This window comes from Rattus norvegicus, chromosome 2 (genome assembly GCF_021556685.1).
Source record: "Rattus norvegicus strain SHRSP/BbbUtx chromosome 2, alternate assembly SHRSP_T2T, whole genome shotgun sequence".
In the NCBI taxonomy this organism is placed as follows: domain Eukaryota; kingdom Metazoa; phylum Chordata; class Mammalia; order Rodentia; family Muridae; genus Rattus; species Rattus norvegicus.
In genome coordinates this window covers 162,481,758-162,553,846 of record NC_141535.1, presented here as the reverse complement: position 1 = coordinate 162,553,846, position 72,089 = coordinate 162,481,758, and the positions used below count along the sequence as shown (strand labels likewise).

Genomic DNA, 72,089 nt, shown 5'->3' with positions numbered 1-72,089 from the left:
AAGAGAATGTTTGTCTGTAACTTAACACATACCTGGCATGCACTGGACTCAAGATTCAGTTCTCAAGCACCTTTAAAAAGTATGCAATGTTTCTGTGGAAGCTGGATGGTCCAGAGACCTAGCGTAGAACCAAACACAAGTACCACAACCGGTTAAAAGGAAAAAGATCAATAAAATGATTTCTAATGATATTCTACTATACTCATAAATCATTGTCTAGCCCAATAGTCATAGGTGAGGCTTCCTCCAGCAATTTGTGGGAAGAAATGCAGAGACCCACAGGCGAACATTATGTGGAGCTTGGGGAATCCTGCAGAAGGGGGAGAGAAAGGATTATAGAAGGTAAAGGTATCAAGGACACAGGAGAGCAAAGCCTAGAGAATTAACTAAGCAGGGCTCACAGAGGCTCACAGAGTCTGAAGGGGCTGTCATGGAGCCTGCATGATTCTGTGCTAGGCCCCCTGAATATATACTATGGTTATTAGCTGGGTGACTCCTGGTAGTGAGGTTAAGGGTGTTTCTGGCCCTTTTCCTCCTATTGGGTTGCCTCAACCTGCCTTGATATGAGGCTTGGTGCCTATTGTATTGACTCTTGTTATATCATGTCCCAGTTGGTGTCCCAGGGAGGCCTGAAGGGAAATGGATGAACCAGGCTGTGAATCTGCACGGGGAGATGGGACTGGGAGGAGTGGATAGAGAGGAGGCTGTGGTCAGGATATAATATAGGAAAGAAGCAGAAAAAGAAATACAATGTTCATTAAAAATGTAAGCAATTCTCTTACAGACATAAAATGTAAGCACTTTTAATCTGAGCAAAAATGATATTGATAATAAGGCTGATAGCAAGCATTTATTGAGACCTTTTCCTAGTTGGGCTTTAAGTGATTTAAATGCGTGAATACAGTTTAAACAGGCTAAGCTATTAAGCAATTTCCTTGTTTATGAATGAAAATTACAGTCATGACTGCATTTATTTCCCCACTGCTTCTACAAAGTACCTTGACAGAAGCACCCTCAGGAAGGAAGGGTTTGTTTTGACTCACAGGTGATGGTCCATCATGACTGGAGGCAATGATGTGAGGTCACACAGCATCCACAGTGAGAAGAAGCACTGACTAATGGCTGAAGATCAGCTAGCTTCCTCTTTTTTTCTTCTTGCTTTAATTATTTTTTTCTTTTTATTGGAATTTTATTTACATTTCAAATGTTATCTGCTTTCCAGGTTTCCCATCCATAAACCCCCTGTCCTATCCCTCTCCCCCTTCTTCTATGAGGGTGTTTCCAACCCATCCACCCAACCCTTCCAGCCTCCCCGCCCTGACATAACTCTATACTGGAGGGGTGCAGGTCTACCCTTGACAGAACCAAGGGCTTGTCCTCCCACTGGTGCCCAACATGGCCATCCCCTGCTACATATGCAGCTGGAGCCATGGGTCAGTCCATGTATCGTCTTTGGATGGTGGTTTAGTCCCTGGGAGCTCTGGTTGGTTGATATTGTTATTCTTATGGGGCAGCAAACCCTTCAATCCTTTCTCTAACTCCTCCAATGGGGATCTTGTTCTCAGGCCAATGGTTGGCTTTGAGCATCTGCCTCTGTATTTGTCATGCTCTGGCAAAGCCTCTCAGGAGACAGCTATATCAGGCTCCTGTGAGCTTGTACTTCTTGGCATAAGCAATACTGTTTAGGTTTGGTGGCTGTATGTATATGGGCTGGATACCCAGGTGTGGCAGTCTCTGAATGGCCTTTCCTTCAGTCTCTGCTCCACACTTTGTCTCTATATCTCCTCTTTTGAGTATTTTTGTTTCCCCTTCTAAGAAGGACTGAGCAGCTTCCTCTTTCTTATGTAGTCTGGAACCTCAATTCATACAAGGTCACCCACACGGAGGGGAATCTTCCCAGATCAAGTGATTTAATGTAAAATATCTCGATCAGGTATGCCCAGAAAGAGTATTATATTCATGGACAGTTAAAACCTCTCTCTCCATCCCTCTTTCTCCCCACTCTGTCTCTCTGCCTCTGTCTCTCTGTGTCTCTCTATGTCTCTCTGTCTCCCCCTCCCCCTGCTATAAACTTACTCTTATTTTCTGCCACCTAACGTTCAATATATAAATGTTTACTCTCTATATAATATATATATATATATACATATATATATATATAAATGTTTCCTTCCCTCTTTCTATATAAGCTGCATTGTCATGAGGGCCTTCCCTACACCTTATCTCCTCACTCTTTTATGTCTGTACTTAGCATTTAGTTCTTATCTGAAATGTATGCATTGCTATCACACAATCTATCATGCACAATGACAAGCATTTGGTTACTGAAATAAAAATATCTTTCCATTTTTTTTCAGCTTCCCTTTATTTTGTACAAAGTTGAATTACCAGGGGTTAGGGAAAAGTACAGAAAAGGAAAATGTAAGGAGGGTTGATCGATAAGCAGCATAGGACTGAAGAGATAGGACAGTGGGGAAAGAACCTTCAGCATAAGAATGAGGAATTGTGTTGGGCAGCGGTGGTACATTCCTTTAATCTCAGCACATGGGAGGCAGAAGCAGGCAGATCTCTGAGTCTTAGGCCAGGCTGGTCTATACAATGTTTTCCAGGATAATCAGAGCTACACAGAGATACCCTGCATTGAAAACCTAAAAAATAAAGTAAAATTAAAAGAGTGAAAGTGAACAATAGAGGTGAGAATCTGACCCCCAGCACCAACAGAAATGCCAGGTAGACATGGACCTGTATTTATTTCCAGACGTTAGTAGGCAAGAGATAGAATCCCCAGAGCAAGCTAGCTCAGCACACAAGGCTGGTTAGTGAGCTCTGCTTCTACTTGAAATTTTGCCTCAAGTAATAAGGTAAAGAGGGATGGAAAAAAGACTCCTGAAGTCAGCCTCAAGCGTTATGTGTACCACCCAACCCTATGCTCGCATACGTGCAACCTTGCTTAGACACATACACATTACGCACCCAGTGACACATTGAACATAAGTAATAAACTCCAGTTAAATGGGAGGACCATTCTAGGGTGTGATTGCTGATGTTTTAAGCCACAGGTCTCTTCTACTTTGTTACAGAAGTTTTGAGCAACTGATTCAGACTTCTGAAGAGAGGCCATGTGCTGCCACTTTGTTGGTTTGGTTCTCTTTTTTCTTAGGTTTTAAAGGTAGCATACAAAGTAAAGTGTTTAATTGTGGCATAGCTGTCCTTGCGTGTGCATTTCCACACTACCATTTCCTGACATCTGTTTTGTTTCTCACTGGTCCTTGCTTCCTTCCACAACCCCTTCCTCTTTAATATTACAAAGATTTATTATACTTTCTTTTGCCATTGGGGGGAAAAAGCCTTTTAACCTAACACCTACATGAACACATCACTGTAAACAGATGAGAAGAATAGGCCCAAAATTTAATTATAGTTATTACCAACTTAACTAACTTTGGTTCTTTAATTAAAAGAGGAAGTAAATGACTCCATAAGGACCATAACAAAACGTTAATAGTAAAATGATGAAATAGCCCTGTTTGCACACAAGCACAAAGTACACATGTCCAGGCCCACAATGGATATTGGATCACTACAATGATTAAACTGGATCTATATTTAGGAAAGCAGCACATGGAGAAGAAGATATTTTTCACTCCAGATATCTAGAAGGAGAGTTCAAGAGAAGAATAAGTAACATGCAAATTTTAACTCACATTTCTCTTCTAATCTAAATATAAAATGAGAAGAAAATAAAACCAACAAAGAAAGGACACAACTTCTACCAGCCTATGTAATATTGAGAGGGATTGTCTTCGTGTTTGTCAAAACTACTTCAGGTTTGGTAAAAAGGACTTTGATATTAACGTTGTTGCAGTAAACATTTAATAAATGTGGGACCTTGTATCCTGCGCTGGTGCCAGCACTGTAGGACCACATGGCACTGCAGGGTACTTTTATCTCAGCAGCTCCAAGCGGGCCCCAAGTACTCTCAGATGCATGAGTACTGCTCAGGCGGTTCATGAGCCGTTCTAGGGTGGCACCTTTCCACACTGCTCCCTAGACTTAGTTCTGGCACTGGAGGGCCATATGGAACTAACCATAATTTATCTCTGGTTAGTATCTCTCCCGCGAACTCACTGGTTCCAGTTACCTGGTAAACTCAGGGCTCTATTGCAGCCCCTTGCTACAGAATCTGCCCATGCTCCCAGCCACTGCCCCCTGGTAGCTAAGGTATAAACTCCCAACTACCCAGTGAAATCAGGACTCAATACACTGTAACTTAACAATCAGATTTATATGTTAAATTCTCAATCCACACTACATCCAAATGATAAACTCACAACCAAATGATAAAGATATAAACCGCCCACCTAGATAAGATAAATTGACCTATAGAAATCCATCCCTTAAGAAATATTCATCTATGTAGAGATGCATAGTGAGGATCGTTTACATCTGCCTCCATGTTGCCTCTCTGCCCCTTTCTGCTTATCCCTTTCCTTCTAAAACTTTGCTCCCTCCTCCCTTCCTTCTCGTCCAATGACAGGCCTCATTTTGTCTTGTGTCTGCCCTCTCCTGCATAATGACGTCAACCTACACAACTCTGAGAGATATAAAGCTGCATTAAAGGTAAGTAGCCGCTAGTGTGAACCGTCAAAGGGAAGCAGACTCCTGTGTGAGATCACAGTAGCCCATTTTCCAGATCATTTTCTGTTGTAAGTTTTGTAAGTAAATTATAATGTAAGTAAAATAACTTACCAGATATTTTATGAAAAAAAAGGAGAGGAAAGGATGCATGACAGTCTTAACATAATCAACCAGATGCCAGAGATGGTAAGAGCATTGCTAGGCTCATTGCTGCAGTGCACACTTGATTGGTCAGAAATCTGGAGGAGGGACATAAATAGAATTCACCATAGAATTCACAGATGAGTCCCTCTCTCACAGGAAGAAACAAAGTGAATTTAAAAATGTCATTAAGTTTGATGTTTTATTCTGCTGTGCCACGTTAAAGAATCCTTTGCAGGCAGAGAAAATAAATAACGTGAAAGCAGCGGAGATCGCTGAAAAACAGCACAAACAGCCAAAAAGCCCCATGAACACTGCTTGGTATGGATATCAGTTAGCCAAATTATAAGAAAATAAACAGTAATTGAAAGAAAACGAAGAATTCTAGTGTGAGTTTGACGTTTACAACTCCCGTTGTTTTGCGTCTCCTGTAAAAGTGGGATGCATGGGGCTGGAGATTTAGCTCAGTGGTAGAGCGCTTACCTAGGAAGCGCAAGGCCCTGGGTTCAGTCCCCAGCTCCAAAAAAGAACCAAAAAAAAAAAAAAGTGGGATGCATGTGGAACAGACCCATAAAAAATAATTGGCACTTCGGTGTGGAGCTGTTCTTTTCAATTGAGAAAACTATAGGAAAAAATATTAGGGAGCCTGTTTCATGGAATGATTGCATTGGTTCATTAAACACAACACAGAGCCAAAACTCACAACAAAAAAGGATCTGGATGATTGGGCTGCTGTGCTCGCACACAGGAGCCTGCCTGCCCTTGGTACCTTACACAGGCAGCCACTTACCTTTAACAAAGCTTTATTTCTCTCAATGTTAATATTAGCAAATTGGACCAAAGCCCTTTTTACCAAACCAGAGTACAGTTTTGACAAATATGAACACGATCCCTCTCTATATGACATAGGCTAGTAAAAGAACAAATATTTTGATTAGACTAATATTTGAACACCAACTCTCTTATTAACTGCTTGTGGGTTTCATCAATTCTCCTTATGTTGTGAAAGTCAGTGTCTTCACTTATGAAACAAGGCTGACAAAATCCTGCTGTGCGCCTGCCTTAAGGGAAACAGCAATTTAAAGGACAACATCACGTCTTGCTTATTACTATTCCTAAATGCCCATCTACCGATCATCTGTCTAGCTGTCATCAGCCTCTCCACCAATCACATGTCATTATAAGATACACCCAGCCAAACAATGCATAGTTGGCCTTGCTAATGTTCAGAATAATTTAAATTTTAACATTTATTCATTACATCTTGTTATGTTTAATCATCAGATAATCTAACACAAGTGTACATATGCGTGCTTTTGATATGAAATATGTGTCACTTAAATATATGTTTTCTATGTAGTGTAATATCGCATATAAAGTGCATAACATAAATTCCATAACTGTATCTAACGGAGTGCACACAAATCCAGTAAGAGTAGTTTTAAGGTCATGAAGTCCAGCAGAAGAAAGTTCCCTTAACTGTGGCGTAGCTTGAACAGTATAAATGGAGATATATCCTTACTTCATAAAAAGAAGCCCACGTTATAAATGTTATCAGTTTCCTTCAAAGTTTTATAATTATTCAGATTAAAACTGGGCTTCAATATGTACCGACTATAAGAAGTTGTCACTTAAATAAGTTTCTTTAAGAATTAAAGCATTAGGGAGGGAGAGCTAAACCTTCAGAGAGGCAGACAAGCCTGGGAAACCAGAAGAGACTGCTCCCTGCACACACATCTCGGACGCCAGAGGAAAAAGCCAAAGACCATCTGGAACCCTGGTGCACTGAAGCTCCCGGAAGGGGCGGCACAGGTCTTCCTGGTTGCTGCCACTGCAGAGAGCCCCTGGGCAACACCCCACGAGCGAACCTGAGCCTCGGGACCACAGGTAAGACCAAATTTACTGCTGCAAGAAAGCTGCCTGGTGAGCTTGGGACACACGGAAGCAGAATTTCTCTAGGACCGGGCACGTTCTGTGTTTACCCGAAGTCCCACACCCGCGGATCCCGGCACGCAGCAGCTCTCTGCTCCCAGACCCAATGAGAGAGAGACCCAACCGCCTGGTCAGGTGGGCACTCCTGAGGCTGCAGAGCGGAAGAGACCACCAACACTGCTCACCCCTGCCCACATCCCTGGCCCAAGAGGAAACTGTATAAGGCCTCTGGGCTCCCGTGGGGGAGGGCCCAGGAGCGGCAGGACCCCTGCCTGAGACACCACCGGAACCTGAAAGAAACAGACCGGATAAACAGTTCTCTGCACCCAAATCCCGTGGGAGGGAGAGCTAAAACTTCAGAGAGGAAGACAAGCCTGGGAAACCAGAAGAGACTGCTCCCTGCACACACATCTCGGACGCCAGAGGAAAAAGCCAAAGACCATCTGGAACCCTGGTGCACTGAAGCTCCCGGAAGGGGCAGCACAGGTCTTCCTGATTGCTGCCGCTGCAGAGAGCCCGTGGGCAGCACCCCATGAGTGAACTTGAGCCTCAGGACCACAGGTCAGACCAAATTTTCTGCTGCAAGAAAGCTGCCTGGTGAACTCAAGACACAGGCCCACAGGAACAGCTGAAGACCTGTAGAGAGGAAAAACTACACGCCCGAAAGCAGAACACTCTGTCCCCATAACTGACTGAAAGAGAGGAAAACAGGTCTACAGCACTCCTGACACACAGGCTTATAGGACAGTCTAGCCACTGTCAGAAATAGCAGAACAAAGTAACACTAGAGATAATCTGATGGCGAGAGGCAAGCGCAGGAACACAAGCAACAGAAACCAAGAATACATGGCATCATCGGAGCCCAATTCTCCCACCAAAGCAAACACGGAATATCCAAACACACCAGAAAAGCAAGATCTAGTTTCAAAATCATATTTGATCATGATGGTGGAGGACTTCAAGAAAGACATGAAGAACTCCCTTAGAGAACAAGTAGAAGCCTACAGAGAGGAATCGCAAAAATCCCTGAAAGAATTCCAGGAAAACATAAATAAACAAGTAGAAGCCCATAGAGAGGAGACACAAAAATCCCTGAAAGAATTCCAGGAAAACACAATCAAACAGTTGAAGGAATTAAAAATGGAAATAGAAGCAATCAAGAAAGAACACATGGAAACAACCCTGGATATAGAAAACCAAAAGAAGAGACAAGGAGCTGTAGATACAAGCTTCACCAACAGAATACAAGAGATGGAAGAGAGAATCTCAGGAGCAGAAGATTCCATAGAAATCATTGACTCAACTGTCAAAGATAATGTAAAGCGGAAAAAGCTACTGGTCCAAAACATACAGGAAATCCAGGACGCAATGAGAAGATCAAACCTAAGGATAATAGGTATAGAAGAGAGTGAAGACTCCCAGCTCAAAGGACCAGTAAATATCTTCAACAAAATCATAGAAGAAAACTTCCCTAACCTAAAAAAAGAGATACCCATAGACATACAAGAAGCCTACAGAACTCCAAATAGATTGGACCAGAAAAGAAACACCTCCCGTCACATAATTGTCAAAACACCAAACGCACAAAATAAAGAAAGAATATTAAAAGCAGTAAGGGAAAAAGGTCAAGTAACATATAAAGGGAGACCTATCAGAATCACACCAGACTTCTCGCCAGAAACTATGAAGGCCAGAAGATCCTGGACTGATGTCATACAGACCCTAAGAGAACACAAATGCCAGCCCAGGTTACTGTATCCAGCAAAACTCTCAGTTAACATTGATGGAGAAACCAAGATATTCCATGACAAAACCAAATTTACACAATATCTTTCTACAAATCCAGCACTACAAAGGATAATAAATGGTAAAGCCCAACATAAGGAGGCAAGCTATACCCTAGAAGAAGCAAGAAACTAATCGTCTTGGCAACAAAACAAAGAGAATGAAAGCACACAAACATAGCCTCACATCCAAATATGAATATAAAGGGAAACAATAATCACTATTCCTTAATATCTCTCAATATCAATGGCCTCAACTCCCCAATAAAAAGACATAGATTAAAAAACTGGATACGCAACGAGGACCCTGCATTCTGCTGCCTACAGGAAACACACCTCAGAGACAAAGACAGACACTACCTCAGAGTGAAAGGCTGGAAAACAACTTTCCAAGCAAATGGTCAGAAGAAGCAAGCTGGAGTAGCCATTCTAATATCAAATAAAATCAATTTCCAACTAAAAGTCATCAAAAAAGATAAGGAAGGACACTTCATATTCATCAAAGGAAAAATCCACCAAGATGAACTCTCAATCCTAAATATCTATGCCCCAAATACAAGGGCACCTACATACGTAAAAGAAACCTTACTAAAGCTCAAAACACACATTGCACCTCACACAATACTAGTGGGAGATTTCCACACCCCACTCTCATCAATGGACAGATCATGGAAACAGAAATTAAACAGTGATGTCGACAGACTAAGAGAAGTCATGAGCCAAATGGACTTAACGGATATTTATAGAACATTCTATCCTAAAGCAAAAGGATATACCTTCTTCTCAGCTCCTCATGGTACTTTCTCCAAAATTGACCATATAATTGGTCAAAAAACGGGCCTCAACAGGTACAGAAAGATAGAAATAATCCCATGCGTGCTATCGGACCACCACGGCCTAAAACTGGTCTTCAATAACAATAAGGGAAGAATGCCCACATATACGTGGAAATTGAACAATGCTCTACTCAATGATAACCTGGTCAAGGAAGAAATAAAGAAAGAAATTAAAAACTTTTTAGAATTTAATGAAAATGAAGATACAACATACTCAAACTTATGGGACACAATGAAAGCTGTGCTAAGAGGAAAACTCATAGCACTGAGTGCCTGCAGAAAGAAACAGGAAAGAGCATATGTCAGCAGCTTGACAGCACACCTAAAAGCTCTAGAACAAAAAGAAGCAAATAAACCCAGGAGGATTAGAAGGCAGGAAATAATCAAACTCAGAGCTGAAATCAACCAAGTAGAAACAAAAAAGGACCATAGAAAGAATGAATATTAAAAGTTGGTTCTTTGAGAAAATCAACAAGATAGATAAACCCTTAGCCAGACTAACGAGAGGACACAGAGAGTGCGTCCAAATTAACAAAATCAGAAATGAAAAGGGAGACATAACTACAGATTCAGAGGAAATTCAAAAAATCATCAGATCTTACTATAAAAACCTATATTCAACAAAACTTGAAAATCTTCAGGAAATGGACAATTTCCTAGACAGATACCAGGTATCGAAGTTAAATCAGGAACAGATAAACCAGTTAAACAACCCCATAACTCCTAAGGAAATAGAAGCAGTCATTAAAGGTCTCCCAACCAAAAAGAGCCCAGGTCCAGACGGGTTTACTGCAGAATTCTATCAAACCTTCATAGAAGACCTCATACCAATATTATCCAAACTATTCCACAAAATTGAAACAGATGGAGCACTACCGAATTCCTTCTACGAAGCCACAATTACTCTTATACCTAAACCACACAAAGACACAACAAAGAAAGAGAACTTCAGACCAATTTCCCTTATGAATATCGACGCAAAAATACTCAATAAAATTCTGGCAAACCGAATTCAAGAACATAAAAACAATCATCCACCATGATCAAGTAGGCTTCATCCCAGGCATGCAGGGATGGTTTAATATACGGAAAACCATCAACGTGATCCATTATATAAACAAACTGAAAGAACAAAACCACATGATCATTTCATTAGATGCTGAGAAAGCATTTGACAAAATTCAACACCCCTTCATGATAAAAGTCCTGGAAAGAATAGGAATTCAAGGCCCATACCTAAACATAGTAAAAGCCATATACAGCAAACCAGTTGCTAACATTAAACTCAATGGAGAGAAACTTGAAGCAATCCCACTAAAATCAGGGACTAGACAAGGCTGCCCACTCTCTCCCTACTTATTCAATATAGTTCTTGAAGTTCTAGCCAGAGCAATCAGACAACAAAAGGAGATCAAGGGGATACAGATTGGAAAAGAAGCGGTCAAAATATCACTATTTGCAGATGATATGATAGTATATTTAAGTGATCCCAAAAGTTCCACCAGAGAACTACTAAAGCTGATAAACAACTTCAGCAAAGTGTCTGTGTATAAAATTAACTCAAATAAATCAGTTGCCTTCCTCCATACAAAAGAGAAACAAGCCGAGAAAGAAATTAGGGAAACGACACCCTTCATAATAGACCCAAATAATATGAAGTACCTCGGTGTGACTTTAACCAAGCAAGTAAAAGATTTGTACAATAAGAACTTCAAGACACTGAGGAAAGAAATTGAAGAAGACCTCAGAAGATGAAAAGATCTCCCATGCTCATGGATTGGCAGGATTAATTTAGTAAAAATGGCCATTTTACCAAAAGCAATCTACAGATTCAATGCAATCCCCATCAAAATACCAATCCAATTCTTCAAAGAGTTAGACAGAACAATTTGCAAATTCATCTGGAATAACAAAAAACCCAGGATAGCTAAAGCTATCCTCAACAATAAAAGGACTTCAGGGGGAATCACTATCCCTGAACTCAAGCAGTATTACAGAGCAATAGTGATAAAAACTGCATGGTATTGGTACAGAGACAGACAGATAGACCAATGGAATAGAATTGAAGACCCAGAAATGAACCCACACACCTAAGGTCACTTGATTTTTGACAAAGGAGCCAAAACCATCCAATGGAAAAAAGATAGCATTTTCAGCAAATGGTGCTGGTTCAACTGGAGGGCAACATGTAGAAGAATGCAGATCGATCCATCCTTATCACCCTGTACAAAGCTTAAGTCCAAGTGGATCAAGGACCTCCACATCAAACCAGACACACTCAAACTAATAGAAGAAAAACTAGGGAAGCATCTGGAACACATGGGCACTGGAAAAAATTTCCTGAACAAAACACCAATGGCTTATGCTCTAAGATCAAGAATCGACAAATGGGATCTCATAAAACTGCAAAGCTTCTGTAAGGCAAAGGACACTGTGGTTAGGACAAAACGGCAACCAACAGATTGGGAAAAGATCTTTACCAATCCTACAACAGATAGAGGCCTTATATCCAAAATATACAAAGAACTCAAGAAGTTAGACCGCAGGGAAACAAATAACCCTATTAAAAAATGGGGTTCAGAGCTAAACAAAGAATTCACAGCTGAGGAATGCCGAATGGCTGAGAAACACCTAAAGAAATGTTCAACATCTTTAGTCATAAGGGAAATGCAAATCAAAACAACCCTGAGATTTCACCTCACACCAGTGCGATTGGCTAAGATCAAAAACTCAGGTGACAGCAGATGCTGGCGAGGATGTGGAGAAAGAGGAACACTCCTCCATTGTTGGTGGGATTGCAGACTGGTAAAACCATTCTGGAAATCAGTCTGGAGGTTCCTCAGAAAATTGGACATTGAACTGCCTGAGGATCCAACTATACCTCTCTTGGGCATATACCCAAAAGATGCCTCAACATATAAAAGAGACACGTGCTCCACTATGTTCATCGCAGCCTTATTTATAATAGCCAGAAACTGGAAAGAACCCAGATGCCCTTCAACAGAGGAATGGATATAGAAAATGTGGTACATCTACACAATGGAATATTACTCAGCTATCAAAAACAACGAGTTTATGAAATTTGTAGGCAAATGTTTGGAACTGGAAAATATCATCCTGAGTGAGCTAACGCAATCACAGAAAGACATACATGGTATGCACTCATTGATAAGTGGCTATTAGCCCAAATGCTTGAATTACCCTAGATCCCTAGAACAAACGAATCTCAAGACGGATGATCAAAATGTGAATGCTTCACTCCTTCTTTAAATGAGGAAAAAGAATACCCTTGGCAGGGAAGGGAGAGGCAAAGAATAAAACAGAGACTGAAGGAACACTCATTCAGAGCCTGCCCCACATGTGGCCCATACATATACAGCCACCCAATTAGACAAGATGGATGAAGCAAAGAAGTGCAGACTGACAGGAGCCGGATGTAGATCTCTCCTGAGAGACACAGCCAGAATACAGCAAATACAGAGGCGAATGCCAGCAGCAAACCACTGAACTGAGAATAGGTCCCCTATTGAAGGAATTAGAGAAAGAACTGGAAGAGCTTGAAGGGGCTCGAGACCCCAAAAGTACAACAATGTCAAGCAACCAGAGCTTCCAGGGACTAAGCCACTACCTAAAGACTATACATGGACTGACCCTGGACTCTGACCCCATAGGTAGCAATGAATATCCTAGTAAGAGCACCAGTGGAAGGGGAAGCCCTGGGTCCTGCTAAGACTGAACCCCCAGTGAACTAGACTATGGGGGGAGGGCGGCAATGGGGGGAGGGTTGGGAGGGGAACACCCATAAGGAAGGGGAGGGGGGAGGGGGGATGTTTGCCTGGAAACCGGGAAAGGGAATAACACTTGAAATGTATATAAGAAATACTCAAGTTAATAATAAAAAAAAGAATTAAAGCATTACATATGTAACTATTTCAATTAAAAGCAAATAATGCTAAAAATGTCAATCCCATTGTTGCAGTATTTGTCACTCATATATTTATAATATCATTTACAGTGAACACTATCTAACCAGTCTTGAGCATTACATTAAGCAAGAATCTATTTTGTTAAATATTTTTGGTGCTTCTTATGCCCATTTCTAGAGCAAGCTTGGATAACCTTTATTTTGCTGCACAAGATTTAAAACAATGTGAACAAGAATTCAAAAAAATATTAGCTGTAATAATCCTTACTTTGAATGCTTTTGTCAGTGTCTTTATCTTTATCACAATAATATCTGCCATTAAAAACTTTTACTCTTCTACTCACAGTATGATCTTTTCTCACTGTGATTATTTAATGAATTTTAAGAATAATTTACAATAGAAATTACTTACAAATTTCATGGTGTAGGTCTCATATATTGCTATATCATGCATCGATTGCCTTATTTCATAAATTTTTTAATTTTTATTTTAATTAATTTTTCATCTAGATGTTTTGTAAAAGATTATTCTATGTCATCATTGATATCTACTGAATTAATAATTAAAAATGCTTAGAGAAAATACAAAAATACTGCATAACAGCCTACTAAGTTATATTTATTTGATGTTTGTAAAAATGTTCTAGATGTAGTTAATGCTACTTTATTAAAAAAAAGTTAAGAGCCATGAAGTAAGCAATCCTTAAACTGTCATAGAAACCAAAATTAAAATTTTTTCATCTCACTTTATATACCTTTAATTAAATATATATATTTGTACGATTTCTATATTCCACCCTAGGCAGATCACTTTGATATTAAAAAGATTCTTTGTTTTGTATCTTAATCAAGTGTGAAGTTTTGGGTAGTCTAAGTTTCAGCATTATTCAAAACTACAGCCTGGTTGTTCTTTAAAAGAAAATATTTATTGAAAGTTTTAGGTGAGGCATTGTCGCATGTTCCCTGTGATATAAACACTTATATCTTCCAAGAAGATGCAAATCTAATGAGTAGAAGTAACTGAGACTCAGCACATCTGGGTGTCTCTTATCTCGGAAAGCTAGTGGTATACACTGCATTTGCCGTGATCATTCAGCAGTAGCAGTAGTCATCATTCAGCAGTATACGGGATACAGAAACACTTGTCTAATTGCTGGATTCTGGCTAGCTGGATTCTCTCAGTTGATTCCCCAGCTGCTGGAGCCCTGTCTGACCTCTGGGAGTTCTGTTTCAAGGACTAGCCTCTTCTCCCTATAGACTTTCATTAGATTGGTTCACTGGTGTAACCACACACATGGCATTGTTACCACACTGTCAACAAGTGACAAATGATAAAGAAGCTACTGGGGTCAACACTTGAAGACTCAATTCTTGTCCAGCTCCACTTTCCATCTGCGTAGGGCAAAAAGACATGTCAAGGAATTTGATTTGCTAAGACTTATCTCCAAATATGCTTTGATTTATAAGCATATTAACCCAACACGTACACTTCCTGTTTTTCTTACACATGACATTTTTTCACAAAAGCTCTTCCCTTTAATCAAAACACCTCCTTCTTTCCTTCTGTTATACTGTTTTCTGTTACTATAACAAATATCCAAGATAATTTATTTGAAGATTTTTTTTTATAAAAAGACTTATTTTGGATTTGTCTGGAAAATTACAACAATTGATCAATTTATCCCATTGTCTGAGGGCCCAAAGACAGATAATGCATCAAACCAGGAAGTGTGTGGTAAAGAGAAATGATTCACTGAATGGCTCAGAAGCAAAGGATTGGATAGAAAAGTGACTCGAGTCCTAAACTATCCATCAGGAGCAGTCCTTCAATGATCTAAAAACTTCTCACTAGATTTCAACTGTTAAAGTTCCATTGATTCAGAAGTAGCACGACCCAGGGGAACAAGTGCTTAATGCCTGAGCTCTTAGATAACACTTAAGGTCCAAACTAGAGAATGTATATCCCCACATCTGGCTTCCTGGATTGGCTGACTCCCCATGTGGTGACTGACTAATCTCCATGTGATGACAGTGTTGCTTCCTTTGCTTTTTTTAATAAATGTCTCAAGAGCAGACAAGCACGTCAGAGAAACACCTGTTGTATTTATTTATTTATTCATTCATTCATTCATTCATTCATTCATTCATTTAATGTATTGAGTACACTATTGCTTTCCTCAGAGACACTGGAAGAGGGTATCAGATCCCATTACAGATGTTTCTGAGCCACCATGTGATTGCTGGGAATTGAACTCAGCCCCTCTTGAAGAGCAGCTAGTACTCTTAATCATGAAGCCATCTCTCCAGCCCACAGTATTACTGATGACTGGTTTTTTTCATGTTGGGCCATATAGCTTCTCCTCTGCCTCATAATAGATGCCTTATTACAAAGAAATGATCTTTTAAAGTCTCTAATTTGCTTAAAAGCACAAAAGATTATGGTTTATTCCTCTCTGCTCACTGTTACACAATTGAGTTCAGTAAACCAGTACCTGTGCATAGTATTATTGAGGATTATAAATGATTGGCACAGACTAACAATGATTTAAGTAGCAATAAGCTACCATGGAATGGGATTAAAAGCTATCTTGTGATAATAGTTTCATAATTACTTTGCTGGGTTATGAAATATGTTTTTATTTATTGAGAATTAATTTTACTATGAGAGAAACTCATTCAAAGATATGTGCATGCTTCTTAAGCTTTAATATTTCTCATTTTTCCTTTGGTGTTAAAAAGATTTGGGCAAAAATTAAGTGTGTATTGATTTCAGATACTTGACATTATGTCTTACTATACAACCCTAGCTGCTATGCACATTGCAATGTATGTGCAAACAAGTATAGCAAGAATGTGCTTATTTGAGGGAGTCTTGATGATCATTAGTTTAAAATGGCTTTTCAGTTGATAGTGCTCTTTCAGCATTTTGCCACCTAGAGAATCTTATTTGGACTATGACCACTTGTCAAAAGTCAGAAGTACTTCATTTATCTGCTATAAAAAATTGATTGTCTATCCATATACTCATCTCTAAACCTCATTTATTTGGTGACCTTGACCAATGTGAAACTTGTTGAGTACATCACAAATTGGTATTAGATTCTAAAACCAAAAAGATGAATTGTAGACAGCAGGTTATTGAAACTGATAGGAATAATTTATCTTAACAGCATAATAGAATGATCACATCCTGATAGAGTACATGAGATGCTCCAAGATGAATGTGAAGAAAATTACCAATTCTCAACCACAGAGATATTCCATATTTGTATATATTTGCTCCAATTAACTAATACTGTTCTTTGGAAAACATAAGTGTATCTTTGTACCCAGTGTAATAATATGGAGAATTAAAAATAACTGGCTACAATTAGAAAGTGTTTACACCAGGCTCTTCTGAATTAAGCAATGTGAAGTAAGTGATCTCTCGGTATTTTATTTTGTTTAATTTAAAATATATCCAATGCCCCACTATTGTCCTTTCTTCCTGTTGCTTCTTCTTAACCCTTTCTTTTGTGCTATTTTTCTATAAAACATAATTAACATTACAACGTGAACACCACAATAAGGGAAAGCATGTTAGTAAAATTTTGGGAGATGTAACTTACCATGTAATTTTAATACAGGTTTATTTCATTATATTCTCAAAAGTTATTTTTACGTGTTCATAAAAAAGGTGCCAGAGAAATGACAGTATGGTTGAAAGGACCAAATTTTATTTTTAGAAACTGAAAGTCACAAAGAAGAACATGACTGTGCATGCCTACAATCTAGGCACAGAGATAGGTTCACCACGGGTTTGAAATGACATGTCCTCACAGTGAGGGCCGGACCAGCAGGGAAGTATAGCAAAACGTGTTTCAAAATAATCAAACAAAAAGACAAAACAAGCAAAATAAAAACTGCAAAAGGAAAGACAAACAAGATCATACATGTTTATTTTATATTTGTTATGTATTCATTGTATGTAGTGATGGGCTTTATAAAGACATTTCACTGAAGAATATCATGTACTGTGACCATTTTCAGCCCTCTGTGTTCTTTCTCCACTACATTCTGATAATCTCCCTCCTTCCTTATATATCACTTCTGCTTTGAAGTGTGTGTGTGTGTGTGTGTGTGTGTGTGTGTGTGTGTGTGTGTGTAGAACACCTCGGATCCATAAATAAGAAAACATGCTATTTGTCTCACTGTATCTGTTTTGTTTTTCTTAATCTGATCATCTCTAATTACATCTGTTTCATCCTTATTTTTGACAAAATGAAATATTCTAGTTTTGTATGGATTCATCCATTTACAGAGACACAGGATGATTCCATAGCCGAGTAAATTGCTTGTGAGGAACTCGATGCCATGCTCAGTTAGAGAACTTAGGGTGTGTAAGCAGGAGTAATATACCTAGGTCACAGAATTGAACTTTTGAGTATAACTTGGATATAGAGTAGAGCAATTTATATTCAGCATTATGAGGAATGTCCACCATGATTTTGGTAATGGTGGCACTAATACTAATTTATATTTCCCCAACACAGATAATGTTTCCTTTTATCCATTCACCCATCCTCTAAATGTCAACCTCGCAAGGATTTGTTATCTGTTTGCTTAGTGACAGAAGTGATGACTAACCTGAGATGGAATTCTAAAATAGCTTTAATTTGTATTTCCCTGATGAATATATCCCTTTAAAATGCTTGTTACTTGGAATTGGCCAGATCTCTCAAAGCCTAAATAAGTCAAGCCATAAAATAACCTCTCTCTCTCTCTCTCTCTCTCTCTCTCTCTCTCTCTCTCTCTCTCTCTCTCTCTGTCTGTCTTTCTCTGTCTCTCTCTGTGTGTCTCTCTCTGTCTCTGTCTCTCTCTTTCTCTAGTGTGTGCGTGTGTGTGTGTGTATGAGTTAAGAAGTCCTACAGTCCTACTGAACTGTAGCCTACCAGTCTCTAAGCTCAGATCCTTCCCAAGCCCTTTGTCATGTAGGCTATAATGAACTAAACCCCATGGTACACATCCCCCAAAAGGTAAAATGTCATGTATTTTAAGAGTTCAACATTCTTGATCATCAAGGAAATGCACATTAAAACTATTCTGATAATTCATCCTACCTCAGTCAGGCTGCTAAGATCAAGAAAACAATTCATGACAAATACTGGAAAAATGTGAGGAAAAAAGGAATCTCTATATACAATGAATTCATACACAGTGAAGGAATCATAAAGAAAACTGAAATCACGAGTTTTCTGATAAATTGATGAAACTGGAAAATAGTACAGTAAATGGTGTAACCCATTATGGAAAAGTAAATGTAGCCTGCATTGTTTAATTTACAGAATCTAGCACCAAATTCTTAAATATAATCATGTAACCTGCAATACCCTCAGAAGCCAGTACAGTACAAGGGGCAACAGAAATGCACGGGAAAGGAGGAAACTTATCTAGAGAGGGGAGTAAGGACAATTCAGAATCGTAGGAAGAAAGATGAAATAGATACTAAGGATGTTTTTAAAAGACAGAAAAACATCATTGTACATGCTTATTAAAAGTTTATATTCAATTATATCTGAGCCTAGAGAGATGGCTCACTGCTGGTCTTGCAACAGATCAGAGTTCAGTTCCTAGAACTCCCTGCTGAGGAAGAAATGTCATCAATAATTCTATTCAGCTATTAAGCCTGGGAACTACAATGACCTACTCCCTAGATCCTGTGGAATTCTTGATTCTCAGTTCCTGAGACATTTCAAGGAGGCTTCTTTCTCATCATGAACGCTTATCTTCTCTTTCCTTTCTTCTTCACTGAGCACATTGAACCTCTAAGGCAGTATGTGTCTAAAAATGGAAAATTATATAATAATTACTTATGCAATTATTTTATTTTCTCAGTTCTTTTACATTTTTTGCTATTTGATTTATCTAGATAAATGAATTAATAAAATGATAAAAAACTTAAGGAAGAACTTAGAGGGCATGAGGTTGATTTATTCAGGTTAACATTGGTGAAACCAGGAATGTTATATATGTTGAACTGTCTCCACAATGGAGGAAATAAAATACCGGCATTTCTCCAAGAAAGCTGGGAGCAGATGTTGCTAATGACCTGGTGGCTTTCACTATCTGCAGAGCCAGACTTCACGGAAGTTCCCCAGAATGATTATTCAGACTCTCCTTCTCTAGACTTTATTTTACCTCTCAGTTAATAGAACCTAGCCCTAGGGAAGATGTCCCCTGTACCTTATAGCCTGCTGGCCTCTATGCCACACTAGATCCTAGACCTCTAAGCTATAGAACACATCTTCACGGTCACACAAAAGTTGCAAAGGAATATCTATGTAATCATGGTCTAATCTTTATTGTGCACTTGGAATGGTTGTTACCTGGAAACTATTTTCCACATTGAGCCTTGTTTAAATATGTTTGCAATAAATCACCTAACATTTGGATCTCTAGAATTCTGATCCAGCCTAAGTCAAGCAGAACCAGGTTTTCATTCCCACTTCTTCACAAATCATTTTACCACCAACTATGACACCTACAGGGATTATAACAGAAGAAGAAAATTTGACAGGTCTCAGAGCATCCAACCATCCTATTTACTATGCATTCCTTCTTTTGCAGGTGAGATGATTTTATGACAATCATCAAGGCTGCAGAAAATGTACTGTCTTCTTTTATCTTCTGTTCAGCCCTATGTATCCTACCAGGTATGAGAGTTTCCAGTAATTTTTTTCCATTTCTGGTATTTTCATTTCTTTGACGAATTATTTTTGTATTTAGTCCAGAGCCCTTCAATACAAAGCATTTAGCTTCTTTTCAAATAATGCCAATACTGAGGTCACTTTGGTTCTCTGTCATTCTTTTCCTTATACTGAATCTATTTATAAGATTTTTCATATGCTAAGTAACTTGGTGATGTTCCCTATAATTTACAAATGTTGGATCTGCATTATTTTACTTTTTTTCTGAAATGAAATGGTATTATTATGCAGTAAAACTAAGTCAAATCCCAAATCTTCTAACTTTCGTGTTTAAGAACTCAATTTTGTAAACCAAAATAAATTTTAATGAGTAGTGGTCACACATCAGACATTGTATTCTATGTTCAGAGTCTGGCTTTATTTTCCTGGGTCACTCTTTTCCAAGGACATCTGGGCACTCCCAGCTCATACAGACTCCCCAGGCAGTTCTGTTAAGTCTTGTGACCTGAAACACAGCTGGGCTTTTGACTGCCTTAGCGCTATCTAAGCTAAAATACAAAACACTTATGAGATTTGTTTTCTATAGAGTTCAACTCTCTCAAAATTTGCCTATGTGCTCACTCTTCAGAGCCAGTTATCTAACATTACGGTAACATGTATCAGAATCATTTATGCTCATTTTAAACAGTTGTAGGATTGGCTGTGAACATTCATAATAAGTCACTTCTAGTTTCACAAGAATTAATAAAAAGTATCTACTTAAAAATATTCTTTTTTAATACCATTAGTGACCTAAGGAGAGTATTGGCAATGATGAAACTTCAGGTGTGAAGGGCTTAGCTATGTCTCTATTCAATAATATACATACTGTCTCACTTAGGGTTTCTATTGTGTGCAGAGACATCATGACCACAGCAAGAGTTATAAAGGAAAGCATTTAATTGGGTCTGGCTTACAGTTCAGAGGTTTACTTATTGTCATCATAGTGAGAAGCTTGGTGCCACGCAGGCAGACATGGCTCATGAGAGGCCGTTGAGAGTTCTACATCTGATCAGCAGACAGAAAAAACAGAGGGTGACACTGGGACTGGCTTGAGCTTCTGAAATCTCAAAGCTCACCCCCTGTGACACATTTTTCTTCTAACAAGGTGACACCTACTCCCCCAAGCTCTCACCTCAGAACAGTGTCACTCCCTATGAGCCTATGGGGGACATTTTCATTCAAACCATCAGATATCCTTAATGTCTGACACAGGTATTTTTATTTTGCACTCATACACAAAGTATTCGATAAGAATATGTTACCATATTAGCATGTATATTCGTGGTCAAAATTTTAGTTTTTGAGAATAGTATGTTATCTATTAAAGATATTTGTTATAGAGGATTTATTTGTCTCCTGGAACCGTAATCTGGTAGGATCTGGAGACTCTGACATCCATGAACACCATACTCTTATGCATACACCCTCACAAACAGCATCCATATTCATGTTCACGTACCCTCACATAGGACAGCCATGCTCATGTGCACATACAGTCACAGAGGACACCCATGGTCACATGCACACTTCCTCACACAGGGCACTCATGCTCCCATGCACACATCCTCACAGGGACATATACACAGAATTCAAAATAAAATAACTCTTAAATCCATTTTGAATATTATGCATATGAAATGGCTCAGTTGTAGAATGTCAGCTTGTACAAGGACGCATGCCAGCTCTACGTTGACATTGTGAGTGATAAAGTGGTTGTTTTAAGAAGAGGGAATATAAGAGAAAACCCCAAGCCTGGGATAACTGCCAGTGAGTAAAGGGGGATGATATTTTCTGGAGTTCATACATTGAGTTTTAGGAACAAAGTCATTACTTTTATGCATATTATGATTTAGAGGTAGCTTTGAATGGTACTAAACTAGGGGAATTTCAGTTTTTGCCTTGCAAAATGCTCATCAATTGAGATGTGTCTTACTCAAAGTTTGTATTCCTGCACAAAACATCATGACCAAGAAGCATTTTTGTGGAGAAAAGGGTTTATTCTGCTTATACTTCACATTCTTGTTCATCACCAAAGAAGTCAGGACAGGAACTTGCACGGGGCAGGAACCTGGAGGCAGGAGTTGACGCAGTGGCTATGGAGTGGGGTGCTGCTTTCTGGATTGCTTCCCCGGCTTGCTCAGCTTGCTTTCTTATAGAACCCAGGACCATCAGTCTAGGAAAGGCACTACCCACAATGGGCCCTCCCACCCTTGATTACTAATTGAGAAGATGCCTTGCAGCTGGATCTCATGGAGATTTTTTCCTCAAGGAAGGCTCCTTTTTCTATAACTCCAGCTTGTGTCATATTGACACACAAAACTAGCCAGTACAACATGTATTATCTGACCAATTAGTTGGATCAAAAATTACATATAATAATAGGTATGACTCTAAGCCACATGATGCTTAATGTTATATGTAGTATTCAGAGTGATTAAACATCGAGTTGTAAGTGTTAAAGTGTTGGTTCAGCGCTATGATAGAAAGGTAGAGAGGACCATGTAATCACATGACTGGAACATCTGTTTTAGATTTAGCTTTAACAGATACACTGAAAGACAAACAAGAGTCAGCCCAGGGAATAATAAAAAATTTTAGCTTCTTAGGGAAAGAATACAGAGGTTTTGTAAGGCTAAATATGGCATTCTTGAGAAATTGTCGTGAATTATCTTTGTAACAAGAGCGAGAGAGAGACAGCGATAGAGAGAGATTGAAAGAGAATGAGAGAGGGGGGGATGAGAGAGAACATATGGGCAATAGCACAAGAATTTAAAATCAAGCTCAGGACTGACCTACATTAATTAAGAAAAGCTTTGAGCTTTGAAAGAAAAAGAGGCACAGTGTTACTCACATGGTCTCTCTCTCTCTCTCTCTCTCTCTCTCTCTCTCTCTCTCTCTCTTTCTCTCTCTCTTCCTGCCCTTCTGTTGGTTCCATACTCTTCCTGATCTCTATAGAAAAAATTTGGATGAAGCATTCAGAGTATAGTGTAGAAGACAAAAGATGTGTACACTTTATTACAAGATATGGTATTTACTCAAGGGTGAGATCAGGCAAAAGCCAAATAGATTTCTTTCACAATTTTCTTAACTGTCTTTATACTGTTTCTTAAAATCCCTGGAATAATAGCTTTCACATGGTTTATTTTCCTTTCCAATCGATGATTGACAGGCCTATTCAATTTTTTTAACCAGGAGAAAAAGTAATAACATAGCGGATTGTAAAGAATTAAGCAAGGAAAGAATAAAAGTGTATTTGTAAAAGTAACTATCCCCTGATAGAACTCAAGAAAGCACTAAGGGCTAACTATTTTTTTCTGTTCTTATTTATTTATTTATTTGGATATTTTTATTTACACTTCAAATGTTATTCACTTTCCTGGTTTCCTGGCCCTAAGCATCCTATCCCAGCCTCTCCCCTTCTTTTATAAAGGTGTTCCCCATCCCCAACCACCCTCTTTTCATCCCCCCTTGACGTTCTCTTGCACTGGGGTGGGGGTCCAGCCTGGGCAGGACCGAGGGCTTCTCCTCCCATTGGTGCCCAACAAGGCCATCCTCTGCTACATATGCAGCTGGAGCCCAGGGTCAGTCCATGTATAGTCTTTGGGTAGTGGTTTAGTCCCTGGGAGCGCTGGTTGGTTGGTACTGTTGTTCTTTTTTTTTTTTTTTTAATTAACTTGAGTATTTCTTATATACATTTCGAGTGTTATTCCCTTTCCCGGTTTCCGGGCAAACATCCCCCTCCCCCCTCCCCTTCCTTATGGGTGTTCCCCTCCCAACCCTCCCCCCATTGCCACCCTCCCCCCCCATAGTCTAGTTCACTGGGGGTTCAGTCTTAGCAGGACCCAGGGCTTCCCCTTCCACTGGTGCTCTTACTAGGATATTCATTGCTACCTATGGGGTCAGAGTCCAGGGTCAGTCCATGTATAGTCTTTAGGTAGTGGCTTACTCCCTGGAAGCTCTGGTTGCTTGACATTATTGTACTTATGGGGTCTCGAGCCCCTTCAAACTCTTCCAGTTCTTTCTCTGTTTCCTTCAACGGGGGACCTATTCTCAGTTCAGTGGTTTGCTGCTGGCATTCGCCTATGTATTTGCTGTATTCTGGCTGTGTCTCTCAGGAGCAATCTACATCCGGCTCCTGTCGGTCTGCACTTCTTTGCTTCATCCATCTTGTCTAATTGGGTGGCTGTATATGTATGGACCACATGTGGGGCAGGCTCTGAATGGGTGTTCCTTCAGTCTCTGTTTTAATCTTTGCCTCTCCCTTCCCTGCCAAGGGTATTCTTTTTCCTCATTTAAAGAAGGAGTGAAGCATTCACATTTTGATCATCCGTCTTGAGTTTCGTTTGTTCTAGGGATCTAGGGTAATTCAAGCATTTGGGCTAATAGCCACTTATCAATGAGTGCATACCATGTATGTCTTTCTGTGATTGGGTTAGCTCACTCAGGATGATATTTTCCAGTTCCAACCATTTGCCTACGAATTTCATAAACTCGTTGTTTTTGATAGCTGAGTAATATTCCATTGTGTAGATGTACCACATTTTCTGTATCCATTCCTCTGTTGAAGGGCATCTGGGTTCTGTCCAGTTTCTGGCTATTATAAATAAGGCTGCGATGAACATAGTGGAGCACGTGTCTCTTTTATATGTTGAGGCATCATTTGGGTATATGCCCAAGAGAGGTATAGCTGGATCCTCAGGCAGTTCAATGTCCAATTTTCTGAGGAACCTCCAGACTGATTTCCAGAATGGTTTTACCAGTCTGCAATCCCACCAACAATGGAGGAGTGTTCCTCTTTCTCCACATCCTAGCCAGCATCTGCTGTCACCTGAGTTTTTGATCTTAGCCATTCTCACTGGTGTGAGGTGAAATCTCAGGGTGGTTTTGATTTGCATTTCCCTTATGACTAAAGATGTTGAACATTTCTTTAGGTGTTTCTCAGCCATTCGGCATTCCTCAGCTGTGAATTCTTTGTTTAGCTCTGAACCCCATTTTTTAATAGGGTTATTTGTTTCCCTGCGGTCTAACTTCTTGAGTTCTTTGTATATTTTGGATATAAGGCCTCTATCTGTTGTAGGATTGGTAAAGATCTTTTCCCCATCTGTTGGTTGCCGTTTTGTCCTAACCACAGTGTCCTTTGCCTTACAGAAGCTTTGTAGTTTTATGAGATCCAATTTGTCGATTCTTGATCTTAGAGCGTAAGCCATTGGTGTTTTGTTCAGGAAATTTTTTTCCAGTGCCCATGTGTTCCAGATGCTTCCCTAGTTTTTCTTCTATTAGTTTGAGTGTGACTGGTTTGATGTGGAGGTCCTTGATCCACTTGGACTTAGGCTTTGTACAGGGTGATAAGCATGGATCGATCTGCATTCTTCTACATGTTGCCCTACAGTTGAACCAGCACCATTTGCTGAAAATGCTATCTTTTTTCCATTGGATGGTTTTGGCTCCTTTGTCAAAAATCAAGTGACCATAGGTGTGTGGGTTCATTTCTGGGTCTTCAATTCTATTCCATTGGTCTATCTGTCTGTGTCTGTACCAATACCATGCAGTTTTTATCACTATTGCTCTGTAATACTGCTTGAGTTTAGGGATAGTGATTCCCCCTGAAGTCCTTTTGTTGTTGAGGATAGCTTTAGCTATCCTGGGTTTTTTGTTATTCCAGATGAATTTGCAAATTGTTCTGTCTAACTCTTTGAAGAATTGGATTGGTATTTTGATGGGGATTGCATTGAATCTGTAGATCGCTTTTGGTAAAATGGCCATTTTTACTATATTAATCCTGCCAATCCATGAGCATGGGAGATCTTTTCATCTTCTGAGGTCTTCTTCAATTTCTTTCCTCAGTGTCTTGAAGTTCTTATTGTACAGATCATTTTCTTGTTGTTTAAAGTCACACCGAGGTACTTTATATTATTTGGATCTATTATGAAGGGTGTCGTTTCCCTAATTTCTTTCTCGGCTTGTTTCTCTTTTGTATAGAGGAAGGCAACTGATTTATTTGAGTTAATTTTATACCCAGCCACTTTGCTGAAGTTGTTTATCAGCTTTAGTAGTTCTCTGGTGGAACTTTTGGGATCACTTAAATATACTATCATATCATCTGCAAATAGTGATATTTTGACCGCTTCTTTTCCGATCTGTATCCCCTTGATCTCCTTTTGTTGTCTGATTGCTCTGGCTAGAACTTCAAGAACTATATTGAATAAGTAGGGAGAGAGTGGGCAGCCTTGTCTAGTCCCTGATTTTAGTGGGATTATTTCAAGTTTCTCTCCATTTAGTTTAATGTTAGCAACTGGTTTGCTGTATATGGCTTTTACTATGTTTAGGTATGGGCCTTGAATTCCTATTCTTTCCAGGACTTTTATCATGAAGGGGTTTGAATTTTGTCAATGCTTTCTCAGCATCTAATGAAATGATCATGTGGTTCTGTTCTTTCAGTTTGTTTATATAATGGATCACGTTGATGGTTTTCCGTATATTAAACCATCCCTGCATGCCTGGGATGAAGCCTACTTGGTCATGGTGGATGATTGTTTTCATGTGCTCTTGGATTCGGTTTGCCAGAATTTTATTGAGTATTTTTGCATCAATATTCATAAGGGAAATTGGTCTGAAGTTCTCTTTCTTTGTTGGGTCTTTGTGTGGTTTAGGTATAAGAGTAATTGTGGCTTCGTAGAAGGTATTCGGTAGTGATCCATCTGTTTCAATTTTGTGGAATAGTTTGGATAAGATTGGTATGAGGTCTTCTATGAAGGTTTGATAGATTTCTGCACTAAACCCGTCTGGACCTGGACTCTTTTTGGTTGGGAGACCTTTAATGACTGCTTCTATTTCCTTAGGAGTTATGGGGTTGTTTAACTGGTTTATCTGTTCCTGATTTAACTTCGATAACTGGTATCTGTCTAGGAAATTGTCCATTTCCTGAAGATTTTCAAGTTTTGTTGAATATAGGTTTTTATAGTAAGATCTGATGATTTTTTGAATTTCCTCTGAATCTGTAGTTATGTCTCCCTTTTCATTTCTGATTTTGTTAATTTGGAGGCACTCTCTGTGTCCTCTCGTTAGTCTGGCTAAGGGTTTATCTATCTTGTTGATTTTCTCAAAGAACCAACTTTTGGTTCTGTTGATTCTTTCTTTGGTCCTTTTTGTTTCTACTTGGTTGATTTCAGCTCTGAGTTTGATTATTTCCTGCCTTCTACTCCTCCTGGGTGTATTTGCTTCTTTTTGTTCTAGAGCTTTTAGGTGTGCTGTCAAGCTGCTGACATATGCTCTTTCCTGTTTCTTTCTGCAGGCACTCAGCGCTATGAGTTTTCCTCTTAGCACAGCTTTCATTGTGTCCCATAAGTTTGGGTATGTTGTACCTTCATTTTCATTAAATTCTAAATAGTCTTTAATTTCTTTCTTTATTTCTTCCTTGACCAGGTTATCATTGAGTAGCGCATTGTTCAATTTCCACGTATATGTGGGCATTCTTCCCTTATTGTTATTGAAGACCAGTTTTAGGCCGTGGTGGTCCGATAGCACGCATGGGATTATTTCTATCTTTCTGTACCTGTTGAGGCCCGTTTTTTGACCAATTATATGGTCAATTTTGGAGAAAGTACCATGAGGAGCTGAGAAGAAGGTATATCCTTTTGCTTTAGGATAGAATGTTCTATAAATATCCATTAAGTCCATTTGGCTCATGACTTCTCTTAGTCTGTCGACATCACTGTTTAATTTCTGTTTCCATGATCTGTCCATTGATGAGAGTGGGGTGTTGAAATCTCCCACTAGTATTGTGTGAGGTGCAATGTGTGTTTTGAGCTTTAGTAAGGTTTCTTTTACGTATGTAGGTGCCCTTGTATTTGGGGCATAGATATTTAGGATTGAGAGTTCATCTTGGTGGATTTTTCCTTTGATGAATATGAAGTGTCCTTCCTTATCTTTTTTGATGACTTTTAGTTGGAAATTGATTTTATTTGATATTAGAATGGCTACTCCAGCTTGCCTCTTCTGACCATTTGCTTGGAAAGTTGTTTTCCAGCCTTTCACTCTGAGGTAGTGTCTGTCTTTGTGTCTGAGGTGTGTTTCCTGTAGGCAGCAGAATGCAGGGTCCTCGTTGCGTATCCAGTTTGTTAATCTATGTCTTTTTATTGGGGAGTTGAGGCCATTGATGTTGAGAGATATTAAGGAATAGTGATTATTGCTTCCCATTATATTCATATTTGGATGTGAGGTCATGTTTGTGTGTTTTCATTCTCTTTGTTTTGTTGCCAAGACGATTAGTTTCTTGCTTCTTCTAGGGTATAGCTTGCCTCCTTATGTTGGGCTTTACCATTTATTATCCTTTGTAGTGCTGGATTTGTAGAAAGATATTGTGTAAATTTGATTTTGTCATGGAATATCTTGGTTTCTCCATCTATGTTAATTGAGAGTTTTGCAGGATACAGTAACCTGGGCTGGCATTTGTGTTCTCTTAGGGTCTGTATGACATCAGTCCAGGATCTTCTGGCCTTCATAGTTTCTGGCAAGAAGTCTGGTGTGATTCTGATAGGTCTGCCTTTATATGTCACTTGACCTTTTTCCCTTACTGCTTTTAATATTCTTTCTTTATTTTGTGTGTTTGGTGTTTTGACAATTATGTGACGGGTGGTGTTTCTTTTCTAGTCCAATCTATTTGGAGTTCTGTAGGCTTCTTGTATGTCTATGGGTATCTCTTTTTTTAGGTTAGGGAAGTTTTCTTCCATGATTTTGTTGAAGATATTTACTGGTCCTTTGAGCTGGGAGTCTTCATTCTCTTCTATACCTATTATCCTTAGGTTTGATCTTCTCATTGAGTCCTGGATTTCCTGTATGTTTTGGACCAGTAGCTTTTTCCGCTTTACATTATCTTTGATAGTTGAGTCAATGATTTCTATGGAATCTTCTGCTCCTGAGATTCTCTCCTCCATCTCTTGTATTCTGTTGGTGAAGCTTGTATCTACAGCTCCTTGTCTCTTCTTTTGGTTTTCTATATCCAGGGTTGTTTCCATGTTTTCTTTCTTGATTGCTTCTATTTCCATTTTTAATTCCTTCAACTGTTTGATTGTGTTTTCCTGGAATTCTTTCAGGGATTTCTGCGATTCTTTCAGAGATTTTTGCGATTCCTCTCTGTAGGCTTCTACTTGTTTATTAATGTTTTCCTGTGTTTCCCTAAGGGAGTTCTTCACGTCTTTCTTGAAGTCCTCCAGCATCATGATCAAATATGATTTTGAAACTAGATCTTGCTTTTCTGGTGTGTTTGGATATTCCATGTTTGTTTTGGTGGGAGAATTGGGCTCCAATGATGCCATGTAGTCTTGGTTTCTGTTACTTGGGTTCCTGCGCTTGCCTCTCGCCATCAGATTATCTCTAGTGTTACTTTGTTCTGCTATTTCTGACAGTGGCTAGACTGTCCTATAAGCTTGTGTGTCAGGAGTGCTGTAGACCTGTTTTCCTCTCTTTCAGTCAGTTATGGGGACAGAGTGTTCTGCTTTCGGGTGTGTAGTTTTTCCTCTCTACAGGTCTTCAGCTGTTCCTGTGGGCCTGTGTCTTGAGTTCACCAGACAGCTTTCTTGCAGCAGAAAAGTTGGTCTTACCTGTGGTCCCAAGGCTCAAGTTCCCTCGTGGGGTGCTGCCCACGGGCTCTCTGCAGTGGCAGCAACCAGGAAGATATGTGCCGCCCCTTCCGGGAGCTTCAGTGCACCAGGGTTCCAGATGGCCTTTAGTGTTTTCCTCTGGCGTCCGAGATGTATGTGCAGAGAGCAGTCTCTTCTGGTTTCCCAGGCTTGTCTACCTCTCTGAAGGTTTAGCTCTCCCTCTCACGGGATTTGGGTGCAGAGAACTGTTTATCCGGTATGTTTCCTTCAGGTTCCGGTGGTGTCTCAGGCAGGGGTCCTGCCGCTCCTGGGCCCTCCCCAACGGGAGCCCAGAGGCCTTATACAGTTTCCCCTTGGGCCAGGGATGTGGGCAGGGGTGGGCAGTGTTGGTGGTCTCTTCCCCTCTGCAGCCTCAGGAATGCCCACCTGACCAGGCGGTTGGTTCTCTCTCTCACGGGCAGGGCTAACTATGATATCATCATCTGTCTTTTTCATCTAGTCTTCTCATGTAGTATTTCAAATTTAAGAAAGTGAAATTGTGATATTTCTTTTAATTTCTTATTGTGTGTGTGCATTTGTATGTTTGTGTGTACACACATGTATGTGTGTTGTCTTCATGAGTGTATAGGCATATTTATCTGTGCAAGTATGTGTGGGCCCCAGAGGCTGAACTCCATCAATTTTCTAACTTATTTTTAAGAAACTGGATCTCTCACCAAGCCTGTCGTTATCCAGTCAGCTAGCATGACAAGCACACAAAGGATCTGCCTGTCTGTCCTGCAGTAGTGAAATTTCATATGTTTGCTGCTATGTCAAATATATATATATGAGTGTGAGGGGTTCAAACTCAGGTCCTAATGCTTGTGTGGCATTTACCCACCGAACTGAACTATTTTCCCATATCCAAATACATTAATTCTCTTCCATTACCTATCACTGTTTTTCTTTATCAAAATTAGTCTCTAAGCAGGGCACAGGAGTGGTCCAAAGATTATTTTCAGTGGAAAGATAAAACATGTCTTTGCCCTATAAAATGTTCCAGTCAAAAAGGACAAAAACAATTGTCTACAGACAATTCTCTGCCAAGCTCAGAAATCTTACATTCACAGCTCTTAAAACTCTTAAGATTATTCCTTTTTGGAAAATGAGGAGCACTGTATTTTTGAGAATGACAGTATTTACCCCATTTTCCTCTGTTCAGGCTGAACTAATCTCTCTGCTAAAATCCATTTGCTGGTTTCTTTCAGTTATAGAGGTTATTAGGCCCTCCAGGGGCCAATAACAATTAGATCCTTGAAGTTTCTGTTATTTACTTTATCGGTTAAGGGTAACAAGTAATTCATACATCCCCAATGAGTGCTGAGTCTGCTACTAACTATATACCCTCCTACTAATGTAACCTAATTTGATGCATGTAGTGATCATAGCAAATTAAACAGATGTAGATATGAAAGAAGTTCATTAGGAGGCTGCTCTTCCCATCTGAACTCTGTTAATGAAACAAGGTAATAGATAATGATACTCCAAATAGGGAGACGCTCATTTATCTATAGCTATTCAGTAAATATGGTAGAGTAGAAAGTTCATTCTTGTGGTGGACTGCATATGCTTGGCCAGGGTGTGGCACTATTAGGAGATAGGGTCTTGCTGCAGTGGCCGTGACCTTGTTAGAGGAAATGTGGGCTTTGAAACTATCCTCCTAGATGCCTGGAAGACAGTAGTCTTTTCAGAGAGACCCTCCAACCAAATGTAGAACTCTCAGCTCCTCCCTTTCCATGCCTGCCTAGACAAGGTCATGTTTTCCACCTTGACGATAATGAACTGAACCTCTGAATTTGTAAGCCAGACTCAATTAAATGTGCTTTATGTGAGTCGACTTCGTCATGGGGTCTCTTCCTAATACTGGAACCCCAAACTAAGACAGAAGTTGGTACCAGGGGTTGGGGTATTGCTGTGATAGGACTGACCTTGTTTTTGTTTGGAGGAGTGTGGGTTTGGAAAGCAGTGGCATGTTTTAAGTGCAGCTTACTGGGCCCTCCCAAGAAGAATTATGGAAAGCAGGGGTGCTGAGTGTCATTTGAACTGTAGAAGCCTGGCTCTGGAGATTTAGGAGAAGAATTTAATTATGTGACTGTCTTAAATGGGGTTTTATTGCTGTGAAGAGACACCATGACCAAAGAAACTCTTACAAACGACATTTAATTAGAGCTTACTGGTTCTGAGGTTCAGTCAATTATCATGGCAGGAAGCATGGCAGCATCCAGACAGTCATGGCAAGGGAGGAACTGAGAGTTCTAACTACATCTCCTTCCAAAGCAAACAGGAGACTGTCATTCAGGAGGCTAGGAAAAGGGTCTCAAAGCCCACGCCCAAAGTGACATAATTCCTCCAACAAGGCCATAGCTCTTAGTTGTGTTAATCTCTGTGCCAAGTATATTCAAACCACCACAGTGGACTAGACACCATTTTTTGTGATCTTTATTCAAGAATGTGACTTTTTGCCATTATCTAAAGAGTCTCTTTACCTGAGGCTAAGGTAAAGACATTTCAATTAATTCCATTGACAAAGGAACCCAGCATAGACTTTGTCCTCTAGTTTACTCTCAGGAAGGACATTCTGATTATGCATAGCAAACTTAAAAAGGAAAAAAAAAAGAAAAAATTATTATTCAAGGAATAAAAGGGCACCAGGAAGTAAAATGAAGCTGAATCCTATATTCAAGGAGATAAACAAATTAAGGGAGTGGTGGTCTCAGGATAAGATCACACCCACAAGATTCTTGTTTGTGTTTGCAGTTGAACAAGGGATAGTTTAGATGTTTAGTCTGGAATGAACTACAATTCAGAAATGGAGGACACACTTACTTACGGTGCAGGCCTTGAGGCTGGAAGATACCAGCTTTAGATCTGGATCTTGAAGAATAGTGGTCACGAGAAGCTTTAGCACAGCTTGAGGAATAGCATCCATGGAAAGCTTTAGTACACGGTGGTATACACCTTTAATCCCAGGAGACAAAGATCTCTGAATTTAAGGCCAGCCTGGGCCAGAGAGAGTTCTAGGAAAAGATAAGCTTAAATCTAAGTGTGGTGATACACACCTTTAAACCCAGCATGCAGGAAAAAGAACCCTGCACATTTCTGAGTTTAAGGTCAATCTACTGAGCAAGTTCCAAGACAGCCAAGCTTAAGTAGTGAAGTAGTTGGAAAACAGAAAGCTGGTAATAAGGGCCATATTCCAGCCCAGCAAGCAGCAGAACTTGGCAGCTTTAGCCATATGGCTCTAGCCTTAGAGTCAAGAATAGAAGGGACTAATGGGACAATTGATGCTAGTTAGCTGTAGCTAAGAAATTAGGAGTGATTAAAAAGAGACTAGCATCTCAGAAGTGAAATCTTCTGGGATAGATTTTCTAAGCGCACAAAGAATCTGTGTTCCAGAAGTAGCCAAGATTATACCTCCTGCTGCAGCTGGACTTGATAATATGTAGGAGTCACCCAGGTGGTACTGGTTTTGAAGGTATAAAGAGGTCATGGAGAGCAGCTGAGGCTTGGCACTGTGAGAGACTAGGAAAGGCCACTGGCGAAGGTGTAGCCTCAGTTTCAGTTGACAGCCCTTATTAAGAAACCTCATACTTGCTTATTTATTTATTGAACAGAATTTTCAAGGCCTTTAATAATCGGGAGGAGATCTCATCAGCTAGAAAGGGCAAACTGGTGGGATAAACAGGTAAGAGGCACATACAATTAAAAGCAGTGGTGTTTGACAGCTCCTTTCAGTCTCAGGAAATCCTAGAGCTCCATCTACTGACCATTCAGTGCAGTGTCAAGGAATTAACCAAGCCTTATACAAAAGGACTCAGTATCATTTTGGTGGCTAGCAAGGAGTATCCAAGACTACAGTGCCTACAGGCATCCTTAGGGTCGTGTCTAATTTGCAAAACAGAGACACAGTAGAGCAAGAATGTTCTCAACTTCCTCATGACAGGAAGTCAGCATCATCCAAAGAAGCCTTTCCAACATCATGGGCATCTAATCCCCCCCACCCCACTCCTCCACCCCCACCCCCACCCCACCCCCGCCATCAGCAATGACCTGCAAAACAGCAGGGACTGACTTTTTCAGAATTCAGATGTTGAAGCGAAATTTTTGGCTAACCTTCTTTGTGAGGCCTAAAACTGCAGAGTAAAATCTATTCCATTAGGCTCTTGTAATTACTAGACTCAGACCTCTTAAACTTCTGTCCCAGACTTAGCTCTCCCTGTCTTACTAAATCCTTTCCTCTGTATGTATATGAGCAAAAATGAATAGCACTATTGAGTTTTAACCTAAACTTTGGGACCTCTCAAATGGCAAGTCATGTATTTCTACAAATTATTACAGCTTTTAGGAGAGAATGGCCTCCTTGCCTCAGGTACAAGCAGACGTACTATTGTGATTGGTGAAGTACCCACAGGAATGTTGTTAATCTTTGGACAGAGTACAATGGACTATATGATTTACTAGTTCCGTGAAACTTAACTCCTGGTCTTTCCATTCGATCTTAGAAAGTAGAACCAACATGTGGCAGAAAATAAAACCTCACCAAGGTAAAAATTGCCAGATTTGAGGCCCATGGCCTCTCTACAGCATTCCTCGGCAATCCGTTTTCACCTGAAGTCCTGCCCCAGCTTTACAGAATTGCTCATTTTCCCACATGAGCCCCCTGGTTCAGAGTTGGATGTGATTTAATGGTGACAGAACAAAGATTTTTCAGGGAATATAAGGGAGCATAACAGAGGTCACAGAATATGAGGTTCTTCCAAATAATTCCATGCCGGTCCAAAAGCAGAACTCATTCTTCTCCCTTGGGATATCCAGAGGGAGGCAGGAACAAGCCTCAGTGTAGTTTTAACTCTGATTCTAACTCTGCTTTCCATGTAATCCATACTCATGCATCCAGCTAGAGAGGAAGAGAACTTCTCTTCATTGCCCATAATACTCCAAGAAAATACATCCTTGAGATTGTGGTCCTACTAGAAGCCATTCAGATTCCAAATTATGTCACCACTATGTATTGCAAGGCCACCGAAAGGATAATTCTGATATTTTTCTGAGGAAATAAAAGAAGGTGAACAACAGGTCAAATAGGCAGTTAGTTTGGCTTCAACTTTAGGCTGCAATAGTTCTCAGCTTCAGTCTCTCATATTCACAATATACTTCCCGGGAAACCAACAACTTTTAAACTTTTACAGACTCCTTAGAGGGTTGGCTATGCCACCCAGAAAAAAATGTTCCTTTTTGGTCCACAGCTGTGAACAATATCATGTAAGGTAATAAATTTGACAAGAATGGTTATTTGGGCTCACACTTTTAGTCCCATTGTTTTAGCATCGTGCTTTACCATAGTTAAAGGGTATGGCAGAGAAGTCCTTTAATCTTATGCATGGGGACAAAATAGGACAAAATTCACTGTCCCATAATCCTATTCAAGGTCACATACACTCAATGATCAAAGCCAAAGCCATGACTGGAGTCCAACTAACGAAGTTTCTTCTACCCTCCAATAGCATCACAAATGTGAGACGAAGTCTTTAACGCATACCCTTTTCAAGTGCATTCCATATCAAAAAGCATTTCATTTCATACTCTGAGAATTCGGCTGTCATTTCATAAGGCTAACGAATTAATCTGGAATATGGAAAGACCTCCACGTATATCTTACTAATTTCCACCTGAGTAAGAATGAAAGAAGCCCTCCATTCCTAGCAATTTTTTTTTCAGATGGCTACACCATTGGTCAAAAGCTCAGTTTAGACCGAATATCAACGCTGATTCAAAAATTAATCCTTTAAGCTTCCTTTGAGATGTGATCTTGAGAAACCACAGATAACAAATATGCTGTATTTATAGTCATTATTTTTATGATGATTGTTTACACAGCTATAGATTTCTGCTATTCATTAGACCTGGAGTGTACCAAACCATGGGGGAGGGTTAGAGATTTTAAGGGCAAGAACTCTGGATCTTAGGTCACTGAAGGGATAACTTCAAAGAGATTTGTGAGATTCTGGGTCCTTTCTTTTTCTCTTTTGCATTTCTTCACTCTGAGGAGAATTGTTCTGTTCCATCATATATTTATGTGTGTGTGTGTGTGTGTGTGTGTTGTTGTTGTTGTAAAAATATAAAAATAAAAATGGGTATTGTTGGTCTTTTATCCTGCTGGGTCCACACCGCGGTGCCCCAAGATATCTGCTAGATATCTTGGCAGAAACATCCCAACTCTGCAGCAGCCCAGTGTCTCTTGTCACCACACACTTTCCTACACTCAAACTGTCACATAAAAGAACACACAACACAATAACCTATGACCCAAATGGTAAGATACAATTGCCCACTTAAACATACAAAACCCGGTACCATCCATCCCTTAGGAACATTAATAACAACCTGTAAATACACAGAGCAGAATCTTAACATCACCTGCCATGGCTTCTCACCCTCTCCTCCGTCTCTTTCTCTTCCAGTCTCCTCCTCTTCCTTCAAACTTCTCTCCCACCCATCCTTCCTTCTCCTCCAATGACAGGCCTCCTTCTATCCTGTACCTGCCCCTTACCTGTACTTTACAAATTCAATGGGGAGAAGGTTCTGAAGGTTCTGGTGAAGTCACCTGATTCCTGAGTAAGTGACTAGGCAGCTGTCCTTGGGGCAGTGGAATTAGCAGCAATATACAGATAACTCCACAGCAAACCACAACGTGTGTGTGTGTGTGTGTGTGTGTGTGTGTGTGTGTGTGTGTATGTATGTATGTTTACAGGCACACAATTGCTCATGGACTACAAACTCTAACATTGTGAGCAAAATTAAGCATTCCGTTTTAAAGTTGATCATCTCAGAATTTTGTCATATCCTTGTGGAAATATAATGAACAAAATTAACTAAACTTGGTCCTTGAAGGAAACAGTACAATTTAAAAGAACAAGCAAGCAAACAAAACAATTTGGAATTGGACCATAACATTTGGGTTGGCCAATTTTTAAAGATATCTCAAGGCTTCAGATCAAGAGTTAAAGGAAGTGACTCATAAAATATCATTAGAAACTTTGCTATGACATAGAAAGACTCTTGTAAACAATGTCATTAGTGATCATTGAGATAATAGAAAAATACCTCCTCAAATGAGTGATTTACCCACAGAGGCTGTTGAGTTGAATGAGAGATGTCCCACCAGTTGGTGGCATTGTTTGAGGAGCTTTGGGTGGCATTGCCTAGCAGACAGAAGTGTGTCACTGGAGAGGAGGACTTTAAGTGTTTGCAGCCTTACTTTACCTGTACTTTGCTTTCTCTGCTTTATGACAACCTTTCAAGATATGAGCTCTTAGCTTCCTACCTGTCACTTGCTAGCAACTTCCTGGTCAGGATGGGCTCATATCCTTCTGGAGTGGTAATCTCAAATAAACCCTTTCCTCTATGGGTTGCTTTATTATGGCAATAGGAAAGTAGCTGGAAACAGACTTCAAGAAAAAGCATTAAAATGTCATCAAATGTCTTGATTCTTACGAAAATATAGGATAAAAAAAGGGGGTTGGGGATTTGGCTCAGTGGTAGAGCGCTTGCCTAAGAAGCACAAGGTCCTGGGTTCGATCCCCAGCCCTGAAAAAAAAAGAAAAGAAGAAAAAAAAAGTAAAAAGAATGGGAACCATACACTTTGCATAAAAAAGTGGTTCACTTAGTTTTGGCAAGTAACTTATCACATGATAGTAAAATTAAATTGCACACCTGTTTGAAAAGAAAAACTATAGGGTTGGGGATTTAGCTCAGTGGTAGAGCGCTTGCCTAGCAAACGCAAGGCCCTGGGTTCGGTCCCCAGCTCCGAAAAAAAAAAAAAAAAAGAAAAGAAAAAGAAAAGAAAAACTAAACATCTTGGTTAAGTTTTGACTAGACCATAGTCTTTGAATGAAATACATCTGAATTGCAAAATAAAAATTGCTAAGTTCGAATTTAGTGAGTTTAAATTTTATCAAAAATAAATATATAGCTAAAAATCACATTAAATTGGGCTAGTAGAAATATTTAAATTTCATGTTAAAAACTTTTAAAATGTTGGTTATTTCTAATTTATTTAAATCCTGCGGAATATCCTGATTGTAAGAATTAAGAAGTGTTCTTCATTTATGTTTCAACATATTTAATCATGTTTCCCTTGTTCATGTGATGAAAAAATAAGCTATTTAAAAATTTTTTTAGTTCTTTGAGCATTTCATACAATCTGTTTTGATCATGTTTTTTATTTGGAAGTAAAATATTTGAAATATCTTTATACACTCTATCTTTTGAATGGTCAGTAAGTCTAGATTTTATTTAATTATTTTCTGCAGTTATTTCGACACAGTCTTGAAGGAAGAATTAGTGTATAATTCTTAGATTTTCAATTAAAATATTAATCTATTTCATACTTCTAGCTTACTTGATAAATGGTTATTTATACAGGCCAGATTTTGAGTGTTGATGTTACCATTTTGCATCATAAAATTACAGTCATTTCTTTTTCGATTACTATTTTAGTCTACAACTTAATACATGTACTTAGTACGTTTTTACCTCTCATCTCCCTTTCTCCTGCCCTTCCCTCTCCCACTGATTCCCTTCTCCAGAAGCTCCTCTCAGGCTTTGGCGCCTTTTTTGTGAGCCACTGAATTTATTTATGACTGCTTGCATGAGCACGGGTGTGTGTCCTGAGGAATTTTTTTTCTTTTTTTCGGAGCTGGGGACCAAACCCAGGGCCTTGTGCTTGCTAGGCAAGTGCTCTACCACTGAGCTAAATGCCCAACCCCCTGAGGAATTATTTACTGGAGCACTTGCAAGCTGTCAATAGCTACATACGTGAAGAAGATCAATACCATGCAATTTTATCACTATTGCTCTGTAATACTGCTTGAGTTCAGGGATAGTGATTCCCCCTGAAGTCCTTTTGTTGTTGAGGATAGTTTTATCTATCCTGGGTTTTTTGTTATTCCAGATGAATTTGCAAATTGTTCTGTCTAACTCTTTGAAGAATTGGATTGGTATTTTGATGGGGATTGCATTGAATCTGTAGATCGCTTTTGGTAAAATGGCCATTTTTACTATATTAATCCTGCCAATCCATGAGCATGGGAGATCTTTCCATCTTCTGAGGTCTTCTTCAATTTCTTTCTTCAGAGTCTTGAAGTTCTTATTGTACAAATCTTTTACTTGCTTGGTTAAAGTCACACCAAGGTACTTTATATTATTTGGATCTATTATGAAGGGTGTCGTTTCCCTAATTTCTTTTTCGACTTGTTCCTCTTTTGTGTAGAGGAAGGCTACTGATTTATTTGAGTTAATTTTATACACAGACACTTTGCTGAAGTTGTTTATCAGCTTTAGTAGTTCTCTGGTGGAACTTTTGGGATCACTTAAATATACTATCATATCATCTGCAAATAGTGATATTTTGACTTCTTTTCCAAGCTGTATCCCCTTGACCTCCTTTTGTTGTCTGATTTCTCTGGCTAGAACTTCAAGAACTATATTGAATAAGTAGGGAGAGAGTGGGCAGCCTTGTCTAGTCCCTGATTTTAGTGGGATTGCTTCAAGTTTCTCTCCATTGAGTTTAATGTTAGCATCTGGTTTGCTGTATATGGCTTTTACTATGTTTAGGTATGGGCCTTGAATTCCTATTCTTTCCAGGACTTTTATCATGAAGGGGTGTTGAATTTTGTCAAATGCTTTCTCAGCATCTAATGAAATGATCATGTGGTTCTGTTCCTTCAGTTTGTTTATATAATGGATCACGTTGATGGTTTTCCATATATTAAACCATCCCTGCATGCCTGGGATGAAGCCTACTTGATCATGGTGGATGATTGTTTTGATGTGCTCTTGGATTCGGTTTGCCAGAATTTTATTGAGTATTTTTGCGTCGATATTCATAAGGGAAATTGGTCTGAAGTTCTCTTTCTTTGTTGGGTCTTTGTGTGGTTTAGGTATAAGAGTAATTGTGGCTTCATAGAAGGAATTCAGTAGTACTCCATCTGTTTCAATTTTGTGGAATAGTTTGGATAATATTGGTATGAGGTCTTCTATGTAGGTCTGATAGAATTCTGCACTAAACCCGTCTGGACCTGGGCTCTTTATGGTTGGGAAACCTTTAATGACTGCTTCTATTTCCTTAGGAGTTATGGGGTTGTTTAACTGGTTTATCTGTTCCTGATTTAACTTCGGTACCTGGTATCTGTCTAGGAAATTGTCCATTTCCTGCAGATTTTCAAGTTTTGTTGAATATAGCCTTTTATAGTAAGATCTGATGATTTTTTGAATTTTCTCTGAATCTGTAGTTATGTTTCCCTTTTCGTTTCTGATTTTGTTAATTTGAACAGACTCTCTGTGTCCTCTCGTTAGTCTGGCTAAGGGTTTATCTATCTTGTTGATTTTCTCAAAGAACCAACTTTTGGTTCTGTTGATTCTTTCTATGGTCCTTTTTGTTTCTACTTGGTTGATTTCAGCTCTGAGTTTGATTATTTCCTGCCTTCTACTCCTCCTGGGTGTATTTGCTTCTTTTTGTTCTAGCGCTTTTAGGTGTGCTTGCTGTCAAGCTGCTGACATATGCTCTTTCCTGTTTCTTTCTGCAGGCACTCAGCGCTATGAGTTTTCCTCTTAGCACGGCTTTCATTGTGTCCCATAAGTTTGGGTATGTTGTACCTTCATTTTCATTAAATTCTAAAAAGTCTTTAATTTCTTTCTTTATTTCTTCCTTTACCAGGTTATCATTGAGTAGAGCAATGTGCAATTTCCACGTATATGTGGGCATTTTTCCCTTATTGTTATTGAAGACCAGTTTTAGGCTGTGGTGGTCTGATAGCACGCATGGGATTATTTCTATCTTTCTGTACCTGTTGAGGACCAATTTTTGACCAATTATATGGTCAATGTTAGAGAAAGTACCATGAGGAGCTGAGAAGAAGTTATATCCTTTTGCTTTAGGATAGAATGTTCTATAAATATCTGTTAAGTCCATTTGGCTCATGACTTCTCTTAGTCTGTCGACATCACTGTTTAATTTCTGTTTCCATGATCTGTCCATTGAGGAGAGTGGGGTGTTGAAATCTCCTACTATTATTGTGGGAGGTGCAATGTGTGTTTTGAGCTTCAGTAAGGTTTCTTTTACATATGCAGGTGCCCTTGTATTTGGGGCATAGATATTTAGGATTGAGAGTTCATCTGGGTGGATTTTACCTTTGATGAATATGAAGTGTCCTTCCTTATCTTTTTTGATGACTTTTAGTTGAAAATTGATTTTATTTGATATTAGAATGGCTACTCCAGCTTGCTTCTTCCGATGATTTGCTTGGAAAGTTGTTTTCCAGCCTTTCACTCTGAGGTAGTGTCTGTCTTTGTCTCTGAGGTGTGTTTCCTGTAGGCAGCAGAATGCAGGGTCCTCGTTGCATATCCAGTTTGTTAATCTATGTCTTTTTATTGGGGAGTTGAGGCCATTGATGTTGAGAGATATTAAGGAGTAGTGATTATTGCTTCCCGTTATATTCATATTTGGATATGAGGTTATGTTTGTGTTATTTTCTTCTCTTTGTTTTGTTGCCAAGACGATTAGTTTCTTGCTTCTTCTAGGGTATAGCTTGCCTCCTTATGTTGGGCTTTACCATTTATTATCCTTTGTAGTGCTGGATTTGTAGAAAGATATTGTGTAAATTTGATTTTGTCATGGAATATCTTGGTTTCTCCATCTATGTTAATTGAGAGTTTTGCAGGATACAGTAACCTGGGCTGGCATTTGTGTTCTCTTAGGGTCTGTATGACATCTGTCCAGGATCTTCTGGCTTTCATAGTTTCTGGCGAAAAGTCTGGTGTGATTCTGATAGGTCTGCCTTTATATGTTACTTGACCTTTTTCCCTTACTGCTTTTAATATTCTTTCTTTATTTTGTGCATTTGGTGTTTTGACAATTATGTGACTGGAGGTGTTTCTTTTCTGGTCCAATCAATCTATTTGGAGTTCTGTAGGCTTCTTTTATGCCTATTGGTATCTCTTTTTGTAGGGTAGGGAAGTTTTCTTCTATGATTTTGTTGAAGATATTTACTGGTCCTTTGAGCTGGGAGTCTTCACTCTCTTCGATTCCTATTATCCTTAGGTTTGATCTTCTCATTGAGTCCTGGATTTCCTGTATGTTTTGGACCAGTAGCTTTTTCCACTTTACATTATCTTTGACAGTTGAGTCAATGATTTCTTTGGAATCTTCTGCTCCTGAGGTTCTCTCTTCCATCTCTTGTATTCTGTTGATGAAGCTCGTATCTACAGCTCCTTGTCTCTTCTTTTGGTTTTCTATATCCAGGGTTGTTTCCATGTGTTCTTTCTTGATTGCTTCTATTTCCATTTTTAATTCCTTCAACTGTTTGATTGTGTTTTCCTGGAATTCTTTCAGGGATTTTCGCGATTCTGCTCTGTAGGCTTCTACTTGTTTATTAATGTTTTCCTGTGTTTCTCTAAGGGAGTTCTTCACGTCTTTCTTGAAGTCCTCCAGCATCATGATCAAATATGATTTTGAAACTAGATTTTGCTTTTCTGGTGTGTTTGGATATTCCGTGTTTGCTTTGGTGGGAGAATTGGGCTCTGATGATGCCATGTAGTCTTGGTTTCTGTTGCTTGGGTTCCTGCGCTTGCCTCTCGCCATCAGATTATCTCTAGTGTTACTTTGTTCTGCTATTTCTGACAGTGGCTAGACTGTCCTATAAGCCTGTGTGTCAGGAGTGCTGTAGACCTGTTTTCGCGTTTTCTTTCAGCCAGTTATGGGGACAGAGTGTTCTGCTTTCAGGCGTGTAGTTTTTCCTATCTATAGGTCTTCAGCTGTCCCTGTGGGCCTGTGTCTGGAATTCACCAGGCCGGTCACTTGCAGCAGAAAAGTTGGTCTTACCCGTGGTTCCGAGGCTCAAGTTTGCTCGTGGGGTGTTGCCTACGAGCTCTCTGTGGCAGCAGCAACCAGGAAGATCTGTGCTGCCCTTTCTGGGAGCTTCTGTGCACCAGGGTTCCAGATGGCATTTGATGTTTTCCTCTGGCATCAGAGATGTGTGCAGAGTGCAGTCTCTTTTGGTTTCACAGGCGTGTCTGCCTCTCTGAACGTTTAGCTCTTCCTCCCACGGGATTTGTGTGCAGAGAACTGTTTATCTGGTCGGTCCCTTCAGGTTCTGGCGGTGTCTCAGACACAGCGGTCCTGCTGCTCCTGGGCCCTCCTCTATGGGAACCCAGAGGCCATATACAGTTTCCTCTTGGGCCAGGGATGTGGGCAGGGGTGGGCAGTGTTGGTGGTCTTTTTTGCTCTGCAGTCTTAGGAGTGCCCACCTGACCAGGCGGTGAGGTCTCTCTCCCACGGTGTTTGGGAACAGAGACCATTAATTTCAAAGTCAAAACAGCCCTATTATAATCTTTGGAAAGCAAACAGGAAGAAAATGAAACGCATTTCCTTCTACACCTTGAGAAAAGTAACATTTTAAAAACATGTTTAAGTTCATGCATTTGAATTTTTCCATTCTTTTCAAACATCTTTTTTAATTTATGAGGTTAAAATATAATAACATTTCTCCTTTCCCTTTTCTCCTTCTGGAACTTCTAATATATTCTACCTATTCTCCTTCAAATTCATTTCGTCTTTTTTCACACTAATTGTTTTTGACACATATATTTGCTAGCAGGTCTGTATGTGTAACTTGTACATTTATAGCCTGCAGAGGGCAGAAGAGGGCAACAGATAATGAGGCGATGTACGTACAGAAGGCTTGGAGCATCCTGGAAACAAACTCTTAGCCTAAGTAACCTCAGCTAGTTCTAACTTCTGAGCTCTTTTCAGCCCTACTAAGTTATGTTTAGCACATTTCTGGACTGTGTGTGGTGTACCGTGTCTTTGTTAGAGTTCCTCCTGCATTTTTCACTATGTTGTAACTTCAAAGACAAACAATCTCAGGAGCCGAGACTGATTTTGTTACTTACATTGCAAAAGAAAAGTTGAGTGTAGAAACGACACCAGCACAGATACTTTCTGAAGAGTGAACCTTCATCTCTTTCATGTGAGGATATTGTCAACAGCACAATAAACTCTTCTAGCCTATGGAGAAAAATACATTTAGCAAAGCAAGTGAATGTGTTTCCTCCTTTGATTCCCTGAGATAAGCAAGTTTGCTTAACCAGGTTCTTGAACATACATTACAGGATGAGTTTCTGGAAACCATTTCACAATGTACTGGTAACTATTGGTAGAGGCCTGTAATGCCACTTCCCACTCCCAGAAATAAATGTATTAGTTTTACACCAAAAGAGAAGGGAAGTGTCCAAGCTGGAGTTTTTATTGCTGGGCTTACATGCTATGACCAAAAGCAACTCAGGGAGGAAAAGGTTTATTTCATCTTAAAGCTTGTATCCCAGCATCTAGGGAAGTCACAAGAGGAACTTAAGCATGGAACCTGGAAGCAGGAAATGATATAGAGGACAGGAAGGGGTGCTGTTTACTGGTTTGCCCAGCCTGCTTTCTAATAGCTACCAGTACTGTGAAACCAGAATGGCATCACCAATCATGGGCTGGGTCCTTTCACATCAATCACTAATTAAGAAAATGCACTGCAGACTTGGCTGCAGGCCAATCTTATGAAGGTATTTACTCAGTTGATAGTCCCTCTTTCCAAGTGAACTGATCTTATGCCAGCTTGACATAAAACTAGCCAGTACATAATAACTTGAAATAATAATAACTTGAAAACTGCACAAATATTTTCAGAATAATAAGCCATAACTTTTGCAGCAAGTGAACACAAATGTGTCAAAGGGAAAGAAGTTGACTTGCAGTCTTTGAAAACCCAAAGAGTTAAGAATCAATGAACAAGACTTTATTGACACTTTGGCACAATAAACTCTGGTATGTATCTCAGCAGGTGACTGTCTTATATAAGCATTCTTTCCTTCCCGTTCACAGCACAATGTTCACTACAATAAAGAGGCCCAAATTGCTACTTTAAAAAGAGATATGCCCACAGCATAAGACTGACTTTTATCTGCATGAATTACAAGAGGGAAGATAACTGGACAAAACGCTAAAAGCTAGCACAAACACTCCTTAAGGAACAACCCGTAACTTCTTGCTGTATGTGAACATGTTACTATGAAACAGTAAGGAACCTATGGAACTGGAGTAACATGCCATTGTGAGCCATCGTGTGTGTACTGAGAACTGGACTTATGGACAAAGCAGCACATGTTTATGGGGATTTCTACAGTCCCAAGGCAAATAACTTTAATAAGTATCTTTAATATGTATCAAAGGTTGATTGTTTTATAGACTTTCCTTCTGATTCATAATAGATTTTTAACTATACTACATCTTCAAAAGGAAAGCCTTAGTAACCCAAAACTGACTTTGTTACTTGAAGCCTCAAAGAGAAGGTAGACAAATAAATATGTATTAGCCAGGCAAACACTTTCTGGGCAATAACCCTCCACTTCTTATTGTATCTGAACATTCTATAATCAATGAGAAGAGAAGCTTTTGTGGCATTTAAAGGGAAACAGACAGGAACAAGTGAATATGTGTCCATCCTTGACCCCATGAGACAAGTCAATATCTTAAAAGATGTATTTGTTTTTATTCATCTTTTAAAATTTTGTATGTTTTGCCTACACACACACACACACACACACACACACACACACAAGTATATAATATGCATGCACATACATGACCTGCAAAGGACAGAAGAGGGCATCAGATCCTGTAGAATTATTGCAATCAGTTCTGAGCCACCATGTGGGTATTTGAAAACTAAGGAATCCTTGGGAACTACAACTACTAGTTTAAGAATAAGATTTAAAATATAGTGAGGAATTAATGCTAGTCTAGGAAAATGATGGTAGTAGGTGATTTTTCTACGGTCCGTGACATTACAATGCCCAGGAAGCAAGTTAGGTTTTCAGTTTCAGGTATGATTTCCCTCCCTTTTAGTGAGCCTTAAATCTAATTAGACATCCTATGGTTACTGCCAACATGTGTCAATTGTTGTTCCTTTGTGCGTATCTTGCTATGCATATCATTGCTATCCATGGTCCACAGGTATTGCAGGTAGGTTGGACTGTTAATTGCTTCCCTCCCTTAGAAGCTTGCACAGTGTTTTCTATAACCATGGATGCTAGACCAGAGGAAAGAGACTTTCAGATCAGATCTAGCTGCAAAACTGAATTTTGTGCTTACAACTAAATGGGTGACATTCCACAATACTGGCTCATACTCATCCCCTGAGAAGCAACTAAGGGGTAAGCAACAATCTATACTGTTCTAATCTAAATCTTCTACCAATACTTAAATAAAGCGTACTTACACTTACACAGGGAGTGCCTCTTTACAGAAAAGGGAAATGATCATAGAAAAGCACTACTGAACACAAAACAGAGATTAACAAATCTGGGGGTCCCAGCCCCAAGGGATACATCACAGCTCCTGCAGCTATGTCTCTGACATTTTGAAAGTTGGAGTAAAAAAAGTGTAAGAGACAGAATACCAAGAAGTCTCCTGTGACACAGTCCCTCTTCGAAGTGGCCATATAAACAGTATCTTATAAACAGCTTCATAAACTGATAGCAGTATCAATGAACTTGTTAACTCAGAAGCAGGAAAATTTCATTCATGCACCCCACTTCTTTGTAGACAAAGAACTACAGGTAACTGTTGACTGCTGGGAAGACATTTAACCTGTCCCATGAATGAGCCCCATTTTTGGTTGTCCAAAGTAGAGTAGTAGAACTTCAAAATATATATACACAAGCAACAGAAAATGGACTCAGTAAGTTTTATATAGATTTATGGATGTGTATGAGTCAAACATGTACATACATAAACACACACAAACACATACACATATGTATATATACATACATATACATATACATATACATATACATATACATATACATATACATATACATATACATATACATATACATATACATATATATCTCACATATACTTTTATATCAGATTATGAACTTTAGAATGTGGGAAACCTGGGAAGAATTTGAGGAAGAGAACTGGAAAGGACTGGAAGGAAGCAGGAGGAGAAGTGATATAATTAATTCCAATTAAAAGTCTTTTGAAAACAGACTCCTGGGTAAGAGCTCAGCTAGCTGCTGAGCCATTTCTCCAGCCACCAATAGAAATCATTTTAATACCTAAGGTAGATATGCTTTTCTTTCATTAACTTATTTATTCACTTTACATCACAATCAATCTTCCTTTCCCAGTACCCTCACACACAACCTCTCCCATCAACCCTCCTCCCCCTCTCTCTGAAAAGAGTGAGCCCCCACTTTGGTTATCAACCCACTCTGGCACACCAAGTCACTGCAGGACTAGACACATCCTCTTCCGCTAAGGCCAGGCAAGACAGCTCAGTTAAGGAAACTAGATCCACAGGCAAGCAACAGCCCACTCTCCAGTTGTTGGAGGACTGGCATAAATACCAACCTGCACATCTGCTACATAGGTGCAGGGCTGAGGCCTACGTCCAGTCCATGCTTACTCTTGTTTAGTAATTCAATCTCTGGGAGCTTCCAAAGTCTAGGTTGGTTGACTCTGATGGTCTTGTTGTGGAGTCCCTATCCCCTTTAGGTCCCTCAACACTTCCCCAACTCTTCCATAAGACTTCCCAAGCTCTGTCTAATGTTTGGCTGTAGGTTTCTGCATCTGTTTCAATAGGCTGCTGGGTAGATGTACATTTTACTAGCAGTTTTTCTTCTGATTCATCAGTTTGCTGGTTCCTCTCTGAAAGAGAAATGGACATATCTCTTACAGGTAGCAAAACTCCTTTCAGAGTAGAAAGCCTGCATTTCTTCTTTCATGTGAACATATCATACAAAGGACAAAGAAGCCTCACAGCCATTAGGAGGCATTTAAACATATTTCCTTCCTTCACTCATTGAGGGGAGTAAGTTCAGTAAGACTAATGAATGCATCGAAAAGGTTGACTGTGTTGTATAAGTGGTCTCTACTTTGACTTTTCCATGCATTGTTCACCACTGGTAAAGATGCTGATACTGCCATTTCTAAAAACAAGTTTCTGAAACCTGAGATTGACTTTGTTAGATTTGCTTCAAAGAGAATTTAAGTGGAGATAGTTATAACATTCCATACAAATAATTTCTGATAACAAGCATTCTTTTTTTGTTAGATATGATCACATCACTGTCACAGGGGAAAACTGCCTATTAGTGTAGCCTATTTCAAAAGCAAATAGGAAGGAAGTTGTCATGTTCTCTTCCTTGACTCTCTTAATGGACTTCTTGAATGTACATCAAAGGGCGACTGTGTTATCAGCAGTCTGACTTCCCAATGCACCATACATTTTGACTGTAGGTTATGAAGTTTATATTCGTAATTCAAAAGCAACATTTGTGTAAGCCTGTGTTGCACTCCAAAAGATATTTAAGTGGACAAAGCTCTAACACCTAGTACGAGTGTTATATGAGTATTGAGGACTTGATTCTTGTTACATTGTGAATACATTATCGACACAGGTACAAGAAGCCTATTGTAGCCTGCAAATGTAAACTGGACCTTAGTGGGCATGCTGTCTCGATTGACTTCTTGTGAGATGTCAAGTTAATAGCCTTTAAGGATGACTGTCAAAATATGGTTGTTATAAGTAGTGTTCCTTCTCATTCACTATAGATTATTTACAGTAGGGAAATAATCAAACACCCATAGAAGCCCAAGAAGACTGATGTTATCAGTTGTACTCCAACGTAGAAGTCTCATTCTTTGACTCTTTGACAGAGGGAAAGGCACAAATAGTTTTTGAGAAATAACCATTCATTCCTCCTTGCATATGAGCAGGTATCTAAGGGAAAGGAACCCAAATAACCTTGGAAAAAGTAAACAGGAAGCGATCAAATGTATTTCCTTCTCTGTCTCCTTGACGAAAACAATCTTAATATATATCTAGGATGCATTCTATAAGTGATTATATTACAAGTGATCTCTCAATCTAATTCACCATGCAGAATACACTACCGGAAAGTACTATATTTCTATATCAAAAAGTGACACTCCCAGAAATTGCAGACTGATTTTAATCGTTTCACTCTTAAAAAATGAAAGAGAGAGAGAGAGAGAGAGAGAGAGAGAGAGAGAGAGAGAGAATATTCAAAGGGGCCAACACAAATACTTTCTGAGTAATAAGTCTTAGTTTCTTACTTTACATAAACATATTATTGTCAAAGAGAAAAGATGCCTATTACAGATTTTGAAAAGGAAAACTGTTGTAATGCCAAGGAAAAAGATTTCCTTCTTTGACTGCTTTTACAGATGTAAGTTTTGTAAAAGTTTTCAATGCATCTTGATGGGTGGATGTGTTAGCATCAATCTTCTGACACACCATGCATTGTTGACTATTGAACAAAGGCCTATATTGCTATTAGAAAAAATAAAAGTACCCAAAACCTAAGATTGAGTTTTGATAATTATGCTCCATGAAGAAGTTATATAAACATAACAAATAACTCAAATAGCCTGCACAATTATTTCCAAGTAATAAGCATACCCTCTTGTTGTATACTAATGTATTATTAACAGCATGAAAGCCTATATAACGTAGGCTTTTAGAAAGGAAATCATCTGGCTGCTTCCCTATTGAGCCACTTCACGGCCACATAAAATCCAACTTAGCTGTAACTATAGAGCTGCCCCACAGCTGATCCACCCACTCATAAGTGACCCTACCTACTGTGCCACTCTGGAACCACCCAAAATATCACCTGGGGATCTCTAGAGTCAATCTGCCTTCCTACCTATCGGTGAGTCACCTTATGCACCATGCCATTCCACTCCTACATGGCTTCCTGTGACCCAGACTTCACATCAGAAGCCGCAGACTTATCCACTACACAACATCCACTCAACCTCATATATTAGCGTAGGAAAGTACATGGAATCCTTCTGCCCCTTACCACACAGAGAAGGCACCTCAGAAAGGCTTCCATTTCACCTACTTCCACCTGAAGACAGTGTGCAGTCTTCATACCAACAGAACCCAAACCACAGTCCAGTGGAAGACCCTGCTGCAATAGTAACTGACCTGACAAGATATTCCCTGATACAATAATGGCACAAATGTTGGAGAAATTACTACTTTTGCATTAATCTAAGGCCCAGTCCAGAAGATGAAACCCATAGATGGCAATGTTACTAGACCCAAGAACCTATAGCTACATAGGTCATAGAATCTAAGGAATAACCTAATACTACTGTTTTTCTAAATGGATGTAGTATTAAAATGACTCCTAGTGACTTCTTGTTATACCCACTGATTAATGCATCCTTCAACCCTTGTCATAAAAGCTTCTTTCTGCAGTAGGTGACAACACAGAGATGCACAACTGGTTAATACACAAAGAATAAGCATCTTTGAAGTTCTCAGCCCTAAATGGACCATAAGTGTGCTGCTCATTTTCTTCTCAACTTGATACAAGCTAGCATAATTTTGGAAGAAGGACACTCATTTGAAAATATACATCTATGAGAAAAATATAGTTCTTTTTCTTCGTTGACGATTGTTGTGGGAGGGCACAGATTTTTGTGGGCAATGCCACTCTTGGACTGGTGGTCATGGATGCAATAAGAGAGCAGGCGGAGCAAACCATCAGAAGTAAGCAGTAAGTAGTATTCTCACATGCTATCTGCATTAGTTCCTGCCATCAGGTTCCTGCCTTGAGTTCCTATCCTGACTTTCCTGGATGATGAAATACAAGCTGTAAGATAAGATAAATGATTTGCTTTTGCTCTTATTGTTTTACAACCAGAATAGAAACTTTAACTAAGACACCATTCCTCCCTCCAAAATGCAGGGATCTTCAGAGAAGAGAGCTTGGAAAGACTGTAAGAACTAGAGATGGTAAATGACTACATGGTAAAAGTATTTTGCAGACACCAAAAAGCTGCACATATGTTCTCATAGTGTTTGTAAGAACAATCATAAGACTTGCAAAAATTCAAACCAGAAAAAAAACCTTCAGCATGGTGAGGGAAATTTGGACAAGAAGTCCCATGCCAATCTTGAGATATATTGACATTTGATAGTTTCATAGAGAAGGACAACTAGTTTTGTTTAATAGTGTAAACCCTATTAGGTCAACACACTACAGCTCATGCCCATACCCAAGAGTAACTGAATAATTCAAACTGGACTTGATGGATTTAAACAAACAATAAAAATAATGAGAGAGAGAGAGAGAGAGAGAGAGAGAGAGAGAGAGAGAGGAGAGATATGAAATCCATTGGGTAGGTGAGGGTAGATCTCAGAGGACTTGAGGGAGATGGATGTATATAACCAAAATATTTTGTATGAAATTATCAATGAATTAATAAAAATGTCATTTTATATAAAAACAAACTGGAAGTAAGTGGACATATTCCCTTTCTGTGTGGAAATTTAGTACAATTCTTGGATATATGTCAAAGGTGAACTGTATTATATATAGTCTTTTCTTGCAATTAACCATCATGCACCACTTCAAAATCGATTGTTCCCAAAGTCCAGGACTGATTTTATCACTTGTAATACAAGAGATATTTTAAGTGTACAAAGATGTAAGCTAGCAAATAGATTCTGCATTACAATTCTTTGTTTTCACTACTTATGAAAAGAAGCCTATTTGTAGCCTTAGAGAAAGCGAACAGTTACCTATGGAAGTGAATATTTTCCCTTCCTTGAATCTATAAAAGAAGTAAGCTTAATACATTTCTGGGATGTATCTCAGTGTGTGGCTGTGATATTAGCAGTCTTTCCAACTCGCCTTGCACTTTCATGGTCACTAAAGAGCATTAGTGTTACAAATGCAAAGACAGCACTTTAAGAAACCTGAGACTGGTTATGCTGGTTGCATTCAGAAGATAAGTGGACAGAGCTCTAACAGTTACTAAAAATAGTTTCTGAGTAATGCATCTTTACTTCTTGTTGCATATGAGTCTATTATTCTCAAAGAGAAGAGAATCTGTTGTTGATAAATCAAAATTCAATTTCATGTGTTCTGTTCTTTGACTCATTGAAAGAAGTAAATTCAGTGAGTATCTTGGATTCATATCAAACAGTGGCTGTGTTATGCATAGCCTAGATTTCCAGTCTACCATGCATCTTCAGAGACAGTAAAGAGGCATCTGTGTGTATTTCAGAAAGCAACTCTCTGAAGCCTAATAATGAGTTTTTAGTTGCACTCCAAAGGAGAAATTAAATGGACAAAACTTTCTACAGCTAGTAGTAATATTTTCTGAGTAGTAAGTCTTCATTTACTATTTCTGTTAAAGTTTAAACAAGCCTGCTGAGCCTTTGGAACAACAGGAAATAAACTAGTATGCTGCCTACTTTGACTCCAGGACAACAAAGTAAGTTTAAATAGTTTTTGACATATCTCAAAGGGTGGTTGTGTTGCAAGCTGTCTTTATTCCAATTTACCAGCCATTGTTCACTATAGACAAAGAGCCTATATTACTCCTTCATACATCAAAATAGCCAGTAAGCTAAAACAAGTTTTGTTATATGCAATACAAAAGAAAATGAAGTGGGGGTCTTAATTAATGTTCTATTGCTGTGAAAAAGCACTATGACCAAAGTAACTCTTTTTTATTGGTTACTTTATTTATTTATATATCAAATGTTATCCCCCCTTCCCGATTTTCCCTCTGCAAACTCCCTATCCCATCACTCCTCCCTCCTGCTTCTATGAGGGAGCTTCCATACCCATCCACCCACTCCCACCTCACTGCCCTAGCATTCCCCTACACTGGGGCATCCAGCTTCCACTAGACCAAGGACCTCCCTTCCCACTGTTGCCAGATAAGGTAATCCTCTGCTACATATGAAGCTGGAGCCATGGGTCCCTCCATGTATACTCTGGTTTGTGGGTTAGTCCCTGGTAGCTCTGGTATGCACTCACTGATAAGTAGATTTTAGCCCAAAAGCTAAGACTATCCACGATGAAACTCACAGACCATATGAAGATGAAGAAGAAGGAAGAGCAAAGTGACTCTTATGAAAGAAAGCATTTAATTGTGGACTTTCTTACAGTGTCAGGAAGTTAGTCTGTTATCATCATGGTGGGAAGCATACTGTCACACAGGCAGGCCTGATGTTAGACCAACTACATACTGATCGGTGGTCAGCAGGCAAGGAGAGAGAGTGACAGGACTATTTGAAACCTCAAAGTCAACCTCATGTGACACACTTCCTCCAACAAGGCCATACCTTCTAATCTTTCTCAAAGTTCCACTCATTGGTCACTAATCATTCAAATATTACTTATAGAATTACAAGTGAACTTATGGAAGTATTCTCATTCAAACTACCTTACCTGGACAAAATTCAAACAATTAGCACAAATACTTTCTGTATAATAAGGCTGCATCTCTTCCTGTATATGAACAAATTATGGCCAGAGAGGAAAGGAGCTTACTGTAGCCTTTGAACAAGCAAAAGTTAGTAACTAGGCATGCTTCCTTTTTGATTACTGGAGAGAAGCAAATTTTAAAAGCTTCTTGGATATATCACATTGGTTGGCTGTGTGTTATAAGCAGGCTTTTCTTCTACTCCATCATACATGGTTCACTACAGGTAAATAGGTCTACATTTCCACTTCAAAAAGCAATACCCGCAGACATCTAAGACTGGCTTTGTTAGTTGCACTACAAGATAAAAGTTAAGTGGACCGAACTCAAACATCCAACACAAATACTCCTGAGTAATAATCCTGTGTTCCTTGTTGCATATGAGCATGCCATCCATTATCCAACAAAAAAAGAGAGGCAAACTTAGGTTTCTCCTGCCCTTTCATGTTAAGAATTTTCCATGGCTTTACCTTTTACCACCCACTCTTCTCATCGTTCATCCTTAATCTGTGTAATGTCAACTATTCCTTTTTGTGTTTAAATACTTGGAACTCTCCACTCTCTGCCTCCAATCAGGCATTCCATACATGCATCACAACACTCATCTTGACTGTGCTTCCAATCTATCGTTCTTTTGACTTCATCCTCAGAATATATGGAGCTGCAATTCATCCAAGGACCTAAGGTAGAAAAAGAATAGTTATACTTCATTTCTTTTCTTTTATTCTTACAGTGGCCAAACCACTCTTGAACACGCCTGATATTGTCATTTATTTTATCCTTCATGTGATAATTGATTTTATGTGCCAACTTGACTCTATTATTCTGGGTGTGCCAAAGAGGCACAGCCCATCTTGGCATGAAATTAACATTTGAATTAATAGACTGAGTGGGTTCAACTAAGGCAAGAGAGGTCTGAATTAACTAAAAGGCTGAGTAATATGCATTTTCTTCTGTGTCTGTTGTCTTCAAAGACTTCTATCTTCTTTTTCAGACTTGTACTAAGTTAGGAATTTTCCCTTTTGCTCCTGCTGATCCTCAAGCCTCTATAATTATTACTATGACCCAGACTGCACCCCCTCCAACAATTGAGTCAGACTCCTTTGGATTTATTTAATCAACTTTTGCACAAGTATTGGGGGAAATACCCATAATCTATCTTTCTATGTTAGACTACTTTCCCAGCTGTCCCCCTCCCCAATACTTGCTGTTTATGCCTCTGCTCTACCAGGCTGTCCTCAGGGTCACTTTCACTCTGGCATGTGTTCATGGTCCATTTTATCTAATGGAGATCTTCTATTCTAACAGTCTTCCTCCTTCTTTATTCTCCTTCACTCTCTTTCATCTTTTTGGTCCTATACACAGCCTTGCTGCCCTGTAACTGAACCCTGCCTCCTCTATTCTCCCCAGTAATTGGCGGTAGGCACATTAATTTAACTGATAGTTTTAAACTGGGGGCAAAGTTTACACAGCTTCACTTGGTATACAAGAGATTTTGCTAGTCAGAACCAACCAGATCTTGGAAGTCAGTATTTAGCATTTGAATTCATAGCAGCACCAGACAAATCCCCAATATTTCCCCCTTTTTGTGTGAGCAAAAGTCTCCTTCTCTTATAATAATAAATAACATACAGTAAGGCCAACTATTGGCCAGGTCATATTAGCAATGGCTTATGATCTAAGATCAAGAATCAACAAATGGGACCTCATAAAATTGCAAAGCTTCTGTAAGGCAGAGGACATTGTTAATAGGACAAAGTGAAAATGAACAGATCAGGAAAAGATCTTTACCAATCCTACATCTGTGAGAGGACTAATATCCGATATATACAAGGAACTGAAGAAATTAGACTCCAGAGAATCAAATAACCCTATTAAAAATGGGGTACAGAGCTAAACAAAGAATTCTCAGCTGAAGAATATTGAATGGCTGAGAAGAACTTAAAGAAATGTTCAACATCCTTAGTCATTTTACATCATTTGGTGACCCAAGTTGGGTGTCAGTTATAAACGTTAATTTTAATTAAAATGTATGTAGTAAATTAGTACAGCAACTGGGTTTTTTTTTTTTTTTGGTTTGTTTTTGGTGGTTTTTTGTTTGTTATTTTTGTTTGTTTTTCTTTGTTTATTTTGTTTTCCCTTAGCTCATTCCCCAATAAAGACACAGAGAGATCAAGATGTATTTTAAAGCTTTGTTGCAACCCCTGGGCAGTCATTTGATCTATTTTAATTCCCTAAATGAATATGACATATGATAATCACCCAACCAAAATCCCCCCAAATACTTGATTTTTGGTCCTTCTATGCTCCAGCTGAACTCTGTTGAACTCCTTCTTCTTCATTCCTTCTAGTGGCTCAATCTGAACCTCTTCTCCCTCTCCCTCTCTCCCCCTCTCTCCCTCCCCCTCACCCCCCCTTTTTCTTCCTCTTTCTCTTTGTCCTTTCCCTGGTTGGCAATAGTCCCATCCTATTATCTCTTCTACCTGACCATTGGGTAATCAGCTTTTATTGACAAGGCAGAGAATAAATGGTAAGAATTTTTATACAAACGAGACAGGATATTTTTTATTTAAGCATTATAATTCCATGTCTTGACTAAACCAAATATGAAGAAGAGAATTTGGCATTTGAATAACACAAGCATAACCTTTCCATGGTCACAAAAATATTATGCCTACAGGCCTGGAACAAAATCATTAGTGCTTTTAATGTCTGTCCATCTTTGAGGCTTGGGGGCTTGGACCCTTCAGCCTTCATAACCATGCAATTTCTCTCTTATATTAAATTTATTTCTGTGAAAAAGATATTTGTATATCCTCTTGGTTCCTTTATCTGGAAAAATGTGTTGGCTCTGAGGTTTTAGGCAATAGTTCTCTCTTTGTTCTAAATATGTTGAAAGTTAATTGTTAATGTGACAGTTTTAATAATTGAAGCCCTTTGTTGGGTGATTTAGTCATGGTGATTCTGATGATGAATATTACTGGCATTATTATAAAAAAAGACTTAAGAGAGTACATTTGTCTTTCCCACCAAGTAGGGATGTAGCAGAAAATGCCACCTTTGGAGCAGAGAGTAAGGCCATGACAGAATTGAATTTCTTGGTGCCTTGATTTTGTATTTTTTAGGCTACAAGATGTGAGAAATGTTACTAGTGTTTATAAATTGCCCAAGAAGCTCAAGAAGAAGTAAGACCAAAGTATGTCTTCAGTCCTTTTTAGAAGGGGGAAAATGCTCATAGGAGGAAATACAGAGACAAAGTGTGGAACAGGAACTAAAGACAAGGCCGTCCAGAGATGGTCCCACCTGGGGATCCATCCCACATACAGACACCAAACCCAGACAATATTGCTGATGCCAAGAAGTGCATGCTGACAGGAGTCTGATATAGTCGTATCCTGAGAAGCTCTGCCAGAACCTGACAAATACAGAGGCAGATCCTTGCAGCCAACCATTGGACTGAGAACAGGGTCCCCAATGGAGAAGTTAGAGAAAGGACTGAGGCAGCTGAGGGGTTTTCAATCCAATAGGAAGAACAACAATATCAACCAACCAGACATTCCAGAGCTCCCAGAGTTCCCACGGGCTAAACCACCATCCCAAGATTACACAAGAAAAGGCCTATGGCTCCAGCCACATGTGAAGCAGAGGATGGTCTTGTTGGCATCAATGGGAGGAGAGGTTCTTGGTCCTATAAAGGCTCTATGTCCCAATGTAGGGATGTAGGGAAGGCAGGGTAGGGAGGCAGGAGGGAGTGGGTGTGTGAATAGGGGAGTACCCTTATAGAAGCAGGGGGGAGGGGGGATGGGACAGGCAGTTTATGGACTGGAAACCAGGAAAAGGGATAGCACTTAAAATGTAAATTAAAGAATACCTAATAAAAAAGAAAACAAAAGAAATAAATTGCCCACTATGAAGTATTTTTATTACAGTGACCTGTAATGGGCTAAGACAGCACTTGGACCCTGTTAATCTTAAAAGTACTAGCCACTCTTATTCTATTAGTAAAGAACTAATGACAATCTATCCAATAATCAGAAAATAGAAGTAAGCAAAATGTAACAAATCAGTATCTCCAATTGTCAGGCTAAGGAAGTTCTTGTTGTCTTGACTGAGATCATTGATCCTGTCTACCAAGAGGAAACTAAATTCTATTCCATAACAATAGAGGTAAGAAAGAATGGGCTTGGAAGTTTCCTAAAAATTTTTATTTTATTTTATTTTAGTATTTTACATTATTTATGTTGCTATGCCCTATGATAAAAGTAAGAAAATTAAAATTGTGACCTAGAAAAGTTTAGAAATGATCCAGTTTCTTTGTCAAGAAAGGTTTTTTATCACTTCATCAAGTTTAAAATAAAATATGTCTTACTGCAGTGTGATGAAGACAAAGGAAATACAGACAAGGTAATTGAATAAAGTAAGTTATACACAGTCTTCAGCCACATGACCAGTTACTGGAATGTTAACTCTAATTATCACAAGACTCATTATCTCCTTTCCTATAAATATCTATATATCACCTACGTACCATCTATATATGTGTCATCTATCATCTATCTATATCTATCACCTATCATTTATGACCATCTACTATATTGATCTCATCATTATATCTCATATATTTATCATTTATTGTCATCTATAAGTCATCTATATAGATCATCTATCTAATCTGACATTTTTCTGTATATCTATATCTGTCTTTAATCAGTCTATATCTACCTATCTATTTACCATCTATCTTTTTATCATCATCCATTTATGATTTATGATCTAACTATATCTACCTATCATCTATCGTCTATCTACCTCTATCTTCTATCCTCCTCTATCTACCTGTCTGACTGTCTGTATATATATATATATATATATATATATATATATATATATATATATATATATCCACTTTTCTATCTATTTATGTACCTATCTATCATCTATCTATTTATCTATCTATCTAAAATAAACTGTTTATTCAATACACTGTTAAGCTATTCTTTAGTAGTTAGCCACTTGGTTCTAATAGTCTACAGAAATTAACTGTACTAATTTGCCTTAATTGATTAGTATTATAAAATACGTGAGGCTTGAAAACTTGCAAAGAAGAGAGGATTACTGAGCTTATAGTTCTTGAAGCTGAAAGTCCAAATATCCTCATGCCAGAACCTGTAAAGACCTTGTATCACAGCATGATAAATTGCAGTGGGAATAGAAACATGTCTGAGAAGAAAGCACATAATGCCTAAGTCTGAAGACTGAGGCAAAGGCCCAACTCTGCCACTCATTTAGCAATTCATTCATAAGAATTAGCTCAAGTCCCTGTAAGAATGATCTTGATTTCCTCTGCTAACAGCACCCACAATGACTTCTCTTAGGCTCAACTACTTCTTATATCACAGCTTTGAAGACCATTCCTCCAGCATGAAAAAATTGAGGAGCAAAACATACCCAAAGAATAACACTCACTTTGCAATGATAATCTTTTCATGAAAATTGCTTCTCTCAGATTACATTTGTGAGCAAATTGCATTTCCACGGGTACATTTCTAGAAGAGAAATTCATAAATCAAATGAGATGAATATTTTATAGCACTTGAGGTATACTGCCAACTTGCTCTCCAGAAATTGTGTCCTCATTTAGAATTCCTTTGGAATTACTATCTTTTTCAAATATTTTACAACATGAGTCATATTTGATATAAATTTTAAAACAGGATTTTCTAGAATTACTAGTAACAAAGGATTAATATTATTGTTTCATTTCTTTGATTACTAAAGAGATTGTGCAAATGAGTATTTCCTCTTGTTTTCCTTTTATGAATTATAAATTTATGAACTTTATAACTTGAATTGATTCTTAGTGTTTTCCCAACACATGTAACATCACATAAATTTATTAAACCTAAGTTTATTTTATCTACACAAATGATTTTTTCAAAGATTTATTTTTATTTTATATATATGATTGTTTCATCTGCATATACATAATTATCACTTGTGTCTCTGGTGCCACAGAGAACAGAGGAGATGCCTTGGATCCCCTGGAACTGTTAAAAAGACAGCTATAAGCTACTATGTGGATCCACAAAAGATTCTTTATGTTTTATTTATATTTCAACTTTATCAGCACGGTTCGAACTGCAGTAGCTTAGCTGGAGAGATGATACAGTGCTGACAAGCACTTGATGTGCCTGCAGTTTCCTGCATCTAAATTGTGTGGCTCCAAATAGTTATAACTCCAGATCAAGAGTGCACACCACCATTCTCTTGTTTCTGCAGGCATCTTCACACATGTGTGTGCATATCCACAGGCACAATTCCATGTATACATAAACAAATAGTAAAATTTTAAAGGGATTCAAAGTGTAATCATTTATTTATCAAACATATCAATCTATTAATTCACGTCCTATGTTATTCCTTCAAACATGTCTACACTTACAAGCTACACTTAATCTAAAAATCAGGTCTTTTCACCCTCTTCTCTCTTCAGAACTTTAACATTTACTGTTTGTTTTCTTCTTGTTTTAACATGTATTTTTAATGGCTTTGTTTAGGTGTTTGCTATGATTTTAATGTTCAGCGTGGGTAGAAAATACATTTCATCTCATTTCTAAAGTCCATTCACTGAGCATAAATTTACTCAGTGATTGTTCCATAGTTCATGCAAAGCTTGACATGACTACTAGAGGTAGATGTGGGAACAAGTATTTAAATCAATTGGCAAGTGCACTTGACTGAATATTAGAGTGGATATTGTGGACAGAATTTTGAATGCCTCCCACAGGCTATATTCTCAACACTTCTTTATATTTAGGAAGGCTATGTAATCTACAAACAACCCTCAGGGAAGCAGGCAGGTGGGCGGGCAGCTATTTTCAGTAACTTTTTGTTTTCTGATTTACTTCCTTGTGAACTTGTGTTGACACTATGTACTGAGCCACCTTATTAAGCCCTCCCCACTCTGAAGAGCCGGGGCCCTCTGAAATTGCACACTAAAATAAATCTCTTCTCTCTTACTTGGCTTCTGTCAGCCACCTTTTCTTAGGAATGAGAAAATAATACATTAAGAGAAGGAGATGAGAAGAATGTGTAGAGAAGTAGCCCAAGTGCTAGAAAACCTGCCTGCTCTTTAATATGCTGTGATGTCAATTCATTCCTTATAGAAGACAAGTATTACAGAAAAGGATATGTACAATAATGTTAAAACTGAAAACTGGGGGAAAAAAGTCATTGTTTTGGACCGAGTGGATTTGCATAGGCTACTGTTAATATTAAAATTTATCTCATCATAAAATTACCTAATGTTCTAAGATTAAAAAATGTGTTTCCAAATTATTAATCATGTTCCTACAAATTTACATTATAGTTTCCCTTTAACATGCTGAAACATTTTCATATGTAATTCACATAGACAAAAAAGTCAGAAATGAGTATTTTAAGAACTTAGTCACTGTTTCCAAGCAGAGTTTGTTTCTCTTCTTAAATGGGAATGCTGGGCAGATTTGGCCTTTGTAATATTTTCACTCACTCATGTCCAAACTTGGGTACGTGTGCTCAGCAAAACTGAATAAAAGCAAGTATCCCAGACATAAAGTCATTGAACAAACTTTTTGTTCAACTTCTCCAAGCTATATCTTCTCCAGGCTTAATGGTCTTTAATAAACTCTTTGTAGAGCTTCTAACATAAAACAAAAAGTCAAGTCATACCAGAATATATCTATGAGTAATAATGTAGTTTTCTTTTCTTAAAATTTCTATTTTGTTTCTTATTCCTCTTTGTTTTTAGTGGAAAATAATTTTATACAATATATTCTATTCATGGTTTCCTCTTCCTCATCTCCTCCCAATTCTTCTTACCTCCTTACCCTTCAAACTCCATGCCTTCTTTCTCACTCTTTTAAGAAGACAGAGGGAAATCTTTAAAAAGAGAGCAAAACAAAATGGACAAGTATACATACAAAAAACCCAAATGTCAAGTACAAAAATTGAATGCATACACACATGCACAAGACGCACATAATACACACACACACACACACACACACACACACACACACACATAAAAATACAAAATCTGAAACTATAAAATACAAACAAAAAACTGTAAGCTTTAAAAAATATGCCCAAACAAAGCAACATGAGACAAAATTCTCCAAAATACCATTGAGTTTGCTCTATGCTGGCCATCCATTGATTGGCATAGGGTATTGTCATAAGTTTGGTTTTTATAGTGTGAATCCTTTAGAAAAACTAATTTTTCTATTCTAAGAAGTTGTTAATTAATAACTTTTTCAGTAGGTCTGGGAAGTTGTGTTCATTTCCCCGTTTTAGCATAGGACACACCTCTGGTTTAACCTTTGCAGGGCCTGTGCATACTGCCACAGTTTCTGTTCGTAAATATGTTAATCCTGTTGCATCTGGAAGACACTGTTTCCATGATGTCATCAATACCTTCTGGCTATTACAGTTCTGCCTCCTCTTATGCATAGTTCCAGAGACCTGAGGGCAGAGTTTGATTATGACATCGCATTTAGCACTGTGTGGCCCAAGGTCTCTTTCTGGATGATAGCACAGCACCATTTGGAGTAATTTTATTGATACACATTGATGTTTTCCATTTGGGCCAGTCATTGGTTGTCACTCTCTGCTCTATCTTTCTCCCTGTCCTTCCTGTAGGCAGGGCATATTTTAGGTAGAAAATCTTCTGAGTGGGTTGCTATTCTTTTCCCCTCCACTGGGAGTCCTGCCTCGCTTCAGGAAGTGGCCACTTCAGAATCCATATGCCTCACTGCTAGGAGTCTCAGCTAGAGTCCACCCCCAATCTTGTTTTAGAGATGCTCTGCTTCTGTTCTGCCAACCAGTTTCTGTTCTCTCTCCTGCTCTCCCTGTACCTCACCCACTTCTAGCCACTCCCTCACCATTCTCTCTCTCACCCAGTTTCCTCCCTGCCATTCCAATATTTATTCTATTTCTCCTTCTCAGAAAGATTCAACCATCCTTGTAATGTAATCATCCTGTATTTTATGGCTAATATACCCATATAAGTGAGTACATACCTTACTCAGGCTATGTTCTACTTCCATCCATTCACCCACAAAATCCATGATGCTCTTGTTTTAAACAGCCGAATAGTATTATCTTGTGTAAATCAACCACATTTTCTTTATGCATTCTTCAGTTAAGGGAAATCTAGGTTGTATCCAGTCTCTGGCTATTGCAAATAAGGCTGCCAAGACCAAAGTTGAGCAAGTGTCCTAGTTGGTTGGTGAAGCATCTTTTGGGTATATGCCTAGGAGTGGTACAGTTGGTCCTTGAGTTAGAACCATTCCCAATTTTCTGAGCAACTGTCTGGGTTATTTTCTCACATATCAGGTGTCTATAGGTGTGTGCGTGTGGATGTATTTCTGGTTCTTCAACTCAGTTCCATCCATTGATCAATATGTCTGCTTCTATGCCAATATCATGCTATTTCTATTACAATATCTCTGTTACAACTTGAGGTTAGGGTTGACATTTTAAAAATTATTCAGTATTATTTTAGCTGTCCTGTTTTTGCTCTCTCTCTCTCTCTCTCTCTCTCTCTCTCTCTCTCTCTCTCTGTCTCTTTCTGTCTCTGTCTTTCTTTGTGTGTGTGTGTGTGTGTGTGTGTGTGTGTGTGTGTGTGTGTGTGTACGTTGTATGTCTGTGTTTTCTTACAAAGCTGAGAATTGTTTTTTCCAAGATCTCTAAAGAATTGTATTGGAATTCTGATGGGTATAGTATGCAATCTGTAGATTGCTTTTGGAAGAATAATATTGTCATTATATTAATCCTACCAATTCATGAGCATGGGGAGTCATTCCATCTTCTGATTTCTTCCACTTCTTTCTTCAATGTCTTAAAAATTTATCATATAAAACTTTCACTTGCTTGGCTAGAACTTCCAAACTTATTCTATATTTTTTGAGTGTACTGTGTCGTTTTCCTGATTTCTCTTTCAGTCCACTTGACATTTATGTATAAGAAGGCTACTGATTTTGTGAGTAAATTTTGTCTACTGCTAGTTCGCTGAAAGTGTTTATCATTTGTAGGAGTTCCCTGGTAGGATTTCCAGTCATTTATGTGTGAAACCATATCATCTGCCTCTACATAAAGACATTTTGGCTTTTTCCTTTCTTATTTGTATCTACCTCCCTGATCACCTTCAGGTGTTTTATTTCTAGCTGAGGTTTTAAGTATTATATTGACTTATATAGTACATAGAGAGAGAGAGTAGGCATCCTTTTCTTTTTCCTGATTTTAGTTAAACTGCTTTATGTTTCTCTGCATTTAGGTTGATGTTGACTATGGGCTTGTTATAAATTGACTTTTATTAACATGGGGGTATGTTACTTGAACTCTCAGTCACTCTAAGTCTACTATCCTGAAGGGATATTGGCTTTTGTCTAAAGCCTTTTCTCCTTCTAGTGAAATGATTGTATAATTTGTCTTTCAGTCTTTATATGGTGGCAATAGGTTAAATAGCTTATCTGACCCAGATTTAACTTTAGTACATCATATATACATATATATGATATGTTAAATTATATATATAATTATTTATTTTAGATTTTTCAATGTGGTGGAATACAGATTTTTAAACTATACCCCCTTGATTTCCTTGATATCTGTTGTTCTGTTTCTCTTTTGATTTATAGTTTTATTAATTTGGATCTTATTTCTCCATCTTTTAGTTAATTGGGCTAAAGATTTTTCTATCTTATTCATTTTCTCAACGAATCAATTGTTAGTTTCATTGATTTTGTATTGATATTTTGGCCTTTACTTTATTGATTTCATCTCCCAGCTTGGTTATTTCTTGCTATATATTTACTTATGTTGTTAGTTCTTTTCCTCTAAAGTCTTCAGCAGTGGCCTTAAGTTCTTAGTATGAGATCTCTCCAACATTTTTCTGTATTTACTAAGTGGTATGAACTTGTCTCTTAGCAACTCCTAATTTGTTTCCCAGACGTTTGGGTACACTGTGTTTTATTTTCACGCAATTCTAAAAAGTTTTAAATTTATTTATTAATTTATGTCTTTACTTATTTTTCATTTTGTAGTGAGTTTTCCAGTTTTTAAGAATTTGCAAGCATTCTGCTGTTATTCAGATTTAATATAAGGTGATCAGTAAAGAGACAATATTTAAATTTTCTTATATCTTTTGAGACTTGCTTTGCAATCAAGTATGTAGTCAATTTTGAGAAAGTTCTATGAACTACTGAGAAGATGATATATTCCTTTGTGCTTGGGTGAAATGCTCTGTAAATATCTGCTAGGACCATTTAATTAGTGACATTATTTAACTCCAACATTCTTCTGTTTAGTTTTTAACTGAAAGATCTGTTGATTGTCAAGAATTGGCTATTGGAATCACTCACAATAACTGTGTGGACAAACATGTAATTCCAGCTGTAGTAGTGCTTCCTTTATGAACTTGGGTGTCCACGTGTTTTGTCTATAAATGTTTATTTAGATTGACAGTATATTCTTGGTGGGTTTATTTTCTTTGGTGAGTATCTAGTATCTTTCTCTATCTCTTTTGATTAATTTCTGTTTATAGTGTCTTTCTTCATACATTAAAATGGCATACCATCTTGCCTCTTGGGTTCTTTTACTTGGAGTTTCTTCTTCCTTCCTTTTACCCTATGGCAACATCTATTCTTTATAATAAGGTGTGCTTCCTGGATGCAGCAAAAGAATGGGCCAAGTTTTCTAATTTGGAATTTGATACTGTTAATATTTGGTGGTGTCAGTAGCAGTATGTATTTATTCCTGCTATTTTGTTGTTGTTTTGTGGATTGCCCTACATTTTCATTAGATGGTTTGGGTTTATTTATTCTTTTGCTTTCTGCAGTGTGGTTAATCTGTTCAAACTACATTTTCCTTCTGTTCTTTTCTGTAGAACTGGATTGGTAGATATATTCTGCTCGAATTTGGCTTTATCATGGAATGATTTACTTTCTGTCTATTGTGATTGATAGTTTTGCTGGGTATAGTGATCAGACATGGATTTTGTGGTTTCTTATAATTTGTAGAACCTTCTGGTTTTTAGAGTCTTTATTCAGATGTCAGTTGTTATTGTAATTATTATTTGCTATTTTCCCTTATAGCTTTTAATATTCTTTCCTTGTTCTGAGTGCTTTGATTATCATTTGTTGTAGAGAATTTGTTTTCTGGCCTAGTCTATTTGGATGTCTCTATGCTTCCTGAGTCTTGTGGGTTAGGCAAATTTATTCTATGATTTTTATCAAAAACATTTTCTGTACTCTGACCTGAGTTTCTTATTCCTCTCTTTTCATTGTAGAATCGATCTTTTCATAATGTTCTAGATATCCTCAATCTTTTGTGCTTCAAATTTTTAAAATGAACATTTTCTTTGACTGAGATATTCCTTTCTACTAACTTGTCTTCAACTCCTGAAATTCTCTCTTTCATGTCTTATACTCTGTTGATGAGGCTTGTCTCTGAGATATTTGTTTGACTTCCTAAATATTTCTTTTCCAGTTTTATTTCAGTTTGTGGTTTCTTTGGTAACTCTATTTATTTGACAAATTCTACTGTCATGTTTTAAGTTACTTTTATTATTTCATCCCTCTCTTTAGTTGTGTTTTCATGGACTTCATTAATGAATTTATTAATATCTTCTTTGAAGTCCTTTCCTTGGGATTCAGCTGTATTACATTTTTAAGCACTTACTCTAGTAAGATTACTAAATATGGGTAGAACCATACTGTCTTGGCTGGTAATGTTTGTGTTTTGTGCTGGAGTCTAGGCCTCTGGGATTGGGATGACTGAGTGTTAAAGTGTTGATATCTGATCTTCTATTTATTGGGTGGGTCTTTTGTTTCCTTGTTTCTGTTGCTTTCTCTTAAGAAAGTGTAATGCCTGTGGGTTGCCTGGTAGGGATTACTTCTGTAGGCCAGTGAGTAGCAGAGAGAAATAGAAGTGGGCTAGTAGAACAGGTTGAGCAGAGCTTCAGCTAAGACATAAGGGGATGCTGTTCACTCCTAGATACTGGATCTCCAGAGATCCGAATGTGTGTTGGAAAGAGTGGATTCTGCAGGTAATACTTGAAACGGCAAAGAATTATCATGAGAGACAGAGAAGAAAGTACCAGGAGATACCCTTGGTCTGAAGCCAGAGTTAGAATCTCCAGTGAATGTGGTTGAAATGGGAGGAGGTTGTTATTAGGCTAAGCATGAGAATGGAGAGATCATAAAGAAAGATAGAAAAGATAGTGTGATTCACCTACCTGAATCCCTGATGAATTCCAACACTAAACATCTCAGGTAGAAAGTGTAGAAGTGAGGGGTGAGGAAAGGATGGGGGTAAACTGGAAGGGTGGGGGTGGGGCTAAGAGAGTACAGTGGGATAAGGAAAGCTGAGTCCACACAGGTTTGATTGAGTCACTAGGGAATAGAGTAGGGATACAGGAGAAGACCCTGCAAGCAATAGGGTACAGAGCTAGGAAGAGCACCAGAGAGATTGTATTGGTGGACAGGAAGTAGAGAACAAATTGCCTAGGTGAATCAGGTCCAGAGTGAGCATGGAGGATTCTTGGTAGCATGTGTTGCTGGAAATAGGCAGCTGACCCAAAGGATCAGGGACATCTTCTTTGAATCTCCAAATGTAATGCTTGACATCATTAATCTGTCCAATTCTACTTTTTACTTACTTCTTTTCTGCAAATCAACAAGCATATACTATCTATCAGCAAAAAGCAAAACCAGAAGCAAATCTTATAAACAAAATCCCAAACTTTGTCTCAAGCTAGTTTCTTCTTGAAGCTCCATGCAGTTTTTTCTCTTTTCAGTCTAGGACCCAACTTTCCATGACTATTACTTCCCCAATTCATTTCAATTGTCTAGCTTAGTGATAGACTTGACTTTGTTTTAAAAGTCTTTCATTTTCTTTCCTATCAGCAACACCAACATCCCTTCCCCCTGAAGAGTTCTCTTCCTATTTCTTTTGTGTTTTTACCTACTTCCCTTCTTTCCTTCCTCCCTCCCTCCCTCGCTCACTCCCTCCCTTCCTTCCTTCCTTCTTCCTTCCTTCCTTTATTTATTTTTCTTACCATGCAGGTGCTATGGTATACTTGTTGTTACAGAAGACTATTATTATTGGGAATCAATTCTTTCTTCTTACCATGTGAGTCCTGGAGCTCAAACTCAGGTCATAAGGCTTGATAGTAAAGTAAGTGCCTTTTCTTTCTGCACCATCTTGTTATCCTGCCCCCCACCACCACCACAGAAACACACACACACACACACACACACACACACACACACTTTTTTCCATTAGACTCCTCCCTTTTCCTCTTTAGCTGTAATTTAAATGAATAATAGCAGGACTCAACAAAAACAAAACAACTTACTTGTTTAATGGAGATTCTTTCCTACTGGGTGGACAAATATATGAATTCTCTCCAGAAGACCTCTGGCACATAAACTTTCAGCCTTTATTTTCCTACTGAGCTAGGTACAGGCTGCTGGTGCTCTGAGAAGTAATTACACAATTGCACTTGCCATTTTAATTGTGTGGTACAATTTAGTATTATGTAAAGTAAGAAATATAGGGGTAAAAAAATAGTTGTTTCTATAGACATTTAGATGAATGCTTTGAAAAGCTCCACAGTAACTAGTAATGTGTTGAAAATTGCAGTCAAATTAGCTGAAAAACAAGAGCACAAAAACCATAATGCTTGAAATCTGGCTTCATTTAACACTGAAATCGTGTTACCAAGGACTGCTCAGGGAAGCAGTATGTAGAATTTGTGAGTGACACACCATGTCTGAAAAGGCAAAGCTGAGTTTCACCTAATGATGCATTCAGACAGGCAAGCAAAGGCTTGACCTCACATTAAAGGAAAACTTAAAAGGCATACACATATATGTTTTGAGGTGTCTAAGTGTCACTTTAATGATTTAATGATCTTCGGCCTTTCACCAACTCTAATTAACCAACTGCTTATGCTAATTGTCATGCCTATGAAGCTGCTTTCCTTAGGACTCGTGATTACACCACGAGGCCACTTCTGTTCCTGTTCTTTTTCTTTAAACTATTTAACTTTCAAGCCTTTCAGTCTTTCCAGCATTAAAGAATAAGCCTCACACCTGCATGTTCTTTGCAACAAGGGCCCCACTTCATTCTGTCAGGACATCCATCCACCTCCCTCTGCCTACCTTCAGCACAGGCTAAACATAGTAGCTATTTTTAGAAAGTTGAGATGTAATATCTACTGAAAATGTCAGTCCCGCATTGTAACCTATGAAGTAGAAGTCCAGCTTTTATGAATATCAGTTATGTATAAATCCCTGTACTGTGAAATCACGTTTCATAAGCGTAGGAAAGATGATGCTCAGTTAGGGAGTAACCATTTTAATTGGCAAACCATCATTTTAATTGGCAAACTGGAGCATAATTTTAAAAATAAAATATGGATTTCCAAGATCATCCAGATATGGAGAGATGCCGCTATAGCTTTTAGTTCAATCTAGTGTCTGATCCCTCTGGGGTTTTGATGAACCATACAGAGCACACAGAAATATTTTTTCATTTTATAAACTCTGGCACTAATTGTCTTAATAATTACTGACTTACTCATGATGTGGCAGATAATGTGAGACTAAATGAGGCTTGGACCTGGCACTGTTCATCTCCAGCCACCTTTGAAATGTCCCCAAGCATCTTTACGATGGGCAAGGATTATTTTCAAGAACTGTATAGTAGAAACGGTCAAGCTCTATGAAAAAAGTCATGCTTGTCTGTTCTCAGGTTGTTTATCGTCAGAGTTACACATGATAGCTTTGTTTATGTGTGGTTGCTTGGGCTAGATGAGTTTTATGCATCTGAGTTCCACAATATTCATACAGAGGTCAAGGGACAACCTTAAGTGTCGGTCCTCCCCCTTCACCATTTTTGAAAGAGGGTGTCATTTTGTACCTGCTACACCAGGTTAAGCCTGTGAGATTCTGAGGAATCTCCCATTACTGTGTTCCAATCATGCAGAAACTATAGATGGGTGCTACCAACTCTGCTATCTTTCTGTAGGTTCTGGAAATTGGAACTCAGGGCTCAGGATCTACCTGACCAATTCTCTACCCATTGAGCAGTCTTGCTCTAGTTTCTATTGAAAAGGATTTGACTGACTGGGATTCACTAGTCATTTATTCCTTGGCCTTCTCTTTTTGATATTTGTTTTTGCTGGTGGTGGTATTTGATTTTTCAAGCCAGGGTTTCTCAGTGAAACCAAACCTGTCTTTCTTAGAGTGCTCTGTAGACCATGCTGGCCTCAAACTTGCCTGCCTTCACCTCCTCAAGTGCTGGGCTTAAAGGCTGGGCTTTGCTCTCTTTTAAGACCTCAAATAGTTAGAAATTACAAAGGCAGACTTTTATTAGCATACCTAAGAAAAGCATCAAAACATGAGTCAAATAAACTCCAAGGTTGTACCCTCAGTCCCATACATGCCTTTTTGCTTTGTTAATCTACTGGCAGCTACTGCTGGTCATTAACAAAACCTTGAGAAAAAGAAGGTTTTAACATATTTCTCACAGAACTTTCAAAATAACAGACTTCTCCAACAGGACTTAAAGGTGACAAGAGATGAGGTGAATGTACAAAGTAGGCGACAACACATTGGTGGGGTGGGGAGATAAAGAAAGCAATGGCAATGAGACACAGGGTGAAAGTTCTTTAAGGGATAGAGATTTATTTCTGTCATTGTTACATGGCACCATTCATACTGTGAGTTATTGAAACTTAAAAGCCGTTTTACATTTATTGATTGAGCTACCAGTTATTTATTTACTGTTCTACGATCCTTCATCTTGCAGCAATAAAACCCTCAGGCCAAAAGCAACGTTGAGGAAGAAAGGGCTTATATTTGTAGGCCATATCCCATCATTGAGGGAAGTAAGGATAAGAACTTAAAGCAAAAACCATAAAGGACAATAGCTTGTTGGCTTGTCCACTGGTTCATACTCAGCTAGTTTTCTTTTTTATTGGATATTTTTTAATTTACATTTCAAGTGTTATCCCTTTTCCTTGTTTCCAGTCCATAAATCCCCCTTATCACCTCCCCCCTCCCATTCTTCTATGAGGGTGTACTCCTACCCATCCACCCTCCCCTTCCTGCCTCCCTGCCCTGACATTCCCTTTTACTGGGGAGTAGAGCCTTAGCAGGACCAAGGGCTTCTCCTCCCATTGGTGCCCAACAAGGCCATCCTCTGCTAGGTATGCAGCTGGAGCCATGAGGCAGTCCATGCTTACTCTTAGGATGGTGGTTTAGTCCCTGGGAGTTCTGGTTGGTTGGTATTGTTCTTATGGGGCTACAAACCCCTTCAGCTCTTTCAATCCTTTCTCTAACTCCTCCAATGGGGACACGGTTCTCAGATCAATGGTTGGCTGTGAGCATCTGCCTCTGTATTTGTCATGCTCTGGCTGAGCCTCTCAGGAGGGTAGTCTTTGTACTAATGTTATAGTCCACAGTGGGCTGCATTGTTCTACATCAATTACCAAGTAATAAAGACAATCCTTCATAAACCTTTCCACAGGTCAGTTTGTACTAGTCTTTCCTCTGAAATGATTCTATGTGTGTCAAGTTTACAATTACATTAAGATATTTGCATGCTAGAAATTGAGCCCCCAGGCTCACACATGCTTGACAAATATTCTAACACAAGCCTGCATCTGAGCACACAATTTTTTTTTTTTTTTTGGTTCTTTTTTTCGGAGCTGGGGACCGAACCCAGGGCCTTGCGCTTCCTAGGTAAGCGCTCTACCACTGTGCTAAATCCCCAGCCCCCTGAGCACACAATTTTAAAGTAGAATGTTCAGCACTAATTTTGGGTGTAGTTTGCTTCTCCGACAAGTTATTAAAACCTATAAAATTTTATTTACAGTGAGGATATTTCAGTAAAAATGTCCATGCAATGAAGTTTACTTACTCTACATTTCCATACATTAGATTGTTCCAAATTGTGCATCAGCTGCCTTTTTCAAATCTATTTTTCTTAAGCTTTCCTCTTTGGAATATAAGCGCAGCTGAACCTCATTCACTTAAACTAGAGAGCATGCTAAAGTTCTCAAATGTTATCTTAGTGCTTCTCGTGTGTAAGGTTCTGATTGTCTTTTTCTTGACTTAGACACAATACTGAATAGGTGAAAGTTTTCCATACTTGCAATTTCCAAACTATGTGCTTGCATTGTAAATATATATGATGTATAGATATTTACTTATGGAGTACTTTTAAACAATAAAGAAACAAAAATAAAATACAACTAACAGTGGACCTTCCAAGACCAGTGTTAAGTAGCTCATAAATTATAAACTCTATCCAAAGGCAGTGCTATGTAAGTATAATTTGTAGGCCCTGGATACCCCCATGTTGACTGCTCAAAAGCTCTATACTTGTATATTCAAGAATCTAGAGGCATTGGTCACCTTGAAAATGTAATATTGTAAAGACACTGCCATTAGTGATTTTATGGACTTCTGCAAACCCTTCTTAAATTTGAAGTGATGAATAAGTTCAGGTAATAATTTTCTTGTCTTTCAAATTTTGTGACTAAAATATTGAGTTGTGTTTTATGGCCTTGATTATATTCTGTAGAATCAGCTGTCTGCTTCAGGCAAAGAAGAACCTAAGAAACAGGAATGAAACTATGAAATCAGAGGTTTAAAATGCGGAATCAGGAGTTCAGGAAGCACAAGAAATTTCAGAGAAATATAAGAGAATACCATGTGCTATGCAATTTCTGAGCAGTCTTTTCACCCTCCCTGTTCTGTACAGCCCGTGTGTGTGTGTGTGTGTGTGTGTGTGTGTGTGTGTGTGTGTGCGCGCGCGCGCACGTGTGCGCATGTGTGTGTCCAGAATAATATAATATTCAAGCATAGGCCAAGATTATTGCTGAAGATCTTATTTCCTTAGTGAATTTCAGCAGAGTTTTTGCACAGCTTTTGAACAAATTTAGTTCTGAGGAATTCTAAAGAAATGCCACTAATTTCTCCCAATTTCTGTGAGTAAAACAGAGAGAGGAAACCTTAACTGGTGGTAAATGGTAAATTCC

General features: G+C 38.6%; 1 long non-coding RNA gene and 1 other non-coding gene across 6 annotated transcripts; one reads left to right on the top strand and one right to left on the bottom strand.

The window, feature by feature from the left end:
* Positions 1 to 33,210: 33,210 nt before the first annotated feature.
* LOC102547227 (uncharacterized) lies at positions 33,211 to 71,663 on the bottom strand. 5 transcript variants are annotated; one of them, XR_015675873.1, is made up of 6 exons: positions 60,857 to 61,171; positions 58,463 to 58,542; positions 53,467 to 53,676; positions 47,087 to 47,383; positions 43,573 to 43,687; positions 33,211 to 34,669 (listed from the first exon to the last, which is right to left on the bottom strand). It is a non-coding gene; the product is annotated as an uncharacterized LOC102547227 (long non-coding RNA). The 5 variants fall into 5 exon arrangements; XR_015675868.1 differs by lacking the exons at positions 47,087 to 47,383; positions 60,857 to 61,171 and adding an exon at positions 71,464 to 71,663; XR_015675857.1 differs by lacking the exon at positions 47,087 to 47,383 and having other exon boundaries at positions 60,857 to 61,250.
* Trnal-aag (transfer RNA leucine (anticodon AAG)) lies at positions 37,142 to 37,214 on the top strand. The gene has a single exon. It is a non-coding gene; the product is annotated as a tRNA-Leu (tRNA).
* Positions 71,664 to 72,089: the final 426 nt, after the last annotated feature.